The sequence below is a fragment of the Peromyscus californicus genome, unplaced genomic scaffold, assembly GCF_007827085.1.
Source record: "Peromyscus californicus insignis strain IS unplaced genomic scaffold, ASM782708v3 Scaffold_3__1_contigs__length_106647218, whole genome shotgun sequence".
In the NCBI taxonomy this organism is placed as follows: Eukaryota; Metazoa; Chordata; class Mammalia; order Rodentia; family Cricetidae; genus Peromyscus; species Peromyscus californicus.
The window spans coordinates 974243-1035193 of record NW_026294551.1 but is presented as its reverse complement, the minus strand read 5'-3'; the positions used below and the strand labels follow the sequence as shown (position 1 = coordinate 1035193).

The window sequence follows — 60951 nt, the reverse complement described above, 5'->3', positions numbered from 1 at the left end:
GATTCCCTTGTTCTCCCCCCTCCCGTCCCCCTCACCTTCCCCCCAACGCCCCCCCCCCCCATTCCCATCTCCTCCAGGGCAAAGCCTTCCCCACAGACTGAGGTCAACCTGGTAGACTCAGTCCAGGTAGGTCTAGTCCCCTCCTCCCAGGCCAAGCCAAACAATCCTGCATAGGCCCCAGGTTTCAAACAGCCAACTCATGCAATGAGCACAAGATCTGGTCCCACTGCCTAGAATATAATTTTTGATAAAATAAAATAAAAAGCTAAAGATCCAGTTTTGCCTGAGTTAAAGTCCCTAAAAGGTTCAGGTGAATCCTCAGGCTGCTGTAGCTGATGCTGTCTCCATCCCTGTGGGCGCTGACCCTAGGGGAATCCCTTGCTCGAGTGTAAAGATGGGGACCCACCCACCCAGGGAACTCATTTCCCTGCCCTTGCCTCTGTCTCCACCCAGTATCTTCCTATATCTTCTCCTTTGCCGAGAAGCAGCCCAGCAGTACAGCTTCAGATGTCACCTTCCTGAGTATGGCAGGAAGGATGCAGGGGTAGGCAGGGCAGAGGCAGGCAGAGGTCTGCAGCACACACGTGCACAGTTGAGGGCTTCTAAAAACGAGTATGGTCTTCCCTTTATGACGACTTTTTTGTGAGATATTTAAAAATATTAAATAATGGCAAATTTAAAATCACCTGTAACAATGCCCACAAGGGAGTTTTCAAGCCTCTGCTCTGCCAGGTCCTCTGAGGGTTAAATCCACTCGGTGGGTCCACACAGTGCAATATGGGCGGCCCTTTTCTCCTCTGCGTGCTCTGAGTGTTACTAGTCCTTCTCCAGATGCAGGCAGATGTCACTGATGTTTATGGCACCATCCTCCCTCCTTCCTGCCATCAAGTATGTGAGGAGCATCCACATTTAGGCTGTGGCCTCTCTCTCTGCCTTTGGGCTTGGACACAGGCCATAGAACCTAGAGATGGAAGGCAGAGCTCCTGGATTGAGGTCTCCTTGCACTCTGCAGACAGAGGAACCATGTCCACTCACCTCCAGGTCCAGCCTCCCACCAGACCCAGCAGCCTCTGGCCAGGGGTGATGTCCTCATCAGCATGGCTTAGGTCTCCAGAGAGCTAGCCCCTGCTTTGTCCTGGGCCCTCTGAGCTCAGACTGAAGGCACCGCACCCCTGATAGGCCATTTTCCTGGAAACTTGAGTCTTTCTTTTGATAATGTATGAGAATCCTCATCACTCCTGATGTGAGAACACATGAACTCTAGGGAAGGCTGCAGGAGACAGCTTCCCTGCCAGGAGCTGGAGTTCAAGATGAGGCAAGAATAGGCCAGTCCCTCAGCCCCGTGGCTTTCTGGAGGACTTTTGGGACAGTAGAAAGCTAAAACACATGGCTCTGCCCCACTTAGGGGTCTTGAATTCAGGCCCAGCTGTTTCACCTCTGAGGAGAGCCCTGGATCCTGAGGGGGAGCACTGGGCCCACTGTCTGGGTGCCCAGCAGGCATGGACAGGCCAGTACTTCTCAGGCTCTCTCAGAGAACTACACCTATAAGGTAGCAAGGCTCCTAAGGGCTTTTCTTTGACAGGACCCATGTACATGTGTGTTCTCAGATCTTGCCTCTTTCTTAAACTCCTCTATGCTATAAACATGAGTTTCTCCCAGATCTAGTTGTGGTTTAATTATCAGACATTGGCTGAGGACTGAGTGGGATCCCAAAGCAGGGAGAATTACTGGGCCATGCCTCTTGAACCAAGGAGTCCACCCATCCCCTAACCACAGCATCATCGGTTCCCTTCTCCCAAAAGTCTAGATGAGGCACACAACTCCAGGAAGGTGGCACGGACTGAGGGCTAGTGTTGGTTTCTCTCTCAGGAGCCCCGATCTTGATGGCCTTCTATGTCTTTTCTGGCAGGGCTTTGATCATCAGAGCCAGGAGTGGTGCTCAGCACAGAGAAAGGCCAACTGAGTCACCCTGTCCTGTTGGCTGCCTGCCTCCCCTTCCCAGAACTATCCTAGAATCAGAGTGCTGGTCCTTGGAGACAGGACACGACAGTGAGTTAAAGGACAGCCATGCCTCAGTCCCTAAGCACCCAGGTGATGGGCCGTGGCCCTAGGATGCTACTCTTCTCTGGTAGGAAGACAGAGTTTAAGAGGTATCTCAGAACCAGCCTTGTTCTGCTGCTGCTGGGGACAAGGTATTGAGGAGGGCCCAGGTGCCCCCCAATGCCTGCTCTCAATTCCAGTTGGGGTTTTATCAAGAGCTGCAGGATGGACAGGGACAGGGACTTGCTGGGCACCACTTCCAGGCTTGATTGTCATTAGTCCGCCACCACCAGGCAGAATGAGGAGATGTTTCTAGAACAGCAGAACAAGGACCAGGGATGTCCTGAGGAGTGCCTCCTCACTGTAGCAAACCTGGCTGGCACTCTCCAAAGGTCAGAGCAGAAGACTGCAGGAATCCAGATACCACACCTAGAGATTTAGTTGCCACCAGCCAGCTTCTCCGAGTGCCACATTAGAGTACACCTATAACCCCAGCACTCAGCAGTCTGTGGCAAGAGGATGGCCATGAATTTGAGGCCAGCCTGGGATACATAGTGAGACCCCATCTTAAAAAAAAAACCCAAAGCCGGGCGGTGGTGGCGCATGCCTTTAATCCCAGCACTCGGGAGGCAGAGCCAGGCGGATCTCTGTGAGTTCGAGGCCAGCCTGGTCTCCAAAGCGAGTTCCAGGAAAGGCACAAAGCTACACAGAGAAACCCTGTCTCGAAAAACCAAAAAAAAAAAAAAAAAAAACAAAAAAACAAAATACTAATAATAACCAAGAATAAATAATAAGAATAAAAAATAAATGCTGGGGCTGGAGAGATGGCTCAGAGGTTAAAAGCACTGACTGCTCTTCCAGAGGTCCTGAGTTCAATTCCCAGCAACCACATGGTGGCTCACAACCATCTGTAATGAGATCTGGCGCCCTCTTCTGACCTGCAGGCATACATGCTGTGTACATAATAAATAAATCTTTGAAAAAAAAAATAAATGCTGATGATATGGCTCAGTGGTGAAAACACTGGCCACCAAGCCAGATGGCCTGAGTTTGACCCACACTGTGGAAGGAAAGAATTAACTGACTGCCACACACACACGCTGTAGCACAAGTGCCCACACACATAGGCACACCCAAATAAATAAATAAATAAATGTAATACATTTTATGCATATATTTTTATTTATGGGCACATATGTGTGTCTATGTGAGTGTATCCAACATGTTTGCACATGCCCAGGAAGGCTAGAAGAAGGCATGAGATCCCCTGGCACCGTTGTTAAAAGTGGTTGTGAGCTGACCAACACGGATGCTGGCAATGAACTTGGGTCCTTTGGAAGAACACTGAGTACTCATACCAGCTAGTCATTTCTCCAGCAGAACAGTAACTTTTTCTTTTAAAAGAACAAAATAAAATAAAATAAAATAAAACATATTCCAAATCTGTCTCCTTTAAGCATTCCACATCAGAAACCAGTGGGTGGTCCAGAATGTTTGGCAACTTCTGCAAGACCATGTCACAGTATTAACATGTACTTTCTTCCCAAGCTCAATCAGGCGGATCTCTTTACTCACATTAGGATGCAGACATTCCTGTATCTCTCCTCCATCTTTGCACAGTGTTTGAAAACTGCTCAGACATCTCACCTTAATGTTCAGCTAAGTGAAGAGCCTGAGTAAGAATGAGATCCTTGGCTACAAGGTAACCTAACAGCCCACGACACTCAATTCCTCCTGTCTGGCTCACTAGTAAGTGTTGTGCCCAGGTCTCAAGACCCCCAAGCAAGACCACCACAGAGCCAATATCCGATGCAAGCACACACAAGTTTTTAAAAACAAAACAAGCAAGCTTGGTCAGCATCTAACATCCGACACAGCGGGTGGAGGAGGACGGCCCGAGCACTCACCTTAAGGGGTTTATATAGGAAAAGTTTACATGCAGCTTGGGATTGGACAAGGGGGCGAGGGGTGAGGCAGTTCTTTGAAGTTACTGGCTGAACTATAAGCATGAGGTTACTGATGGCTAACAGGATTCAGGGTATCTACAGAGACATAAATTTTTTACTCCCTATGTCCTGCTTTTGCTGAACCCAGGATATATACATTCAGATTTATTGTTCCAGTCCTACTCTCCTCTGAGGTCAGCTTCTGGTCAGTTGAGGCCATTACTCCCCATATCCTGTTTTACCAAGTCCAGGTTACATAGATTTATTGTCCTAGCTTTAAGTTCAACTTCTGATCACTTCTAAAACTGCTGGTCAGCAAATACCTTTGGAGGAGGGGAGGAGGAAGCTTCTCTCAAGTTGGCTACTGATTTTTCCCTTTCATTAAGCATGGGGTACTGAGTCTAGTTGGTTGGGGCAGGAGGTTAGCCTTTTTGGAGGCCCATGAGACTGAGGATGGGCTATGGACAAAAAGGCCCCTCAACGATCTCACTGGAGAGTTGAGGCATGTGGGAGGGAAGCAAGGTTACCATGGGTGGGAGTGGGCAGCGGAGTTCCTGTTCTTCCTTTTTAGGAACTGTTGTTAATAGCCGGCCATTTCCTTGCAGGCTTCCTGTAAGCCAAGCTCAGAGAAGCTCACTTCTTTTCCTAGAAGTGCTGAATCAGTCCCATCACCAGATTCCTCCATCCACTTATGTCCTGAGGGTCCCATTTCATGACTTGTATTTATATCCCACTTTCAAGGAGCTGCTGGACCGTTCTGGGAACCAGGGTTGGGCTGATGGATGTCCACAGCCCACTTCCTTGAATTAGGAGTGGAGAACTTGGGGTTTGCTCTGTCCGAGGGTGAAGTTCTGGGTGTACAGGCCACAGGTGGGGACACAGGTCATCTGAGGAGAGTACCATTCACCACTCAGATCGATGTTGGCGGATCTGAGCCAGCTTGCTCAGGAGTTAGGCCAGGGAGCTGTCATACTGACAAGATAAACTTCCCCATAGGTCCCTGAGCAGGGTGCTCTAGGCTGCCACCAGGCTCTACCTTGGAAAAAAATGTCTATAGAGAGCCACATGTAGCTAGCAAGTGGTGGGACCCTGTTCAACATGGTCAGCATCCCTTCGATAACCATGGATTCTGGACACAGGGTAGAAAGCTCCAGCTAACACTCTCAAAGGAATCCCAGGGCTGTTCAGGAGTGTTTCACCTTTGCTCAGCCTCAGGGCACCCTCACAAGTACAGCCTGGAAACCCACATTCCCAGGGGCTTACTAACATTGAGACATCCACACTGTATCTGCTTCATTTCCAGCTCACACACCCCACTTCTCCTGGGACCCTGAGTAGGTGGGAGATGGTTTATTTTAGGGCCACAAGAGAGGAATTCATGCTAGCTCCCACTCCCTACCAGTCTAGAGCTTGAGAATGTTAGACCCTTGAGTTGGGGAGTGGGGGACAGAGGCAGCAGAGCTTTCTGTGACTCCACCCTAGCTCTTTGGCCACAGAGCACCTGCCTCCTAAAGGAAGGGGCACTCTCTAGCATGTGCAGTGTGAGTGCCTAGCTAGCCTGGCATCTCCTCTTTGCATCAATGACCGGTCAGGGACTTTGTTTTCATGATGGACATTCACACTTGTTTATCCCTTTTGTTTGTCCTTTACCAGAACGGCTTTGGGAGTTGTAAGGTCTTAGCTGCAGCACATTCCCACCACACATTGGTGTCTGGTGATGTTGGGAACCACTTTGGACAGTGTTTGAAAAGCTGGAGCTTCTGAAACACTGTGCCTCTCTTCTCTGCTTTGGTGCCCTTGGCTCGGGTCACCCAGATGTGCTGGGGTTTCACTTGCCTCTGCTATGCCACAGCCTGAGCAAGTCTGGATCCTCAAGAGCTCAAGCACTCTCTGGTCCAGCCCTCCATCTACCTTCATCCCCTGGGGCCCCTGCTTTTCCTCCCCAGGGTGAACACTTTCCCAGGGTTACTGCATCAAGGAAGCCAAGTTACCTTAAATTCCAGTCACTGAGGCTGGGCTGCCTACTATCTGCTGAGACATTTTAGGGTCATAAGTAAGATTTCTGTTCCCTTTGAAATGTGTTTGAAGGAGGATGAAGGGATGGCTAAACAGTTAATAGCACATGCTGCTCTAGTTCATTTCCCAGCACCCGTGTTGGGCAGTTCACAACTTTAAGGAAGTGGGAGGTGGCAGAGCTATCCAGGGGTCCTATAGCTGTGTCCCCACCATGGACATGGTGCATTTCTAGCAACCTCAGTTGAAGACCCACAGACAACCATTATCCTCAAATTAATAAAAACTCAGTGGCTTTCATAGGACAACTACTTGTTAAGTCAGAAAAAGTGGTTTTAGGGAACTGGGGAAATGGTTAAATGGGTAATATGTTTGCCCTGAGTGTGAGGTCTAGGGTTTGGATACTACTCAGCACCCATACAGGATATGGACAGCCCATCTGTAATCCAGTGTTTGAGAGGCAAAGATGGGATCCTTGAGGCCAACCGACTAGCTAGAAAAGCCAAATTGGTGAGTTCTGTGTTAGTAAAAAACTCACCTTCAGTAAATAAAGTGAACAGTGATTTTTGAAAAAGACACTCAACATTAACCTCTTTCCTGCACACACACACACACACACACACACACACACACACACACACACACACACACACACACATTTAAACAAACAAAAAAACAAGACTGGTAGCTCTTGAGGAATGGCCCCAAGGATGTCTCCAGCCTGTGTTCCATGTGCATATGAGCCAACAAAGAACAGCAAAAGTGGTTCTATAATTCACATGAAATGCAAAGAGGCAGGGATCAAAAGACACTTTGAGACTTGGATGGGCTGAATCTCCCATCCCACATCTACAAGACATATGGCCAGGCAGTGGTGGTGCACGCCTTTAGTCCCAGCACTCAGGAGGCAGAGCCAGGTGAATCTCTGTGTGTTCGAGGCCAGCCTGGTCTACAGAGTGAGATCCAGGACAGGCACCAAAACAACACAGAGAAACCCTGTCTCAAAAAAAAAAAAAAAGTAGATTATTGGCCAAAGAGACGGGCAGGCAGGAAATAAAGGGACAGAGGGTCTGAGGTTGGTGACAGGGCATTCCAGGGCTGGTGCTATGTGCTAGTCACCAGTAGATATCTCAGCTCTGCCTGAGAGGCCAGGCCCACTGTCCATTGGGGTTTGTGTGCTGAAGCTTTCTGACCAGTGCCTATGGGGAGATGGCTGTTCTTGATAAGCTCCTGGGCCTTTATGCATACTGGTGTGCACATATGCCAGCATGCATTGCACAACCAAAGGGGTATGGATTAACATGTGCAAGTCACATGAACTATGGAAAAGGGAACGTGTATGTGTGCAAGTGTGCTATGTGTGCTGTGGCCATCAAGCAGGCTTTCCCTCATCAGAAAGAAGGGCTTTGGAGATGTAGTGTGACACCTAAAGAAATAAAATGGCTTTGGCAGTCCCTGGGACAAAAGTGCACATATCTGCCTTCTCTGAAAATGATAAATTGGAGGGAATTCTACACTGACAATGGTAGTGAAAGTCCTGGAGCCAGCCCTGGGTGAAGGCTGTTCCTCAGAGTCACTGCCCAGGACTTCCTCCTAACAGTAGGTGAGTAGAACTGGATGTGACCTCAGGAAGGCCATAGGAGGAAAAACACGGGAGGAAGGACCAGGTCTGCTAACCCCTTGGCCACCTTCCCAGAAGAACAAAATGCACGAAAAAGGAACATAGTGCTCACGCCCTACAGAACAGGTATAGAAGCCTGTCAGGGGCAACTGCTACTTGTCCTGGGGCCAATGTGTAAAGAAAACCAGGATAGTTCTAGCTTTGGGACTCGTCAGGGACTCACTATGTAGTCCAGGCTGGGCTTGAGTGTATAACAGCACTCCTCCTCAGCCTCCTAAGTGATGGGATTATTGGCATGTCACTTTTATCCTAATCAGTAAACTTGCAAATTCTGCTTCATACTGACTAGTCCTGAAATTCTTTTCTTCAGTGTGGGGTCTAGAATTCTGGGGATGCAAGTCACTGCTTTCCTAGCATGCATGACGGCCTAGGTTTAAACCCCAGAAATATCAACACTGCTCCAAAAATGTTTTTAGGTATTGGATACCCTCATATGAGTTGTTGGTCAGAGAGTCCCAGTCTACTGACATTGCTCTTGGTTACATACCAGAACAAGATGTTAAAGACATCTTTAACATGCTTTGTTTGTAGGACATACAAACATCACGTTATAACTGATCTGGAAGTTTTCTCTCTACTGTCTAGCTTTTATAGTGCTGGAGGGTGCTATACAGGTTTCTGGGAGAGAAATCAGCAACAATCTTATGCAATGTACCCTACAAGCTACAATACAGACCTGCCAGTTAAGATATACCCAATGATACAGTAGTGGCGTGAGTGTTATGGAGGTAACCAGCTACTTTCTGGTTGGATTTGAGGTACATTTCACTGGAGAGAAACCATATCTAATACCATAAACCTGGTCAAAAGCCTCTGGCAGGGGAGGTCACAAATTCCATGGAGGGACCTACTACTGTTGTTTTGCTAAATGTGCATGTTATCTAAGCACCTTTAAGATATTTAAGTTTATATCCATACTGTGTTGCTTTCAGCCTTGGTCCGAGAAGCTTCTCATTGCAATGGGCAACAGTCAGACTCACAACTGGTCGGAGTGCTGGGAATGAATGACTGCGGTGTGCCCTGGGAATGAATGAATGACTGCTGTGTGCTCTGTCCTAAACAAGACATCAGTATCACCTCCTCAAAGGCTCAGAAAACCACTGTAGATGAGGGAGTAGAAAGAAAGTTAAGAGCCAGAGGATGGGGAAGAGTGCAATAAAGAGCTGTCTTTCGACGCGACTTGACTGTTGCACTCATTAGCTCAGCAGACATGATTATCTATGAGTATCCTGCATAAAACTGGACCGTCAACATTCTGTTGTAGATGGGGGGGTGGCTCATGAGGATATATCCCTCCCCAAGGAGCCATTGACAGATAGTGGTTGATGGGGGAGGGCAGTTTTCCTCGGTGGTTCAGTCATTTGTAAGTTCTCCATGCTCCAGTGAAAAAACCAAAAAAATCCCTACCCAGCAGCCCTGATTAACAAACAAGAGACAGAAAAATAAGAGGCAGCTTGTTTGGAAGAAGGAAGGGTTCAGCATTAAGTGGGAAGGAATAAGAGAGGGTAAAAATGACCCAAACATTATGTATGTATGTATGTATGTGTGTGCATACATATATATATGAAATTGTCAAGAGATTTTAAAACAATCTTTGCTGTTGTAAAATACAGCAAAGCAGGCCGGGCGGTGGTGGCGCACGCCTTTAATCCCAGCACTCGGGAGGCAGAGGCAGGCGGATCTCTGTGAGTTCGAGGCCAGCTTGGTCTCCAAAGCGAGTACCAGGAAAGGCGCAAAGCTACACAGAGAAACCCTGTCTCGAAAAACCAAAAAAAAAAAAAAAAAAAAAAAAAATACAGCAAAGCAATTACATTTTTGTTTCTCGTGACAAGGTTTCTTTGTGTAGCCTTGGCTGTCCTGGAACTCACTCTGTAGACCAGGTTGGCCTTGAACTCAAATCTGCCTGCTTTTGCCTCCCAAGTACTGGGATTAAAGGCTTGCATCACCACCTCCTAACTGAGAAAGTATATATTTTTATTAAATCAGTTTGTAGTTTTTCCTTTCATTCTAATTTGTGTTAGATTGATTCATCAGTGGGTTGAAATCCACTTGTAATATGCCAGTAGGCATAAACTTTATGTTTTCATAAACCAGTGTGGTTAATGGGCCATTGTAAATGAAGTTTGTGAATATTGGGATTTTTCTCTTAGCCTCATGTGGCAGTTCTTAGCATTTTTATATGCTCTCATTCTTTTTCATGAATAAATAACACCTTTGAAAGCAATTTTCTAAAAAATCCATAACATAGAACACAATGAGGTGCTGGCCATATTTTGGAACAGACTACCCCTACCCCAAGCTCTCTGAAGTATACTTTCCTTTTTTACTTTATTAATAAACTTCTTCAAAAATAAACTGTGAGAGAAGCCCAGATGTGTTGTGGCACATGTCTTTAATGCCAGCACTTGGAAGGCAGAGGCAGAGGATCTCCATGAGTTGGAGGCCAGCCTGGTCTACATATAGAGGTCCAGACCAACCAGGGATACACACAGTGAGACTCTGTCCAAAAAAAAAAAAGGCAACTATATGAGAAAAAAAAAGTCACTTCTAAGTAGAAGCTCCTGAGGCGTGGTAGAAGGGGACTCTTCAGGATGTAGCTCACAGTGCTGAGCTGTGTTCCCCACTGCTGGTGACATCCCCATCTCCATGTCACTTGCTCTCCTGGCACTCTGAAGTTTCCACAACCAGCTGTGCTATCCCAACGACTTTCATAGTATGTTCCCCTTAGTCCTGACAGTCACCAGGCAGAGTTGGTGTTTGCCAGCCCTTAGCATGGTGAGAGGTTCCTAAGGGCCTCCAGCTCCTGTAGGTTCTCTTCCTCCAATGCCAGACCCTAGAGCTAAAACGGAGACCCAACTCCCAGTGCATGTGCAGAGGCCAACACAACATAGGCCTCAAGACTTTCCTCCGTCTCAGTCTCCCCAAATGCAATGCCCCCACCACCAATGCTGGTGTGAATTACTGAACGGGTTTATTCTTTGTCAGTCATTGAAGCAACGCCTCCACCACCGCCGCCACTGCCGCCGCCACCACCACCACCAATAGCAGCAGCAGCACCATCATCACTATCACCACCACCACCACCACCCCATCACCTAAGGAACAGACAGACATATTGATGGGTGGGGTTGACTCTACAGTGAAACTCAGCTTGGAGTCTGAACTGACAAGAAATCAGCATCCACGAAAGGCAATGCTTTTCCCCATTCTGTGGGTCAATTTAGGCCCATTCCTCCACATCAGTCCCCCATGTTGCCTGGCCAGAGACTCAGAAAAGAAAAATAAATGTTGAACTGCAGGCACATGAAGGGACATAAAATCCCCACTCTGAACCCAGTTTCCAAACATTGGAAAGGCATTTCTGGGGGATTCCACAGAGCTGACTGTGACTCCACCTCCATCTGCGTCATTATTAGGCACTGTCCAGTGTCCCTTCTTCCTTGCCCACCCTTTCTAGCCCCCGAATGATGCCAGGTGCACAGGTGAGTGGGGTCAATCCCTATCCTGCTCTGAAAGAGCAGGGCAGTAGAGCCAGCTGGCAAAAGCTCCAAAGGGGTTGGTATCCCAAAGAAGCTCCTGTTTGATTGACTATTTGACTGATTGAGACAGGCCTACTGTGTAGCTTTGAAGCCCTCAGAGAAGTTTGGAATGCTGTGTAACCTCACACTTGTTGTGTAACTCAGGCTGGCCTTGAACCCAAGATTCTACTGCCTCAGCTTTCTGAGTTGAGAGTTAGCTGGGGTTATCACACTACACAGGCCAGCTCTGAAGGTTTCATTTATTATGGAAAAGTTCAAGCGTTGACACAGACACAAAACAGTAACCCAGGGTCACCCACAGCCCAGTTTCAAGAATTATCAACAGGGAGCCTCTTCCGTTTCCTCCCTTCTAGCTCTTGGAGTTAATCAGCAATCTTGTTGCCTCTTCTCCCAGCGCATTCCTGACCTTCACCCCACTTCCTGACACCAGATGTGAAGGTGCCATGCATCCTCTGAGCCTCCTGCTAGAAAGGACATGTTGATTATGTGCATGACTGGGAGAAGGAGCAGTGTTTCTCTGGCTAAGGAGCACTCTCCTTTCAGCCCAGATGTCCCGACAAGCAGTTTTCTGGAGCCTGGACACGCACCAGGAGCAGAGGCAATAGCTGTGCTGAGGCTATGTGGGGGTATCTCCTGCGTGCTACACAGCCTCTGTGGGAGGCCTTCCAGGCCCCAGGGACACTTTCCCACATTTGTTGTCTTTTAAAAGCTTGGGTGTTACCCAGTTGGTGTTTTAAGTGGTGCCAGAAAGACTCTGGGGTCAACTATTTCAGCACGACCCAGGCATGGAGTCTATGTCCTTGGGCTGCCTACAATACTGCCAGCATTCCAAGCTTCTCTGAGGGCTTCACCACGGGACACATCCAGTTCTCAGGACCAGCACAGGCTATTAGCCTGTGGACTTCCAGCCCTAGGAAGCCAGGACTTCTGGGGCCACTGGGCCTGACAAAGCACCTTGTGATAAACCTTGTCTAGGGCTTGGGACAGGGTCAGTCAACATGACCATCCTGGAACTGTTTGTTAAAGAAGTCATATCTGTAGCCAAAGTTGATGACCCCACTAGCCAGCCACCTGCCACACCAGCGTGTGTGTGTGTGTGTGTGTGTGTGTGTGTGTGTGTGTGTGTGCACGCGTGTGCAGGCAGATGGAGGAGATTTGCCTTTGTCACAGAGGAGGTAAAGCAGGAGAAGATGGGTTAGGCGACAGTATCTGGTCATGGCACAAAACTTGGAGCTTTGTGCCCATCCTGGCTAAATGATTCAACTCCACTCTACTTTCCTGAGCTGTCCTGTGTCATCCTCACAAAGCCTCTACCTCAGCTATATTGTGGGACGGCCAAGAAGGGATGACTAGGTCCTGGTTATCTTGGATATCTTTTCATGACTCAGCCCAGCTGGACTGCAGATGAGGGGCTGCATACCATATGGGGACGTTATGGCTTTTTCTTGTTACACAGAAATTCAAGTAAAAATTTAAAGTTTTGGAAGTCACAGATGAGCAGAAAATATGAACATTCTGTGTCATTTCTTTCCAACAGCAGCCTTGGCCAATACTTGGTGTTTGGTCCCCTCACCTTGGGCTCTTTCCTTTGAGTCCCTGTTGCTGGTGCTCATTTACTTCAATATGCACATTTCTAGAACACCAACCATACCAGGTACCTGCTCTTTGGAGCCTGGGAGGGTGCACCTATTAGCAGGGGCATAGGTGTCCACATGCTTAAACATGCACACACCTACACATACCCATGCCTGCTCCCTCATACACACAAGCTCACAGCTGGCCTCCAAGTCTGGGCATGTGTGTTACTAGGGAAATCAGGGTTCTCCTGTGAGTTCTTAGTCTTATTAATAAAAAAAACATTTAAACACAGACTCGGGGCTGGAGAGATGGTTCAACAGACAAGAGGATTTCTGCTCTGGCATGAGACCTGTGTTTGAGTCCGGGTACTCCTGTGACAGCTCATAACCATCTGTAATCCCCATTCCAAGATACCTGATGCCCTCTGCTGGCCTCCCAGGTCACCAGGACTACACTTGTGTGGGCCCTGGTCCCCCACTGTGAGTGGCTGCCGCCTTGCTTGCCGACCTTGATCAGATGTCCTCCCCATTCAGATTCCCTGCCCATTTCCTTCTTTGTTCCTGTATCCTGCATTTGGTGTAAACGACTTAGATGCAAGAATGTAGCAACACTCGGGAGGCAGAGCCAGGCGGATCTCTGTGAGTTCAAGGCCAGCCTGGGCTACAAAGCGAGTTCCAGGAAAGGCACAAAGCTACACAGAGAAACCCTGTCTCAAAAAACCAAAAAAAAAAAAAAAAAGAATGTAGCGAACTTCTGCCCTCCGAGGATCCGCCATTGTGCTGTAAGCCTGTATTTAAGGTTTCCTCCCTCTTTCAATAAACGGCATTCGGCATTCAGCTGTGGCGAATGACTCGCTGTCTCTTGTCTCTTTATTTTTTTTAATCCACAGCCCCTCACTCGGACATGGTGAACGGGTATCGGTAACGCGGGCGTTACCGAAACAAATGGAGGTCCCTACCGAGATCTGAGAAAAAAGGAACAAGCTGATGGACACTCTTGGAAGGCTGGCCAGCATTTTAAAGAAAAAAGAAAAAGGTAAGAGTGAATTGTCATGGGTGCAAATAGGGCACCACCACGGTTAGATAGGGCAAGACAGCTAAAGATTTTAAATGAAAAAGGAAATCTTCCCAATAGAGAAGAGGGAAGGAAAGGAAATTTCCCGTTAGAAAAGGGAGAAAAAAATTTTAATCAAGTAAAAAGGATTTTCCCGCTAAAAAGGGGAAAAATTTTTGAAACTAGGCCTAAAGATTGGGGCCCTGTAGAAAAAAGATAAAGGAAAGAAAGAAGCCACTTCCCAATGGTAATGGAGAAAAAAAAGACTTTTTCCAATTGTAGAATTTTCAGGATAGCTGAAACTCTGAGCTCTTTCTTCCTGCCAGTGCAGAGCAGCAGCATCTGAATTACAAAGAGTCGGCAGGTAGGCCTCATTGGTGCTGGCTGAACAGTGAGTGAGCCCAGAGCTTAAAGTTTTGCTGTCTGTTTGCTTATTTTGGTTTGAATGTTTTTCATTTTTCCCTCAGAGTGGGAATAATTCAATATTTAGGGTCCCTTCATGGGAAATGTTTTTCTGTTTTTCCCTTATGGCGAGAATAACTCATTAGGTAGTCCCTTCATGGGAGTAGGAAGTTTAAACGTGAGTTTGTGTGTGCGGGGTGCACACCCAGCATGGCAGCTGCGGACAAAGGCGTGCACAAGATAGCCTGGAGCAGTGGGTGGACAGGTATGCGCCGGTGGGAGGCGGAGCTGCGATGGAGCGTGGCCTGGACGGGCACCGGCACTAAAGCCTGAGCACTGAGCGGAGCCAAAGCTAAGCCCCAGCCTCAGCTCGCTCCAAGTGAGCAGAGGCTGGGAAGGGACTAGCGCTAAAAGTTTAAACAGGAATGCGTGGGTGTGTGTGTGGGGGGGGCGCATGTCCAGCATGGCTGTGGTCTGCAGCACGCGAGATAGCCCGGAGCAGCGGGTGGGCAGGTATAAAATTATATGGGATTGAGATTGGAAGATTACTGGATTCTGGTGCTGGATATATCTATAATTTCACAAGAATCCTGAGATCCCAATTGGCCCCTTAAAAATTCCACCTCTAACCTACAAGGTATTGGCACAGCTCAGACGCCATTGCAGAGCAGGCTACTTTTAAATTGGAAGGATGAGGAAGGTCATGCAGGAACTTTTCAACCCTTTGTGCTACCTGACATTCCAGTGAACTTGTGGGGATGGAATGTGTTAGAAGGTATGGGAGCAGTGCTTACTACACAGCCTGTACAACAGATGCTGAAGAGTCAGGGCTACTGCCCGGGCAGAGGCTTAGGGAAAATGTTGCAAGGAGACCCACTCCCTGTGGCAGACAAAAGCTGTGTCACCAGAGGTCCTGGGGATACTAGAGGATTAGGGTCTTTTCCATAGGGGTCACTGTGCAGCAGCCTTTGATTATACAACCAATAAAAATCACTTGGAAAAGTGATGACGCTGTATGAGTGGAATGGTGGCCCCTTACTAAAGAAAAATTGGAGGCTGCAAACACATTAGTTAAGGAACAGTTAGATGCTAGACATATCATTCCTTCCACTTCACCTTGGAACTCACCTATATTTGTTATTAAAAAGAAGTCAGGAAAATGGAGGCTATTACAGGATCTTAGAGCTGTAAATAAAACCATGTTTCTCATGGGAGCAACACAGCCTGGCTTGCCTGCCCCTGTGGCAATTCCTAAACATTGGCATTTAATTGTGGTTGACTTGAGGGATTGTTTCTTCACCATTCCTTTGCATCCCGAGGACAGTCCTCGCTTTGCTTTTAGTGTTCCTTCAGAAAATCTTAGAGAACCTTATCAGAGATATCAGTGGGTGGTATTGCCTCAAGGAATGGCCAATAGCCCTACTATATATCAAATTTATGTGTCTTTGGCCCTAGCTCCAGTTCGAAAAGCTTTTCCAGATGTTTATATAATTCACTACATGGATGGTATATTAATGGCTGCTAAAGATAAAACACTTGTTTTTGATGCCTTTTCTAAATTACAAGAGGTTCTTAGCCTGGCTAATTTACAGATAGCTCCAGAAAAGGTACAGGTATCTTTTCCCTATCATTATTTAGGTCATGAATTGTTACGCATGGGCATACATCCACAAAAGATTACTCTGCGTAGGGATCAGCTACGCACTCTTAATGATTTCCAAACCTTTCTGGGGGATATTCAGTGGCTTCGGTCCACTTTAAAAATTCCAACAGGTCAGCTTCGCCCATTGTATGATGTCTTAAAGGGCAACCCTGACCCTTTATCTCCCCGTAAATTAACAGCTGAAGGACGTATAGCCCTACAACGAGTGCAAGAGGCCCTGGAACAGGCTCACGTGCAGTATATAGATCTTTTTTCTCCCTTATTGTATTTGATATTTTATTTTACTCATTCACCTACTGGAGTGTTTTGGCAAACAGGTCCTATTCTATGGGTACATTCCCCAGCTTCTCTAGCAAAAACCATCACTCCTTATCCACAGGCTCTTGCTCAGATTATATTTAAGGGAATCAAGATCAAAGTGAAGGTAATCAGAGGGCTGACGCCATTGCTCATGTGGCTGTCACATTAGTTTGTTCTGCCTTTGATAAGGCTACTCAGTTGCATCAACGTTATCATCTTAATGCTGGATCTCTTCGTCATCATACAGGCATAACCCGGGAACAAGCCATCCAGATAGTTAAATCATGTCCTATTTGTGCTGAATTTTTACCTGTTCCTCATTTGGGAGTTAATCCCCGAGGACTTTTACCTAATCATGTGTGACAGATGGACGTCACACACGTTCCTTCCTTTGGAAAATTACAATATGTCCATGTGTCTATTGATACATATTCTTCTCTAATTTTTGCTTCTGCCCATTCAGGGGAAAAGGTTAAGGATGTAAAGAATCATTGTCTTCATGCTTTTGCTTACATGGGAGTGCCAAAATGCATAAAGACTGATAATGGTCCCGCCTACAGCAGTATGGGACTTTCAAAATTCTGCCAAGACTTTTCTATTAGTAAGACTGGTATTCCTTATAATCCTCATAGAACACTGCCATCGTACCTTAAAAACATATATTGCTAAAGTAAAAAGGGAGGAGCTAGGGGCTCATCTCTCCTCTCCACATTCTATTCTTTCCCTTGTTTTATATATTTTAAATTTTTTATTGGTGGATTCTGCTGGAGTATCCGCTGCAGATAAGCACTGGAGGGCTCCTGTTGCAAATCATCCTCTGGTGCGATGGAAGGATCTTTCTACTGGCACTTGGAGGGGACCCGATCCAGTGTTAGTGTGGGCCCGGGGATCTGTTTGTGTCTTCCCGCAGGACAATGAGGTTCCTCTTTGGGTTCCTGAGCGCTGCGTGTGCCCTGTGGCTGCTGCTAAATCCCAACATGGCAGAGACCTATTGGGCCTTCGTGAAGAACTCTCCCCTTCTGATGCCAATGGGGATTGAGAGCCCAATATGGCCAGCCTTGGCAAGCATTAACGTAAGCCTAGGAACTGTAGCCATGTGGTTGGATTCTTCAGAAGGTAATGTATGGTAACTTTTTTCAAAAATGTTGAGAATGTGTCACCCAGACACTTTGGAGATTAAGGATAACTCTGAAGGTCACTGACCTCTATTTGTTAACAGTAGCATGCCAGCTAAGCCTTTTCACATTTTGCAACCCTCTTCAAGCTGGTATAGGACCTACTTTTCAGGAATGGCTCTGTGCAAACATTTATTTGCCTCCTGAAATTCATCTAGCCTTTTTGAAGATACCTTAAAATTTGTGAGCCTGAATGTAGCCATTAATGAGACCATTAGTTCTGCTCCTTGTTTGCTGTTTTTGTTTTTGTTTTCTTTATGGTTTTTAGTTGTTCTTTTGCAGAGCTGCCAGCCTAAGTAGTGCTGGGATCAAGAAAAATGGGCCTTGATGGTTCGTGTTCCTGGAGCTGCATCCATGCCAGTGGACTGTGGTGGTTAGACACAGATGATGCTCACACGCTCCAGAAGAGAATCTGACATCGCTGTTGCCGTTGTTGCTGTTATACCGGTGGTGGCCACTGCTGCTACTATTTCTGGGATGGCTATTTCATAATTGGGTTCTACAGCTAAAACAATGGAGACCCTGGCAGCAAAAGTAGCTACCACAGTTAGTTAATCTTTTACTTTATTGGGCATGATAAATTTAATTCTACAATTATACATTTAAATTGGCTTTGAAAGTTGTAAAAGTTATTAAAACTCAAGTTCCATTTGCCTTTGGGATACCATCTTACAAGGACTCCAATTTGCAGTAAGGCTTGTTAAGGAAGGGAATGGCTCAGTTGCCTTTAGTCTCCTGGCTATGGGTGGGTTAGGACCTCTGTTGGTCTTTTCTGTGTCGCACAGATTGCAAGCCCAGCGCCACTTTGAGATCTTTGGCAGCAGTTAACTCTACAGCTCACGTGGTTGAGTCTGTATGATAATGAGTATTCAGAGATGGGTAATGCTTGGGGGGCGGTCATCAACCTAAGACAGAGCACTTGTGTGGCCTGGGCAGGTGTCTCCATGATGGGTAAGGTGACCTGCTGACTTCCCACACAACCTAAGTCAGAAGCTCATTTTTTAGTAAAAAGGGGGACCTGTGGGCCCTGGCCCCCCAACTGTGAGTGGCTGCCGCCTTGCTTGCCGACCTTGACCAGATGTCCTCCCTATTCAGATTCCCTGCCGGTTTCCTTCTTTGTTCCTGTATCCTGCATTTGGTGTAAACAGCTTAGATGCAAAAATGTAGTGAACTTCTGCCCTCCGGGGATCCGCCATTGTGCTGTAAGCCTGTATTTAAGGTTTCCTCCCTCTTTCAATAAACGGCATTCGGCATTCAGCTGTGGCAAATGACTCGCTGTCTCTTGTCCCTTATTTTTTAATCCACAGTCCCTCACTTGGACATGGTAAATGGGTAGCGGTTGTGCGGGCGTTACCGCAACACACTTGGTGCAGGCAAAACACTCATACATAAAAATAAAAGTAGATCTTTTTGTTTGTTTGTTTGTTGAGACAGGGTTTCTCTGTATAGCCCTGGCCTAACTGGAACTTGCTCTTTTGACCAGGCTGGCCTTGAAAAGGCCTTCACCACCATTGCCCAGCCAATAAAAATAAATCTTAAAATAAACAAACGTAAAGCAAAAAGCAGACTCAAAAGGAAGTAGACCTTTTTATTAGTTTAGGAGAAAAACAACAGGTTCGGTAAGCAGGCAAACAGCCAGGAAGAGCAGGTGGAGAGGAAACCAGTCTTTGAAGTTAGGCATGGAGGTTACAAATGCAATGAGGAAGACCAGTGTCAGGTTTCTGATTGATATTGGAAAGAGATAGAGATAAGAAAAAAGACTTAGTGCCCATGCTGTCTGAGTTCAGAGGGAGCTCCATTCCAGACTCTGGAGTTCCAGGACAAAGGATTATATCAGAGACACTGCTGTGGGATGTTCTGTATGTTAAATGTGTTGCTCTGATTGGTTAATAAATAAAACACTAATTGGCCAGTAGCGAGGAAGGAAGTATAGGCAGGATAGGGAGAGAAGAGAATTCTGGGAACAGGAAGGCTGAGGCAGGGAGATGTTACCACCACGAGGAGCAGGATGTAAAGTACTGGTAAGCCACAAGCCATGTGGCAAAGTATAGATGAATAGAAATGGGTTAATTTAAGATAGAAGAACTAGATAACAAGAAGCCTGTCACGGCCATACAGTTTGTAAGCAATATGTCTCTGTGTGTTTACTCGATTGGGTCTGAGCAGCTGCGGGACTGGCGGGTGAGAGATTTGTCCTGACCGTGGGCTAGGCAGGACTGGAGAAAACTTCAGCTACAAGACATAGAGTTAGAAATAAGGATAAGAAGCAGCCAGGAATGGTGGTAGCCACTTGAGTATACCTTTAATCCTAGCACTCTGGAAGCAGAGGCAGGATGATCTCTGTAAATTCCAGGCCAGCCTTATGTACAGCGCAAGTTCCAGGACAGTCAGGGTAATATAGAGAAACCTTGTCTCAAAAAAAAAAAAAAAGAAAAAAAGAAACAGGTTATTAAGAAAGAATAACGGGACCAGGCATGGTGGTGCACACCTTTAATCCCAGCACTCGGGAGGCCAGCAGGTCTACAAAGCGAGTTCCAAGGTAGACAAGGCTACACAGAGAAACCCTGTTTCAAAAACCACACACACACACACACACACACACACACACACACACACGAGGCCTTGTGGTGGTAGCACACATCTTTAATCTTAGCACTCAGGCAGAGGCAGGTGTATCTCTGTGTCTCTGTGTGTTCGAGGCCAGCCTGGTATACTGAGCAAGTTCCAGGACAGCCAGGGCTACACAGTGAAATGTCTTGAAAAAGAAAAAAAAAAAAAAAAAGAAAAGGAAGGAAGGAAGAAATGAAGAAACAAAGAAAGAGAAAGCAAGCAAGCATTCCAGAGACAAGGAGTGGGCTAGTGCACTGACAAGGAGCCCATTAAACCCTGAGTCACAAAAAACACAATCCTTTATGGAACATATACATAGCACCTGCTGCTGTTCTCACATTTGTATGCCCCAGGCTTTTTGTGTGCATGATCTGTTTATTCATGTAAACTGGCCTGAACATGCTCAGTTTGTTGCATAAAGCCCATGGGGAAATTTCCAGTTTTTCTCTGCAAGCTGTCTTCTTTCATATGTTAACCTTGGTGTTTTAGGCTCTAGGCCCTACTCACCTGCCAAAGGTGGAGTAGGTTGGAGGGGAGGGGTTTCTGGTCTTTCTTTGGCCCAGCCGCCCACCAGAGTCAGCTAGAAGAGGACCTGGGACACATAAGGGCGTACCACGCTGATCCAAAAGCGAGGGCAGAAGACATCAGAGGGCTGGAGGTCACAGGAATTTTTAAGGGGCTGGCAGTTGATTCTCATTTCTTCCTAGGAAGGCCTGGAGAGTATAAGCAGATACACCAGTCTGATCAGTCTGAAGGGACCACCAGGTTGCACCAATGGCAAGCAGAAAGTTTCAAGGAGGCCTACCCTGAAAATCAGTCCTACCATGGGGTGGTGGGCTTCTGGACACTCCGGCCAGCGGGGGTAGCCAAGTGCTTCCAGGAGCAGTACATTTCCATCATCTTTTCTCCACCAGATGTGTGGGCTGGCCTCAGTCCTGACTTTGGGGGCCTGTGTGCTCCAATTGTGCCTATTTAAACCAAACACTCAGCACAGCATGATTCAGGGATGGGTTTTTGGCCCAAGTCTGTCATGCCCACACCCATCCTGAACATAGGGCTCTGTGCCTGGGCCAGGGTGTACACAGTCCTGTCTTCCCTGGAAAAGAAAGGGCATCAAGGCAAAACCCTAGACAACTGATCACTCACCAGAAGCAGTGATTGAAGAAGGGTGCTGTGATAGTTTGGGGAACCTTTTGTGTGCCTGCCAATGGTCTCTAGAGGTCTCTCATGGGATCCTCAAGTGGGGCCCATACTGACCAGGACAGTGGGGGCACACCTAGTCTAGAGCTTTTAGGAATGCTTTTAGAACTGCCAGGATGCATTTCACCCTCCATCTTTCTAAGAGGAAGGGACTCACAGCCTGCAGACAGGTGCCCTTGTAGCCCACAATTCCAATCACTAAGCTCACATCTTTGGTTTTGTTTAAAGCTCAAAATAAGGAAGCTACATAAAAATATTTAAAGCTATTTTCAGCCCAAATATGTATTATTCATTGTGTGCATTCTGTCTGTCACCTGAATGATGGGCAGCGAGGCCACCCTCCCAAAAGGGCAGACAGCCAGTGACTAAGAGCAAGATGATTGATTGGCATGGGTCTGATTCACCCAGAATAGTTCATTCTTGAATGTTGCTTAGATTTTTGTCTTTTTAAGCCAATGGATGCCATTTTGGAAGGTGATGAAGAAGCCCAAAACAGCCCCAGCATCTACCTGGGCACCTAGCCCTGCCTCCATTATAGTGGCCTGGATGGGATAAGGTGGTGGCTACACTCCTTGTCACTGCTAGAGCCCGGGGCTGGCATTACGTATTTCCACAGGCTTATGGGCAGTTGATACACAAGGGCCTAGATATGGCTGTTATTACCAAGACAGGGCTTGACCTTACCTCTGGCTTTGTGATCTGCTATGTGGAGAAGGCAGTAGAGTGGGAGGGAAAGAGCACCTGTATTCTGCCAGTGATCAAAGGTCAGGAGGACTGGGATGATGAGCAAATGTTTCAGGTCTCCAAACCCCAAAGGCACCAGACTTCCAGAACTCTCTAGAACAGTGATTCTCAACCTATCTAATCTCCAGTCTGATCCGATCAGATCTCCTCTGATCTGCTTTCTAAATTTTGATGGTGAGAGACTGGAAGGACATCTCAGTGGTTAAGAGGCCTTGCTCTTGCTCTTGCTCTTGCTTCTCAGCAACCACATGGCAGCTGTCAATGATCTGCAACTCCAGTTCCAGGGGAATCTGACACCCACTTCTGGCTTCTATGAGCTATGCAAGAACATAGTGCACATACCTGCATGTAGGCAACATACTAATACACATACACATAAAATAAAAATAAAATCTTAGCCAGGTATGGTGTTGCATGCCTTTAATCCCAACACTCGGGAGGCAGAGGCAGGTGGATCTCTGAGTTTAAGGCCAGCCTGGTCTACAAAGTGAGTTCCAGGACAGCCAGTGCTACGCAGAGAAATCCTGTCTCAAAACAAAACAAGATCTTAAAAAAAATGACAGTGAAGTATTTGAATCAAGCAAAAAACACTTGAATTTATTTTTAAAGGGTATTCTCAGCCAAGCCTGATGACTCCAGGTCTCAAGGTCCAGCAATTAAGGAAGCTAAAGCAGGAGGATTCAAAGTTTGAAGCTAGCGTGGGTTAGGGGGTGAAGTCAAGATCAGCCTTGGTAAGGTCCTGTTTCAAAGTAAAAGTAGAAAGAGCTGGGGATACAACTTAGTGACAGAGCACTTGCCTAGAGTGCTTGAGACTCTGGGCTCCATCTTAACAAAACACATGCTCTGCAGCCGACAGCAATTGCTCTTTGCATTAGTTACTTTTTTATTGATATGCTAAAACACTGTGACCAAGGAAATGTATAGAAGGATTTATTTGGGATTATGGTTCCAGAGGGTAAGAGTCCTTATGGCAGAAAGGCATAGCAGCAAGAAGGATGTTGGCCAGAACACAAACTAAGAACTCATGTCTTGACCTGCAAGCAGGAAGCAGAGAGAGAGAGAGAGAGAGAGAGAGAGAGAGAGAGAGAGAGAGAGAGAGAGAGAGAGAGAGAGAGAGAGAGAGAGAGCTCAAAATGACATGAATCTCTTTACTCTCAAAGCCTGCCTCCAGTGACATGCTTCCTCCAACAGGACCACGCCTCCTAAGCCTCCTGAAACAGTGCCACCAACGGGGGCTCATGCATTTAAATACTGGAAACTATGGAGGACATCCATTCAAACCATCACACTGCTCTTTCAGAGGCTCTCAGCACCCAGGTCAGGTGACTCACTCCAGCTCCACAAGATCCAGTGCCACCTTCTCACCTCCACAAGCAGCCACACACAGGACACACACATATATACATAAATGGAAATAAATGGCAGTCTCAAAGTACTTGATTAATTAAGCAATGATTACTTAAGTGTGATAATCAACAGACATAAATGGCAAGAAATGACCAGAGCACACAGATGTGTCTGCAGTGTAACAGCTTCCAGGACCCTTGGAGGGACAGAAGCCAAGAACAGGTCATGGAGCTCGATGGGTAGGCAGAACAGGGCTACTGCAGGGCTCCATCTGTGTACCCCATCTCAAAGCACAGGGACCATTTATCCAGAATTCCTAGGTTAGATTCATGTATTCAGCTCCAGGATAACAGATGATTATGTCCCTCCTGAAACATGGTGGCCTATGCCTATGACCCATGCACTAGGGAAGCCTAGGCAGGAAGACAGCCCAAAGTTCAAGACTAGCTTGGGCTTTACAGTGAGGCTTCATTTCAGAAAACAAAGTACAAGAAATATGCTTCAGAAATTCTGGCCCATGCAACCCATGCATCAGGCAGGGTTGATACTTGTGGCTAGGAAAAACAACAGCAAAAACAAAACAAAACACACACACACAAAAAACCCCTTTTTTTCTTTTTTGGTTTTGTATTTTTGAGACTGGCTATCACCAGGCCCTGGCTGGTTTCAAACTCAGTATGTAGATGAGAATGACCTTAAACTCCTAATGCTCCTTCTGGGATTACAAGCCTGTGCTGAATCCTGTCAATCTGTGAAATGAGACACTACTCTTCCCACACAGGAAACTGTACATTTTAAATCCTGTGCATTTGGGTTATGAAGATGTGACTGATAATCCTTGAGACAAACTCATCATATGACCCAGAAAACAGACCAGAACCCAATGTCCCCTTCTCAGCTCTGTGGGACCTTAAATCCATGAAGCTACTTACCCAGGAGAGAGGTGAACAACCCATTAGGACCCAATGAGGAGACTGCAAAAGGCTTCTATGAAAATGTTAACAACTTTATTAAACAGAAACATGCACAGGGCAGAAACTGAACGAACAGCATAAACAGTCAACTCTGAAACCAGGACTCATGGCCTCTCAGAAGAAGCCAAGTTCAGAACATGCGTGGGTCAACCACACCTGACTTAGTGTTGCCATATTTCCTGTGTCCTCACCTACACCTAAGTCCCCCATAATACTTGGTACACAAGTCTTCCCCCTACACATGAAGCAGGGTCTTACCCTCCAAACACTGAACAGTCAACTGAGGACAACCAAACCAGGTTTCTGAGGCCCTCCCCTAAAGATGATGGACATCCTCCTGGACCTGTGGCTGAGGACAGGCAACCTCTGGCACTTCATAGTCCCTGGAGCCCTGGTACAGGAAGGACAATGGAGGCTGCCTGAGCATCATTCCCTCAGTTGTGTGAATCAGGGGAGGGGGAGCGGAAGCAGGGCAGCTCCCTCAGAGAAACAACTTCTAGGACAAGCAGCCTCTCCCCTGGTTCCCTGCTCCAGACCTCTGGGGTGCTATTGTGCCAAGGCAGGTAGGAGTGCACCTTGAAGCCTCCCTTCCGCAGGCTGCAGTCAGCGGGCACCAGCTCCACCCCCAGCTCCGAGGACTCCAGGATGCTCAGCTTCCAGCGGTTCAGGTCCTGCTGTTCAGGTGCATTCTGTAGCTGGGCCACCCTCACCTCACCAGGGTCCAGCAACACCTGCCAGCGCTGGACCCGGGTCCTCACAGCCCAGCAGGGAGTCATTGACAGCAGGTACAAGATGGCATCGAAGCCACCCAACAGGAAGACGAACTTCAGGTCTACCAACCAGGCTTCTGCTTCCAACGGATCCATGGGCCACATGGGGCTCAACTCCAACAATACAGGTTGCCCAGGAGATGGGCTTACATTGAAAACATCCCACCAGGACAGAGGAGGGATGAGCCAGTGGGAGCAGGGGGAAAGGCCATCAAATCTCCAGGGGAGGGCCTGGGTCCACTCAGCATCCTCAGGGCCCAGGTCCAGGGGTACAGCTTCCTGAGGCCCCAGCTCGGTGGGTACAGGCTGGGGTCCCAGTGCTATCCCCTCTGTCCCTACAGGGCCTGGTGTCAGGATGCCAGGCCCTGTAGAGACAGGATTGCCATGTGGCAGATGCCCCTGCCCCTCTCCCCAGCTAAGCCCTGACCACTCCTCCGGCTCAGGTCCTGCCTCCGAGAGTTCCATGGGCTCCGCACCCCACTCTTCCTCTTCCCAGCTTCCCATCTCCAGCATGTTTTTAACTACCAGGAAAGCTGCCTTGAAGCAAGCAAAGCAGATCTTCATCTGGTCTCCGTGGACAAGCTGGTAGAGCCAGGCCGCATAGAGGCAAGACATGCCCTTGGCCCCATGGCGAACGGTGACTGGGGGACACATGGCCCAGAAGCCTGCCTGTAGCGGATTGGACAGAGAGAGGAAGACTTGCTTGGCAGTCTCAGGAGGTCAGGTCTACAGGATCTGGGGACCGTGTGATGTTAGGGACACGCGGGAAAAGCCGAGAATGGGAGAAACAGGAGAAAACGGGGTGCAACAGGAGACCTGGGGTGTTTGGGGCTCCAGGACACGGGGTGGCGGTACAAGAACTGGGTGCCAAAACAATGAATACCTCCTTGGAGAAGTGGACAGGCTTGAGATCGCAGAAACTTCTCCAGCTTCACACTTGCTCCAGTGTCTGGGGAGCTGGAAAGGCAAAGAAGATGAGGCTTGGCGCCCCGTGCTGGGCAGGCTGCGGAGCCCACTGGGGGAGGAGTGTGGGGCTCACTGCTCACCCCGAGCAGACTGGGGCTCCCTCACCACACCCCCAGCTTCAGCAGCTTCCTCAGGGCTCACTGCCCCAACCTCACACGTGGGCCTGGCTCCCGACTGAAGGAGGCCGGAAGCCTGAGCCAGGCGCCCAGCCCTGCCCGCACTCCCAGCCAGACCCCCTCACCGGCGCAGGCCATCCCACCCAGCCAGTCCCAGACGCCCCCTCAGCCCTGCCTCCTCATCCTCACCTTCCCGGCTGAGCTCCGAGCGAGGCGGCTAATGGACGCCAGACCAAGGCTCGCCTCGCCACAGCACCACCGCCTTACACGGGGCCTTCACCCATGATGCTCCAGCTCATTTACATATCTCCCATGAGCCCCCGGACGCAGGCCGCCAAGGCGCTGAGTCACCCAGGGCCCCGAGGCGCACATGCGTCCTGGCGCCCCCAGAGCACGCATGCGCTGCTCCCCCGCCCGCACCCCAGCGCCCCTCCGCCTCGTGGGTGCTGCCTCGAGGCGCCCTGGGGCCCTGGGGCCCTGTCCCCTCAAGGGACACGAGGGCCTGGGCCTGCGGCTTGTCTTGTTTGGAAAGAGGATGTCTTCGTCCCGGTCTCGTTAGGAAAAGTTCTTTAAACCTTGTGAAACTGCCCAATGGCCCTCAACTGCGTTTTAAACACGTCTCTCCGGCCTTTTTGTTCTTAAACAGCCTTAAAGAATTCTTGGTAGAGTTTATTTCTAGAGGGCTTGAGACTCGGAGAAAAACCAAGCAGAAGATACAAGGTTTCCAGCGGCCTCTCCGAGCTCAGCCCTCACTGCACAGAGATCTGTTTGTTCACATATGCGAGCGGCACCGCTCATGTCCCCTCCTCAAGGAGGTGCTCGCAGTCCATTCCCGACCTCCCACAGTTTGGACACGGGTATGATGATGCCTCTCTCCAGATGCCCTTGGCCCCTGTCCTCCCCAGCCCCTCCAGTCACCGACATGACCTCTGCACCTACTTTGTCCTATCCAGAATGTCACAAGGCTGACTGGCCTTGAGCAACAAGAAACTATCTCAGTTTCCTTCCTTGGGAACATATGGCTAGGTTTCCTGGGTGCCCTGGGGCAGCAGGAAGCAAGTTTGTCCCCAGAGTTCAGTAATTCTCCATTAACTGGGTATACCTCTGTTTATCCATTCAAAGAACAGCTGGGCTGCTTTCCGGGGTTTGGTAATTTGAGATATATATATATATATATATATATATATATATAAGCTATAACCAACTTTGTGTTGGTTTGCTGAACTGAAGCTTATGTCTCCTCTGAACACACACAGAGGAGCACAAATGCTGCATTGTGTGGCAAGCCAGTTGTGTTGTGTGAAAACTGGCATATTTCCCAAGCAGCCAGCTCTTCCTTCAGGACCAAATTGTTGCTGAAGCTCCATGACTTTGAGAGTCCTGGAAAATGTTAGCTGTGACAAAAACAACTTATAGTGAATGGCCATAAACATGGAAAACTGTTTTATCACAGTTCTGGAAACTGCAAGTTAGGATGCAAGCTTGATCAGAGTTACATTCTACTCAGCCATCCTTTTGCTCCAGCCTCCTTTGTCTGAAAAGGGGCAGGGTTTCTAAGGAATCTTTTTATAAAGGGAACTGGGTTGCAGAATGGCCCAGTGGTAGAGTTCTTTCCTAGCACATTCAGTCCCCAGCCCCTAAAAAAAAAAAAAAAAAAAAAAAAAAGGCAAAATTATAGCAGGGCAGTGGTGGCACAGGAAGCAGAGGAAGAAGGATCTTTGAGTTCATGGCCAGCCTGGTCTACAGAATGAGTTCCAGGACAGCCAGAGCTACTCAGAGAAACCCTGTCCCAAAAAACAAAATACAAGAACAAAAATTGCAAGACAACAAAAATGTACTCATCCCATTTATAAGAGCTCCGCCCTCCTAGCCTGATTACCTCTCCAAGGTCCCACTCCTGACCACACTACCTTAAGGCTTTGGATTTCAATAGACTGGAAATGTGTGGGTCTCGAGCCTTCAGACCTCAGCGGACATTTGCAGATATCCATGTTTGTTAAGTTTGAGTATCTTCTTTAGTGAGGTGTTTTTGTTTTTGTTTTGTTTTGTTTCTTGTCTTTTGCCAGTTTTTAAATTGATCTGTCATACTGTTGCACTTAACAGTTCTTTGTATATTTTCATCATTAGGTGCTTTGCACCATGTATATGTACAAAACTGTGATAAAACAGTTTTTCATGTTTATGGCCATTCACTACACGTTTTTGTCACAACTAACATATTCCAGGACTTGCTTCAGCATCCATTTGGTCCTGGGACTTGTTTCTGGGATACATATCAAGACTCCGCCCCTCCAAACAAAATGTTCGTGAAAATACACCTGTCTTAGTAGTTGTTCTATTGCTTGAAGAGACAGCATTACCCAGGCAGCTCATAAAAGAAAACCTTAAATGGGTCTTGCTTACAGTTTCAAAGGCTTGGTCTGTGTCATCATGGTGCGGAGCATGGTGGAAGCATGTCAGCACTCATGATGCTGGAGCAGTAGCTGAGAGCTACATACATCCTGATCTGCAGGCCAAGAGAGAGAGAGAGAGAGAGAGAGAGAGAGAGAGAGAGAGAGAGAGAGAGAGAGAGAGAGAGAGAGAGTCTGGCCCTGGCATGGCTTTTAAAACCTCAAATCCTACCTGAGTGACACACTTCCTCCAATAAGGTCACACCTCTTAATCCTTCTAATCTTTCTCAAAGAGTGCCACTCCTGAGACTAAGCTTCAAATACATTGACCCTATGGTGGTCATTCTTGTTCAAGCCACCACAGCAACTCTCCTACTGAAGAGACGGTTCCATCATGCCAGGCCTGGGAACTGAGTTCTGACACACAGAACCCACACAAAAACTGTTTGGAGTAGGTCATGCATCTGCTGTCCGAGAGTTGTGACAGGGACAGAAAACCTCCAGAAGCTGTTGGGACAGCTAACCTAGCAGCAGTGAACAAGAGAGACCCAAACAAAACAGAAGGTGAGTAGGAATAAGAAATGGCTTATTCTGGAGCCAAATGAGTGACTGTGGCCCTGGAACACAGATTTAAGTTACCACAGTTCTGTGTTTCGATATGGTAACAGTTTCATAAAGTGTTTGTAGTAACAGAACACAGATAGTACCTCATTGGTGGAAACATCAGATAGGTGAATTGCTGCTCAAATTTCTAATTGGTCTTTTAATAAAAAACCTGGAGCCAGATTTGTGGTAAATGCTGAAAGATCAGAGAGACAAAGGAACAAGTCACTGCCACATCTCACTTCGTCAACTCCACAAATCCTCTGTTTGAATGCCTCTGAGTCCTCAGCCAAAAGGGCCTCAGCTGAAAAAGCCTTTAGTTCTTGTCTCCTCACACCTTATATACTTTTCTCTGCCCAGCCATGTCACTTACTTCTTAGTGCTGGGATTAAAGGCATGTGTGCTTCCCAAGCAAAGGCATGAGATCTCAAGTGCTGGGATTAAAGGCGTGTGCCACCACTGCCCAGCTCTATGTTTAACCTAGTAGCTTGTTCTTGAGAGGGCCGGGGAGCCAGACCAGAGCCATGACAGGTTTCTGGTAGTCCTGCCAGGGACCAGGCCTTAGTTTCAGTTTACTGGAACTGGCTGGAGCTGAGCAGGCAGTTCTCAGGAAGACCACAACTCAGGGGCAGCCAATCAGCAGGTGCCCCCCCAGCCTTCTGCTGGCTAAAGAGAGCTTTCCCTACCTTGCAGCTAGAAGGTCCCTAACCACTAGAGCCTCTTACCAGTCAGCCCCTAGACTAATCTTTCCTCCACCAATCGGCACCAGATTAATCCCTCCTCCCTGGAATTCCCCTAAAAGGAGAATTTCTGCTTAAAAGGAGCTTTCAACCTCCCTTTGGGGTCACTATTTACCAACTCAACATGTTGGAAATAATAAATGCTCTTGTTGATTGTATACGTGACTCATCATCTTTCTTGGGGGCTTCTCTCAGACCCTAACAGTTCTGTTCTCTGATCTTCAGGCAATTTTTATTAGGGTACACAGTATATCACCACAGTGGATTACAGTAAAGTGGAGAAATCTCTGCTCCAGGTTTCAAATGCTCTCTGAGGACATACTCAGATCGATGAACTCTAGGGGTCTGTTCATGGGTTCCAAAAGGATTTACTATTATTCACAACGTTAATCACAGGCAGAGGAGGGCAAGGAATGACTGTTTAAGAGGCTGAGCTAGCTCAAGGCATGTGGCCTGCACCGTTCAACCACTTCGCAATAACTGGCGTTCCAGTGTTGTGCAAGGTTCAGTGGAGGTATGGCTTCCATTTGAAAACTTTATTTCACAGTTTCCTGCTAGCCAAGCATCACATTTTGTGCATATGGAGGCCAAATATTATTCCAAATATTATTTCACGTCCCCCATTGCTAGGAAGGCTCATTCCTAGAATCTGACATAGATGAGGCTGAGAAAACAGCAAAGCGGTTTTCAGAATAGAGAGTAGTAGCTGAGGAAGTCACCATGGGTGCCTGGAACTGAGCTCCAAGCCTCTGAAAAAAAAAGAAACCACCTCTGAGCCATGTCTCTGGCATACCCCACTATGTATTTTTTTTAAAGATGGAATACCTTTAATAGATTAGTTGAAAGATTCAGTATTTATTATGAATTATAAAGCTGTTTCTTTTCATAAAGTAGAACTTTTTTAAAAATTTAACTTCTTTATTGACTCTTTGGGGTGAATGATGTGAAACTTCCAATTATGCTCACTTCCTGGTCCCCCCATACCCTCCACTCATCTGTGGTGATATTTTATTTGTGCTCTAACAAATAAAGCTTGCCTGGGGATCTGAGGTCAAAACCAGCCACTATATTAAACATAGAGGTCAGGCAGTGGTAGCATATACCTTTAATCCTAGCATTCAGGAAGCAGAAATTCATCTGGATCTCTGTGAGTTCAAGGCCACACTGGGAACAGAGCCAGGTGTGGTGGCACACACCTTTAATCCCAGCACTAGTTAACCATAGAGGTCTGGAGGTCTGTACAAACAGACAGGAAGTAATAGAGCTAGGCAGAAAGAGGAAGTGATGTAGCTGGGCAGAGAGAGGAAGATGGCAGGACACAGAAAGGTATATAAGGCATGAGTATACAGGAAGTAGCTCTCGGACTGAGGATTTTCTAGCGGTAAGAATTTGTGGCTGGCTTGCTTCTCTGGTCTTTCATCTTTCACCCCAATATCTGACTCTGGGTTTTTTTAATTAATAAGACTGTTTAGCAATTCACATTACACTCACCCCTGCTGAGCCCCCCACAAAAGAAAACAAAACAAAGTAAGCAAACAAAAGCAAAAACAAACAAAAACAAAAAACAAAACAAAACAAAATCCAAAACAGAAAAATCTCTTTGCTTCTCCTTCTTTCCTGCCTCTGCAACACCTCTTCATCTGTCCTGGTGGCATTGGAAGTCTAGGTGTGCCATATAGTAACCTCTTTGTCCCATCAGCTTTACTGGCAAATGTTCCTTGCAATGAGTCACTGGTCTGGATCAAGACCTCTGGTTTCTGGTACACCATCCTCACTGGATCCTCACTAGAACTCCTCTGCAATATTCTGTGGCCTCCCAAGTCTTGGAGATCTTGTGGGTATCGTTCCACAGGAACAGTCCCTTCACTGCCTCCAACAGGTCCTAGATGGGGTAGATGCTAGGGTGGATTAACCCAAGGCCAGGCTATGGGCCTGGGTGGTAGCCAAGCTGGTCAGTCTGGGCCTCCAGGGCCACCCACCTCGGGCAAGGGGGCGGAGCCTGTTCCCCTACAAGCATGCCCTCAAGGTTGGTTCACCCTCACCTGTGGTAAGGGGTGGAGACTATCTCTCCCTAGTTCAGGAGCCAGCTCTCTTGCTGTAGTGTCCAGCAAGAGGCAAGGCCAGCTTTCCCAGGACCAGTGAAGGGCAGGGCTGGCTCAGCATGGCCCTCTGATTTTATCTCAAATGGTTCCTCAGTCCTCGTGAGGTGACACAGACCACAGACATCAACATAGACCTCAGCTGCAGCTGGTCCACGAACTCAGACATGGCCCTAAGCAGAAGCTTGGGCCTGGCAACATCCTGGCTCTGGGTGGAAGGAATGGCCACTCAGGTGGGAATTTCGGTTCTGGTGGCCGTATGGCCACTGGATACCACCAAGGCCTCAGGTTGCATCCCTAACCCTGGGCCTGTATGTGACCTTTGCTGGCAATGCAGGACCCAGACTTCAGCATGGATCCCAGCCGCGGTAGGACTGTGGACCCCAACATGGTCCTTGGCAGCAGCTGGGTCTGGTTGTTACCACCGCTCCAGCTGCACTATGGCCCTGAGACACCAACATGGCCCTTGATTCTCACGTGTCTACATGGCCTTCAATGGTAGCAAAAGCATCGGACATCAGTGCAGACCCTGGCTGCAGTAGGGCCACAGACCCTGACATGGCCCTCAGCTACAGCTCTGGCCTGGACATCACCATGACACTGAGTAGCAGCACACGCCACTCAGATCTGGATGCATACTGGCCATCAGACACCAACCTGAACTCAGGTGGTTGATCTCACCCTGGGCATCCTTACAGTGCTCGGTGGCAACAGGAACCACATATGTCAATTCGGATCCTGGCTGTTATAGGGCCGCGGACCCAGACATGGCCCTTGGCAGCAGCCTGGGCCTGGATGACACCATAGCCCCAGGTGGCAGCATATTCCACCCATATGTGTATGGCCCCTGTTGTGGCGTGGCCCCCAGACTCCAACCAAGCCACAGGCTCTGGCCTAGATCCCGGGCCTCTGTATGGGCCCTAGTGGCAACCTGGGTCATAGACTTCAACACAGAGCCCAGCTACAGCTGGGCCACAGACCCAGACATAGCCCCAGGCAGCAGCTCAACCTGTTCGACATCCTAGCTCCAAGTAGTAGTTCCGGCCACTCAGATCAGGATGGCTCTGGCAGCAGCATGGCCCCTGGACACCAACAAGGCCACAGGTTGTGGCCCAGACCCCAGGCTTCATGTGTCCTTTGGTGGCACCATGAGACATGAGCGTCAACTTAGACCTTGGCTGTGGAAGGACCACAGACCCAGACCTGATCCTTGGCAGCAGCCTAGGCCTGGTTGTCACCATGGCCCCAGGTGGCAGCAAAGGCCACCCAGATGGGTACAGCCCCAGCGGCAGCATGGCTCGTGGACCCAAACACGGCCCCAGGAGGTGGCCCAGCCCACTGGAGCGGCAACAGGAGCCATGGACATCAACAGAGACTCTGGCTACTGTAGGACCAGGGACCCAGACATGACCCTTGGCAGCAGCCCTGCCCAGACACCACCATGGCCCCAGGCGGCAAGCAGATGTCCAATATTTGCCCACTCTTCACCATCTTCATTTCTTTTCTGTGTCTTTCCACAGTGTATGAACCGTTCTGATTCTCTCTCTCTCCCATTTCTCCACCAGATATTTCCTTATCATAATAAGGCCCACATCCGGTGCCATAAGGTGCCGGGCAGGCCCATGGCTATCTTCCCATCAGCCAGGGCCTTGAGGACCTCAGCTGGCTAGACCTGGTCTGAGTGGAACGGCGTCAGGCAGGGGTCCCATTATGTGTTTTCAATAAAGAGGTGACTTCTCTTTGAAGTGCATTTACCAATGTGACTAGAACAGGGAATTTGGTCATTTTTGAAAGTAGATTGACTATATGATTCCTCCTGTATCTAACAGGGTTGGGTTTTTTTTTTAATTCTATAGAATTTTTTTTGTATGGAGTATTTAAAAGAATCAATTATCCTTTACCTTTAGATGTTTTCTCCTTTTGACCTATTTGACCTTATAGTTATAATTTTGTGTGGAATGACTGGCTCTAATTTTTAGGAAAGAATGGTCTTAAATATTTAAATTATTCTAATTTTTACTTATGAATGATACTTCAAGGGGTTTTATTACTCTAGAAAATTAGAGTTCCAGGAGAAATCATATAATTTTACAATATTATTTTTAATTCCCTTTTAAGAAAATCATCTTTTCCATCTTTTCCCATGTTCCAAGTATTTTTACTGACAGATTAAAAACAAGAAGTTGGCCATGTCAGAAATTAAGATTTATAGATTTTGTGAGCATAACAAAATGTTATTTTTTTTTATTTTAACAGTCAAAAAGGGAAATGGAACTCTACTAGGAGTTGAAATAATATTGACCATTTCCTTTTTATTAGCAAACTATGAATACTGTTAAATTAATTTTTTAATCCTGGCTAATGACACTATAGAACAATTTTTTTAAATTTTTTTTTTTATTTTTTTGCCGTGGGATGATGGTCTTTCTCTTCTCTGTGAATATGTGTTGCTCTCATTGGTTGATAAAAAACTGTTTTGGCCAATAGCCAGGCAGAATAAGGCTAGGCAGTACAATCAAACTGGAGATGAAGAAGGGTAGAATCAGAACAGATGCCAGCCAGCTGCCAAGGAAGCAAGACATACAAAAATGAGGTAACAAGCCATGAACCACATGGCAAAACATGGATAAGAAATATAGATTTTATTAAATGTAAGAGCAAACTAGCAATAAGCCTGAGTCATTAGCTAAATATTTATAATTAATATAAGCCTCTGAGTGATTATTTGGAAACAGCTGTGGGATTGGGTGAGACAGAGAAAAGCCTCCATGTACATAAGGTGCCCAACATTTGGCAACTCCATCCACATTAAACCTGAGAGAGTTTTAAAAAGGTTCTGAAATGGAGCCAAGAGCAGCTTCCTAGTTCATGTCTCTCATGTGGGCTGCAGTACAGAGACCCATCCCCCTGGCTGAGGAGGCATGCATGCTTGAGCTGAAACATGGCAGATTCCCACCAGATCACAAGAGCAGCAGTACAAGCGCATGCTGCATGGTGGGTTTAAGGCTTTTGCTCAGACAGATAAAAAGACTAAAAGATACAGAGTAAAAAAAGGTCCAGACAGAAAAACCTCTAAACAGGTTCCAAGATGTTTTACAATATGTATAGGCTTAAGAAAAAAATAAAAAGAATATGGACAATTATAGAAAGGAATAAATAATTAAAAAAATAATAAAATCTTTAATGAGAGAAATAAGGTCATAAAAAAGAATAAGCTAGGCCAGGCAGTGGTGGCACAGACCTTAAATTCCAGCACTTGAGAGGCAGAGCCAAGCTGATCTCTGTGAGTTCAAGGCCAGCCTGGTCTATAGAGCAAGATCCAGGACAGGCACCAAAACTACACAGAGAAACCCTGTATTGAAAAACCAACCAAACAAACAAACACAAACAAACAAACAAACAAAGAATAAGTCACACAGAAATGGAAAATACACAGGGAGTCTGTATCCAATACGTTATTGTGTTGATTTTGAATTTTTTGATGGCTGATGGGGAAGAGACAGCTGCTGGGAGACATGAGATTGAAAGAGAGACTGATGAAATATACCAACCTAAATATTTTAAGAGTGCCTTAACTTTAAAACAGAAGGCAAAAAATATATTTGTAAAATGGAACTTAAAAGATGCATTGTTTTAGAGAAGCAGTTTTGCTTTTGTTTCTACAGGAAATAAGAGGCTGTGGATTTGTTCCAGGTTAATATGGATCAGATTTAATCAAGGGAGACCTTCTGAACCTTGACAGATGATATCTGTCAACAAAGGTTATAGCTGGTCTTCCCATGACTTTGCCATTATCTCAAATTTTCTCAGGGTCCCCATAAGATTACCAGAACCCCTAATCAGCAGGAAGTAGTCTAAAGAACTATGCCCAAATTCCCAAAATATTATTTATGAATATTTGTTTTCATTTAAGAGGGGGGTGGTTACAAATTGTTGTTGGTCATAGTCAATCTCTTTCTAAAAGAAGAAAAGAGGATATGATATAGAAATGATGAAAAGAGGGTAGATTATTAAATCTACTTTAATCCAAAAAACAACTGTTTTTTTTTTTTGTTTTTTTTGTTTTTCGAGACAGGGTTTCTCTGTGTAGCTTTGCACCTTTTCCTGGAACTCACTTGGTAGCCCAGGCTGGCTTCGAACTCACAGAGATCCACCTGGCTCTGCCTCCCAAGTGCTGGGATTAAAGGCGTGCGCCACCACCACCCGGCCAAAAAACAACTGTTAATCTCAAAATATTTTACATTGGTATGCATTTTAGTCTATTGATACAAATTTAACAACAATTTTGTTATACTGTATGTATATTTCTACTCTTGTTTAAGGTATTATGTTCATGCAGCTCATTTCAAAATGTAATATATAATTTTAAAATATAGCTTAATAAATAGTCATCTATAATAATCAAACTTATAGCCATATTTGTTAGGTTTTCTAGGTATACAAAGATATATTTCAATTAGATAGGTAATCTTCAAATACTTCAAAGATCTACAGACTATGGCATTTAAAATGTTTTAAGAACTTAGATTTTCTCTATAGTGAGACACATCTGCTCCTGGCAGCACCAATTAATTCAAAGAGGATGATGGGTATCGAAGAAACTACTTATGAGTTTGCTTTCAATGTAGCAAGGCTAGCCATTTGGGTAAGAAATTGCTCTTGCCTGGATTGCTTGACAGTATTTTATATAAACTGGACATGCAGGACCCACAGGAAGATGACTGCTAAACTTTGCCAAAACAAGGCAGGATGGTCCTTTAGGTTCCTGCTTCACAGAAGAAGCTGCCAGACATGCTGCAAGACATAGAGGAAAGTGACTGAAGAATTTTGCCAATATAGGCAGGACAGTCCTTTAAATTTCCTGCTTCACTAAAAAGTCTGCCAGATACTCTAGACCTATAGACTGAAGATGGATGCCCCAATGGTACAGAAGATCTTTGGGTTATTGTCCAGGCAGCCAGATGTGTCTGTCATTTTTAGAGTTTGGAAGTTGTTTGCAATGTACTTCCTGTTATATTATAATATTATATCCTTCTGGGATCTTTGATGGAGTTGAAGACTAGATAGTTATAATTATAGTTTTCCTTAGTTATGATAAAAGGTATATTAGATATAAAACTTTAGACTCAAAAATAGAATAGGTGATAGAGCATTTTCTTTAATTTTACCAAATACAAATAGACTAGATATTGTAACTATAATTCTTGCTTGATAACTGTTTTGTTATATGTAATTTTACTATGTTAAAGCTAAAACCTTCCTTTTTGATTAGACAGAAAGGGGGAAATGCTGTGGGATGATCTTTCTATAAGCTGTGACTATGTGTTGCTCTCATTGGCTGATAAATAAAGCTGTTAGCCAATAGCCAGGCAGAATAAAGTTAGGCAGTACAGTCAAACTAGAGATGATCAGGGCAGACATCAGGAAGCAAGATGTATAAAAATGAGGTAACAAGCCATGAACCATGTGGCAAGGCATAGATAAGAAATAAGGGTTAGATTATATGTAAGAGCTAACTAGTAATAAGCCTGACCCATCAGCCAAACATTTATAGTCAATATAAGTCCCTGAGTGATTATTTGGAAGCAGCTGCAAGATGGGACAAGACAGAGAAAAGCCTGTGTGTACATTGTTTATTTTGGATTTTTAAAGACAGGTCTCTTTACAGAGCCCTGGCTCTCCTATGTCTCACTATGTAGACCAGGCTGGCCTCAAACTCACAGAGACCCACCTGCCTCTGCCTCCTGAATGCTGGAATTAAAGGTGTGCCATTTCTAGCCTAGTACAATTTAAATATTCTAGCAGTCAAGAAACATTGGCTCTTACAGTTTAAAATACCATGGATAGTGTTATCATTGGATATTAATTCATTTTGTAAATTATAGTTTGAGTAATGGTGGCACACACCTTTAATTCCAGACTCAGCAGACAAACCTCTTGAGTTACAGGTCAGCCAGGACTACACAGTGAGATACCCTTGTGCACACACACACACACACACACACACACACACACACACACACACACGTCTTTGTACCACCTGCATCCTGGTGCCAAAAGTTGCCAGAAGAAGGGATTGTGTTCCCAGAAACAGGAGTTACAGAGGGTTGTTAACTACCACATGAGTGCTGAGAACTAAACCTGTGTCCTCTGGAAGAGTGGTCAGTGCTCTTAACTGCAGTCAACAAGGCTGAAAGGAGTTGGAGATCCAGAGCATTCTGACACTTTCCCTTGTTGCCCTCTATGTGAATCTTGTCTCAGAGTTTCCCAAGGATACAAAGGCCTATGCAAAACTTGGTTCAGGAAACCCAGAAAACCGAGGTACCTGACAAATTGAGGAATTTGCACTTGGCATTGTATTGTTGGAATCTCCCTTCAGGTTGTTTTGAGCATATGGAAATTAACTGGCTGAACTGTAATGGAGAGAAATAAAACTGCCTTAGGCGAGGGTATAGTGCTTCAGTCCTTTGAGGCTGGACCCCGCTGTGTGGGGACCTGCCCCACCAGGAACTTAGGTCACCTGTGAAGAGGTGGCCTGGAACTGAGGAAAGGCAAGTGCGCACCGCTCACGGTTGAGCGGTTTCCTAGCCTCCCTCTTACCCGGAGACAATCAGACGCAGCGGGGAGTCAAGTCAAGCAAGAACTCGGTTATTGATAGTCAGTAAGCTTCTTTTATACTAGAAAACCTCCAAACCCTAGGAGGGGGTGAAGGAACAAACCAATCATTTTAAAGGGCACCCTGTTTACAAGTTGTTTATGTCCTGACACTATCTCTTGTTTTTTAGTATCTTATCTTAGCATAAACAACTTGAGCTAACTTCCTTTCTCACCATTTGTATCCACTCTGCGTAAACACCTTAAAGCTTAAGCTCTATTTATCTGAATTTCTCTCGGCACCCTCTTTGCAGCCCATGTATGCCCCACAGATTCCCCCTTTTTGTTTTTTAAATAAGGTGGGCTGTTTACCTGTTTGGCATCCCCCCAGTATAGCTTGCCCTCCTGCAGGTCCAGAGCCAGTCCGTTGGGCCACCAGAGGGAGGTGTTCCCCAGGACATGCCGGTCTCGCCCATCCAGGTTGGCACGTTCGATTTTGGGGTTTTCCCCCCAATCTGTCCAGTACATGAGGCCCATCACAGGGTGCAACACAATGGCCGGGTGTTGGTTCAGGTTCTCAGACACCAGGATCTTTCTGGAGGTGCCATTGAGGCGGGTCACCTCAATTCAGTCCGTGCCTGTATCCGTCCAGTAGAGGTTTCGGGCAACCCAATCCACAGCAATGCCATCAGGATCATTGATCTCAGTGTTTACAAGTGTCTGTGAGCCTGACCCATCCAGATACGCCCTGTGGATAGCCCGCACCTCATCATCTGTCCAGTACACGTAGCCCTCCAGCGGGTCATAGTTGATGGCAATGGCATGCCAGATGTCGCCCACCTGCAGCACTGTGTCTGAAGTCAGGTGTGTCCAGAGAGATCCTTCTCAGGTGCGTCCTCCAGGCCAGCAGCAGTACTTCCCCAGCCCCTGCCTTACACGTCTTGCCATTGTCTTGCAACTGCACACCAGTAGGGCAGGCACAGGAGTAGAAAGGCTCCCTTGGGGACAGCAGGCACAGGTGGGAGCAGCCGCCATTGTCCTCCTCACATCAGTGTGGAAGGGAGGCTGCCGCTCCTGGCTCAGCACCTGAATCTCCATGGGTGAGTAGAGGGCACTGAGGATCTCCTTTTTCTTCTCCCCTGTCCACTTACTGCAGGTGTGGATAGAGCGGGTCTGCCAGTCCGTCCAGTAGAGTGTGTCCCCAGCGAGCGTCAGGCAAAGGGGTGAGTGAGGCTGCCCTCTACCACCTTCTGCCGGAAGGAGCCGCGTCCAGGTTGGAACGGTGGATGAAGCTGAGCTTGGCGTCAGCCCAGTACAGCTTTTCTTCCTCCAGGTCGATGGTCAGCCCATTAGGCCAGTAAATGTCGGAGTCCACAATAATCTTCCGGATACTGCCATCCATCCCCGTCTGCTCGATTTGGGGTGCTTTGTGGGGCGTTTACCCACCAACCCCACAGTTCCCCAGAGTTTTGAGTGTAAGCAGCAGGAAATATTAGATCGAAGGATTTATTGTGGAGAATATTGCGGAGTTAAACAGATAGAAAGTAAAGGATAGCCTTGAGAGGGCCTGGAACCTTTTCCAATGGGCCCTGACTGTCTCTGCCCCAGGGTATTTATAGAGATGCCAAGGGGTGGAGCAAAAGACCTCCTCCCCCAGCACAGCCAAGTGCAGACCATCTCTGACACCTGCACTCAGGCCCGTGGTCCTAATCATCCTCTATGTGGACCTGTGGTGGTATTGTGTTCCCCAAAATATTGTGTACCTTAATAAACTTATCTGGGGTCAGAGAACAGAAAAGCCACAAGATACTTAGGCTAGAAAATGTCAGCACACGCCTTTAATCCTAGCATTCCAGAGACAGAAATCCCTCTGGATCTCTGTGAGTTCAAGGCCACATTGGAAAGGCCAGCCATGGTGACACACGCCTTTAATCCCACAAAGCCAGCCTTTAATCCCAGGGAGTGATGGCAAGAACAGAAAGATACATAAGGTGTGGAGACCAGAAACTAGAAGCATTTGGCTGGTTAAGCATTTGGCCTGGTTAAGCATTCAGGCTTTTGAGCAGCAATTCAGCTGAGACCCATTCTGGATGAGGACTCAGAGGCCTCCAGTCTGAGGAGACAAGACCAGCTGAGGATCCGGTAAGGTGAGATAGCTGTGGCTTGTTCTGTTTCTCTGATCTACCAGCATTGACCCCAATAACTGGCCTCGGGTTTGATTTTATTAATAAGAACTCTTTAAGATTCCTGCTACATGGACCTGCTGGGTAAAACCACGAGGAACCCGAAAACGGGCTCCCAAGGGTCCCCCCTTCTTTATATATAAAAAATAACTAATTATTAATGGCTTACAGCAATCTCCATAGCTGTTACACCTCCCAGTATGGGAGTAGAGGATGATACAGATGGCATTTCTCTTTTGAATTAGGTCCAAGGTGACTACAGCAGTCTTTAGCTGCATCAAGCCTAAACTCTTAAGGCGACTACAAACTTAAAGAATCCCTTAGCTTCATCATTACAATTAACAGGTTAACATAAATATTGCTATACATAGTCACAGTTCTCCCAATCTTACAACTCAAAGCAAACTCTTAACAGAACCATTGAATTAGCATATATGGTGCTATATATAGTCAATTTTCTCAGTCTTACAATTTTAACTCAATCATTTGAATTTTCTTGCTAACAGAACATAGGAAAAACTTCGATGTATTCACATCAAACTTAAATATTTCCTTAACTCCACAAAACCAGGGTGCATTAATATCAATAGGTTTCTGCAAACATAATTCAATCTCATAACTCCTCCTTTTCTTTATAATTTTTTAAACAAAATCTCAAACTAGTTAGAGGAACCCAAACTTATACAATTCCTACAAACCCATATTGAAAAGCAATATTCTCAATCTAACTATTAACACTTTGAAAACTTCTAGCAAAATATCCAAAAGCAGTTTCTTAATAAAACTCTTTACACACTTTAAAAGTAGTCTCTTAGTATACCCCATTTGCATGTCTTACTAACAAAACATGACATTAATCCACTCAAAGAAAATATTTTTTAAATTAAATAGACTAAGGAATATTAACTCTCCCTTTTATAATTTTTTAAGCAAACTCTCAAGCCTAGTTATAAAACCCAAACTTCTGTTTAAACAGTTCCATTTGTAACACAAAACCAGTTCCATAAGTAATTCCATTTTTACATAAACAGTTCCACAAAACAATTCATGAATCACCAGTTAATAAAGCATATGTGCATACACAAAACTGCATCTTGATTCTAGGTAGAAATAAATTTCTTCATTTAAACAGTTCCATTTTTAATCCAATAATTCCAGAAAATAGTTCCCAGGTCATTACTATAAGTAAACTCAAAATTGTCCCATTGCAATGAAATCTTTATTGTTCATTTCATTTCTTAAGTCTTAAAATTCAAATGATAAATTCTGGTACTAGCCTTCCAAATAGGAGAAATCCATAACCAAAATCTTTTTGTAATTTTATCTCATTTTAAGTTCAAAAAGTTCAAACAAAAAATAAATTCTGGTATCAGGCTTTCACTTCCAAATATGAAGAGACGTTTTTCAACCAAAACTTTTTGCAGTTAACAATTTTTGTTCAAACAAGCGTCTCTGCAACTTTTGTTCTCACAGACAGAGACCTTTTTAGGTACAGTAGTATTCTAAACCGCACTGTTTTTCATGTTAGCTCAGGTTTATCTGTGTTGCATTAATTTTCCACAGATCTCAGCTGCAGATGCCTTGTGCTGGTTCTGGTGTCCGCCATTCTTAGCTTCTTAGCGGCTTCTGGAGCTTTTGAAACCATTCAGACTGCCTACTTTGCAGTCTACTGGGACACTAACCTTCTGTGTCTCAGGTTCTTTCACCATATACATTAAGAATAGATTCACCCTAATTGTTGTGCTAGAAACCTCATCCAACTACTGAGGGATCTGGATGCAGAGATCCATGACTAGGCCCTGGGTGGATCTCTGGGAGTCCAATCAACGAGAATGAGGAGGGTTTATATGAGCGAGAATTGTTGAGACCAAGGTTGGATAAAGCACAGGGACAAATAGCCAAATGAATGGAAACACATGAACTATGAACCAATGGCTGAGGGGTCCACACTGGATCAGGCCCTCCGAATGGGTGAGACAGTTGATTGGCTTGATCTGTTTGGGAGGCATCCAGGCAGTGGGACCAGATCTTGTGCTCATTGCATGAGTTGGCTGTTTGAAACCTGGGGCCTATGCAGGATTGTTTGGCTTGGCCTGGGAGGAGGGGACTAGACCTACCTGGACTGAGTCTACCAGGTTGACCTCAGTCTGTGGGGAAGGCTTTGCCCTGGAGGAGATGGGAATGGGGGGGGGGGCGTTGGGGGGAAGGTGAGGGGGACGGGAGGGGGGAGAACAAGGGAATCCGTGACCGATATGTAGAACTGAATTGTATTGCAAAATAAATTAAAATAAATTAAAAAAAAAAATTAAAAAAAAAAAAAAAAAGAATAGATTCACACTTGACATTTACACTTTTTTTTACAAATTCACATATAACATTAATGTCTACTTATGTATACTCTTTAAGGGAACTATAGAACTACTTTAGCAAATATATTTATTACTTCTTATATACTTATCTTATTTCTTTTTAAACTTACATTTGCAACTAGCATCTTTACTTCTTACAAGCTTATTACTACATGTCTTAAGATTACCTTAGATACTTCTTGCAAGCTTATATTCTTAAAGGAACTCTATGGATCTATTTTACAAACTAAAGATTTCTTAACACAGATCTAACAAGACAGAATAATTTCTACAAACTCACATATCTTATTTTCATCTTTTTCTCCTTCTTACTCTTAATCAGCATCACTATCTCTATTAGATTGTCTTAACTAGATAGGAAGTACGTACATCATTTCTAAAGTTTAGAGTTTATAGTCAGCTTTGCTATACAACATGGGGATTTAGTGAGTGTTGTCATTATAGAGTTGTGATAGTTGTTGCTAGGGGACTGTAACCTTCCCAGGATGAAGTCACACTCCAAAGTTGCTAGCTCTCTCAGCTGTTCCGGAACCGGCAGAGATGCACTGTCAGCGGTAAACAGTTTTTAACTAGAGGTTGTCCCTTCACCCAAATTCATAGTAGTTCCCCTAAATGCTTCAATTCAGACAGACGTTTCTATTACAGCAGTACTTTTGGTTTGCTCTACCGAAAAACTTCACTTCACGCTGAGGGTGAAATTACCATATTTAGCTGCTGTAAAGCTCTTTGCCAAACACTGAACAGCTATTAGGTGATATAAAGTATTTTTCTAAAGGAGCTAGTAAAACCAAAAGCGGCACAGCTCCGAACTCTATTTCCCCACTGTTTGCATTAACCAGTGACAAAACCTCAGAAACACTAATCGAGCCACTTTCATTCTGGTTCCTTTATAGGAACATCATTGGAGCTGACCCTTTCTTAGTTCCACGTTCCTTACCAGACACTCTGGTAACCACCAAGCTTCATTCTCCTCTTGTGAAAAAACACAAACATGTCCTTGGTCCTATATTAAAACAGGATCGGGACCCTTCCATAATCCTGAGCAGGGATCTTTCCATTTCGCATTACCCTCAGCTAAAGGATTGGAGTGAGCTCTAATATGGCCCACAAAGCATGGCAGCTTTCTTTTGTGAATAGCGTCTTGAATTGGTTGAAACATTTTGACTTGGTTGTTAGTTCCAATATTTTCACCAAAACTGTTACTATTCAAAGGAGTCAAGAACATAGATGTTCTTTCATGAAATGTATCCTTCATTAGCTTACTTTGAGAAAAAGCATTTTCAGGATTTAGTATTTTCGTTTCATTAGCTTTAACTCCTGATGTTATTAGCAGCTGTTAATATTTAGCATTGATTTTTTTATAAGGAACTTTCAGGTGAAGCAACTCTTTTGTAAGACAGCTAGATTTCTGAAGTTTGTTTCCCATCTATAAAGCAGTCATTTCTTTTTTGAATGCCTGTTTCCTTGTCTCCTTATTAGATTTGCAAAGGAATTACTCATTGCAGTTCGTTCAAAAGGCAAAGAACTTTTTTAATTTCAACATAAGTTTCTTCATATCTAAGACAACATTCAGTGTATAAACTGCTTTCTTTTGCTTTAAGGATTTTTAAAATGGCTTGTTTGCTCTTAAAAGTAGCTTTTTGTCATCCAACTACTGTAAAAATTTGCACAGCTATTAGGGTAAATAAGGCATTTTACCAACGGAGCCCCAAACCGCGAAGCACCTAGTTCCATATCTGTAAGGATTTTGTCCTTAATTGCGTCCTTAATTATGTCATCAGCCTTCGCTGGCTTCCCAGACTAAAAAGTGGGTGGTCCCTCTGTGGGCTCTCTGTCCCCTCTCCTTCCCAGCTACTCGGGAGGCTGAGACAGGAGGATCGCTTGAGTCCAGGAGTTCTGGGCTGTAGTGCGATATGCCGATCGGGTGTCCGCACTAACTTCGCCATCAATATGGTAACCTCCCGGGAGCGGGGGACCACGAGGTTGCCTAAGGAGGGGCCGACGGGGGAAGGAACCGGAAGGAGAGGGGACAGAGAGCCCACAAGGGGCCCACCTGCTTTTTAGGCTGGGAAGCCTGCGAAGGCTGATGACGTATGTAATTAAGGATCAAATCCTTACAGTATCCTTTCAATTTTTCATTGGAACTGACACTTAAACTCTTAGACGATTTTCCTTCTTATTCTTTTAAAAGCTGTATTTTTTTATTTTATTTATTTATTTTTTGGTTTTTCGAGACAGGGTTTCTCTGTGTAGCTTTGCGCCTTTCCTGGAACTCACTTGGTAGCCCAGGCTAAAAGCTGTATTTTAAGTTTACCATGAACGTATTTTCGAGCTAACAAAAGTGTTTCAGGGCAACGTCGCCATCTTTAGCGGAAAAACTACCTTTCCCAGAATGCATTTCCCTTATATCAGTCCATAATAATATCATTTCCCTTATATCAGTCATTTCCCATAGTTCTTTTTTGATCTGAGAGTCAACTTCTAAGTTCTTTTTTACCATACTTGCTTACAAATTCTTGCCCGGGAGTTTTGAACAAAGTTTTTTGCTTTTGCAATGGGAGATTTGAACAAGCATTTTACATTTTCAGCTATGGCACATTGGGAGATTTCTAGTCTCTCCTCAGCTGGCTTCAACAGGTGTCTCTCTTTCATTTGACACTGGCCCCCCAAATCAGAACCGCACCTGCCTCGTTAGCGCGTGTTGAGGTGGGCAATTTCTGATAGCAACTTTCCTCGGGGCTTGTGTTTGCCTTAGCCAGTCAGTGAAAAACAAGATCATGTACAACAGCTTTTCCATAGCTCTTTCAGAGAGATTTTCTCCCACTGATTTTATTCTCATTTTGCTTGTCCCCACCCCCCCCATGCAGAGCTTCAGATATCTCAGGCTGCTCTGATCCTCTGCTAGCTGCCTTTGGAGGTAGGGGTCTTCCTCCCGCCCCCAATCTGCCTCAAACTCTTAGCAGCCTTCACAGGTCATGCATTTTCTGGGGAGGAATCTGTCCCTTCTCTTTCTTCAGAGTCTTTCTCCCTGACAGTATCCAGTTTGGTCTCGGTTTATCCCCTCTACCCCAGAAACAGTTTCCGACACTACAGTGGCGGCTCTCCCTGCTACTGAAGGTAGGGGCTTTTTGTCCGTTTGTTTTCGGGGTCTGTGTGGTTTGCGTACAGACTGAAAATCTAACAAGGGAGGTTTTTGCCATTTCTAAACTCCCGTTAGGACAGGTGCTTTGCCTCATCAGGCCTTCACCTGGCCCAGTCCCCCAATGGGTTGTGTTTGCTTGTCTGGGTGCTCAAGGACAGAGCTTATGCCAGAGGCAATCACCCCTCAGGGCTACACTCCCTCATCTCACCCGGAGTCAGTTGAAACAAAGCTTTTCTCAAAAAGATGCTTTCTCTGACAGAAAAGAAAGCTTTACTCCTGGATAGTTCTGTTCTGTCCTGGCTGGACTCTTTCCCCAGACAGCATTAACTCAGCAGCACAACTGCTTTAGACATAGCTTTACTGTTTTCCCAGAAAGGTCCTTTCTCTGATAGGAAAGCTTTTTTGCAGCTGTGAACCTATCATCCCGGGACTTGTAGGAAAGCAGATAACTGTGCCGTTCCCACTGGCTTTAGCTTTGTTTGTTCATTAGCAATCTTCCCCTGGATCCTGCACCTTCCTGCCTCAGCTCTGTACTCCAGGAAGTTTGCAACTGCAGGAACCCTAGTATCCCCGAAATGCACTCCAACTCAGAGACGCTGGCCAGTCGCCTCTGGGTTTTTGCTCAGGAGCAAGGATACAATGCTAACAGTTTGCATTGCTTCAGGGGATCTTTGCATTAGGACAATTAGGAGCACCTTTTCACAGCTCACTCAGAAACAAAACCCTTGATGCCTCAGCTCTGCTGTAACTGAAAAGCTTGGTTTTTTTGCTTTTCTCAGGTAGTTTCCTGCCCTTTTGGGCTCTCTGTAGCTCTTTACCCACACTCTCCCAAGCGTTTCCCTCAGGGTACTCTGACCCACTGTCTTTTACTGGCTTGAAGAGACAAAGCTTAGAAGAGGTTTTTAGGAAATTGTCCCTGCCTCCTGCATTGCAGGGATGATTTTTAAAGCTTAAAAGAGAACTCAGAGGTTTTGCTGTCTTAAGAGGTTTGTTGTTTTCCCTTAGAGCTAATCACAGGTGGTCCCCATACTAATATCTTCAGGTGATTCTAATTTTTGTCCTTCTGAGAGAGAAAGTTAAAGGCTTTAGTTTTTAAGAGAGCATTTGAAAAAGATTAAGGCTTTTTAGAGAGATTTTCCCCCCAAATTTTCCAAGAAAAGCTTTTTAGTTTAAGAGAAAGTTTTTTTTTTTCCCCCAGGAGAAAGATGAACTTTTCCCAAAACTTCTAAACTTTAAACTTTGACTTCTTACACCCCCATTTTTGCCTCAGGGAGAAAACACTTTCTCCTGCTGCTTGGACTTAGCATTTCAGCTGTCCCCAGGTCAAAAGCTTCCATAGGAAACTTTTTCTTCCCCATAAGCTCAGAGAAGAGCTTTTTTACTACCCGTAAAGCCCAAAGAAAGATTTTCCCCCCAGTTTGTATTCATAGCCCCCAAAGTTAGAAAATTGAAGAGTTTTTCTGTCTAGTTGCCTTACTTATCTTAAATTTTTTTCTATACAGTCTTACACTTCTAAGTTTTTCCTATACTATATTACTACCCTATACCTTATACTTATTTTTCACAGATAGAAATTGAGAAAGGGATAGAAGATAAAAAATTTTGACAGAAGAGAATTTTGCGCTGCAACATCAGACATCCTTCCAGTCTGCTTTCCTTTTCTCTCAAGGATGAAACCCCTGCCTCTCAATAATATATATAAAATATATATTTTCCATAACACCAGCATGCCTTTCCACTGACAGGGCTGACTCAGCACTTTTGCCAAATAAAACTATTATTTTCCTTTATCTTTAGTCCCTATTACTTTGTCTTTAGTCCCTGTTCATTTGTCTTTAGTACCCCCTTTTTTTAGTCCCCCCTTTTTTTCTTTAGTCCCTGTTCATGGCGCCATTCTGTGGGGCATTTACCCATCAACCCCACAGCTCCCCAGAGTTTTCTTGAGTGTGAGCAGCAGGAAATATTAGAAGGATTTATTGCGGAGAATATTGCGGAGATAAACAGATAGAAAATAAAGGATAGCCTCGAGAGGACCTGGAACCTTTTCCAACGGGCCCTGACTGTCTCTGCCCCAGGGTATTTATAGAGATGCCAAGGGGTGGAGCAAAAGACCTCCTCCCCCAGCACAGCCAAGTGCAGACCATCTCAGACACCTGCACTCAGGCCTGTGGTCCTAATCATCCTCTATGCGGACCTGCTGGGTAAAGCCACGAGGAACCCGAGAACGGGCTCCAACAGTGCTTCCCCCCAGTCAGTCCAGTACATGTACCCATGTGCAGGATCCAGGGCAATGGTCCTTGGCTGGTCCAGGTCCTGCCAGAAGAGAACCTTACGGGGCGCTCCATTGAGGTTGGCCACCTCGATGCGGTTGGTCTCCGAGTCTGTCCAGTACAGCTTCTTGCCTACCCAGTCACGGGCCAGGCCATCCAGTGACAGGAGGCCAGAGATGACACGCTCTGTGTAGCAGCTCCAGTCTGGTTCAGGTAGGCCTGTTTGATGGCCTCCTCGCTCACATCTGTCCAGTACACAGCACCCTTGGCGAACTGGAAGTCGACAGCGGCCGCATCATCCAGGCTGCTGGCCACAATGGTGGACTCCAGCTTCATTCCACCTGCATCCATAAGGCGCACATCCCAGCGGTTGGCAAACAGCAGGAGTGGTGAGGCCTCGGCAGGGGCCAGGCTGCCGCCGCTGCCACCATCTCCATGTCATCCGCCGGCCGGGAGCACATGGCTCCCGGCGCCTCCTGCACATACTTCTCCCAGTTCAGGGCCCAGCGAGTGTTCACCTTTAAGCTGTGAGGGAGCTACACGCTGGGAAGGAGTCTTTGATGAAGGAGAAGTACACACAGGCGCAGCCTTTCCAATGACATCTGTCCTCCCGCTGGGTTGCGGACCCCTGGAAGACCTGGAGGAAGATGTAAGCAAAGGGAAGCTACCATTGCAAATGTTGAGCGGTTCCCAGGAACTGTGGTCCAAGTTTTTGGTTGAGGTAGAGAAGGTCAGTGTCCTCATGGATGTCCTCATGCAGCCGTGTGTGGAAAGATGCTGGCCCAAGTGAAAGCTGGGGACTTCTTCAGGAGCATAGAGCAGAGGTATGTCATCCGGCTGGTCCACATACAGCCTCTCTTAGTAAGCATCCATTGAGAAGTAGAGGTCCAGTGGGGTTTTGCTCAGCAGCAGCAGCAGCAAAGACAGTTTTAGTCCCAGTCCCGGGGCGCTGGACATTGCTTTCGCCGTTGGCTGTGCGTGCGGGGGCTGCGGCGGAAGGGCAGGTGGGTCTATGGCGGTGGGGTGCGACCACACCAAAGGCCATCTCGGTATAGTCACCATTGTCCCCAGGCTCCGAGGACATTGAGGAGCCAGTAGAGGGGCCCTGGGAAGTGGTAGTGGATACTGGAAGCAGGTGGTAGAGTTCTCCTGGGGTGGGTGTCAGAGGCTGCTGTAGGGAAGATAGGGAGGCAGAAGGATGTGGGGGCAGCGGTGGTGTGGGAACGAGATCTCTGGGCTGTAGCAGGAGCCAGGAGGAGCAGGACGACCATCAGCTGGAGTACCGTCATCTGATGTCACAATAGCACACACTTGCAGCTCATGTAGCCAGGGCCTCTCTTATCAGGAGGGTTTAGCTCCCGTAGTTTGTGTTGCTGAATCTCACGTACAAGTGTGTAGAAGGCATCCTCCACACCCTGCCGGGTCCTGGCTGAGGTTTCGATGTAGGGGATGCCATAGCTGCGGGCAAGGTCCTGGGCCTGCCAAGATTTAACAGTACGAGTGGCCAGGTCACACTTGTTCCCCACCAGCACCATTGGCACATCATCCGAGTCCTTTATCCGTTTGATGTGCTCCCTGTACTGATGGATGTTGTTAAAGGACTTGGTGCTGTTGATGGCAAACACACAGAGGAAACCCTCCCCTGTGTGGATGCATTGGTCTCTCACAGTACCACATTCCTCCCAACCTGCTAGGATGTCCAGCAGACATGCATCCCCATCAATGACCACCTGTTTCCAATAGACATCCTCTATGGTGGGGTCATATTCATCCACAAAATTATTCTGGATCAGCTGGATGGTCAGGTCACTCTTTCCCACACCTCCAGCACCCACCACCACAAGCCTGTATTCTGTCATCATTTTTTGTAGGGACTGTCACTCCAGGAGCTCCTGCCCCACAAGGGGCACGAAGGAGTGGCTGGGGAGCAGAAGGCCCTGATTGGGGCCCGATTGGAGGATTGGAGTGTCCTTGTAGTCCTGAGGCCAGAGTGTAATGGCCTCAGGGTGCAGAATAACTGAATATGGGTGCTAACAGCTATTTATCAGATGATATTTGGCTCTGGGGTTAACTCCCTGTGTTTGTAAAAGGGGGTGCCTTTAGGAAGCGTTGACAAACCTATGTTATTTTTTCCTTGTTAGTCAACCTGACCTTGGGCATCTTCCTGTTGTGGAGGGGTGGGAAGAAATTTTAGGTTTCTGGCTGGGAGCCAGATTGGGGCTGTTTCTCCAAAGGGGAAGATGCAACCATACCCCCTCCCCATAGTAAGCAGGGGATCTGGTCCCCTCCACTGAAGTGTTAGAGGGTCCCTCCATTGTACTTGAATCTGAGGTTTGGGGTTTGATTGATCCCAATGTTTTTGAAATCTGGTTTCATTGGCTCCTTTGGACAGATTCAAAATATTAATAGTGAATAAGGCCTGATGTAACTGAATATGGGGGGTTACTCCCCCTTTTTGTTTCAAAAGCTGTTCTTTAAGGCATTGGTGGTTTCTTTCAATGATTGCCTGCCCTTGAGGATTGTGGGGGATTCCTGTGGTGTGTTTTAAATGCCATTGCTCAAAGAACTCTGTCATGGCCCTGCTGGTGAAGCAAGGTCCATTATCTGTTTTAATTTGTGATGGTAGGCCCAGAGTAGCAAAACATTGAAGGAAATGGAAATGTGCGTGTTTGGTCCTTTCTCCCGTGTGGGCTGTGGCCCAGCAGGCCCCTGAAAAGGTGTCTATTGATACAAAAATGTACTTAAGTTTGCCAAAGGGCGAAAAATGAGTAACATCAGTTTGCCAAAGGACATTTGGCTTCAGCCCTCTAGGGTTGACCCCTGGTGTCTGTAGGGGAGGCACTCTGAGAAAGGGCTGGCAGGCCTTGCATGTATGTATTATTTTTTTGATATCTTTAACAGGTGTGTGAGGGAATCTATGTTGCAAGCCCGTCCAATTAAGGTGGGTCAGGTCATGCAAGTTAGTGACCTCCTGTAATGTAAGCATTTGGGTCCCAGAGGCCAATTCATCCACCCACCTATTCCCCCTAGCCAAGAACCCTGGAAGCCTGGAGTGCCCTCTCAGGTGTGACACATCCCCTGAGGCTCATTAACGGAGAGATGGGGTTTGCATCCAGGCGAGTGTGTGCCTGGGGCAAAGGTGGTAGCAAATTCACCACATATAGGCTGTCAGAATATAGACTGAAAGGCCCCTGAACATTTTGAAGGGCCATGATAACTGCCAACATTTCTTTATATTGTGCTGATCCCTGGCAGGGTCTGAACTCCTGCACGTCTGGGGAGTCCCGATCATCTCAGAAAACGGCGAAGACTGAGCCTGCTCTGCCCCCATCTGTGAATACATGAAGGGCATCTGGGATGAGTCCTGATGGGAACAGTTGAGGAAGTTTTAACGGGAGTCTCCAGAGCATGACTGTCCATGGGGAAGGCCCATAATGGCAGCCAAGGGACCCTAAGAACCCTTCAAGGGAGAGTGCAAGCCAGACATTAGCTCTGGAAAGCCATTCCACATCAGCCATCCGAAAAGGGAAGACAATAGATTGAGGGTCAATTCCAAAGTGTCTCTGGGCTTGTGTTCTACCTCTGATTACAGCATCTGCAAGCTGATCAGCCTGAGAGTACACTCACGGCACGCTCCCCAGGGAGGTGTGGACCCATTCAATAGGCTCTCCCTCCTGTACCAGTACCGCTGAGATTAGGGTGGCAGTTGTGAATAACCAGAGGGAGATGGGAAGATCAATAGAATATCTCCTTAGGAAGACCTTATCAAGGGTCTCCTGAATCTGCAGGAGAATGGCCCGATGTTCAGGTGTGAGGACAATGATATCCTGAGGTTTCTTGCCTTTCAGCAAGGAGAACAAGGGTACAAGGTCCTCTTTGGAAATGGGAATCCAGGGCAGTAACCAGTTGATTTCTCCCAGAACACTCTGTAACTGAGTTAGGGTCAAGGACGCAGGGACATCCAGCTTGGGCTTGAGTGGGCATGCTTGGGTCAGAGTAATCTCTGTACCAAGAATCTTAAAGGGTGCCACCCTCTGAACTTTGTTGGGGGCTACTGTGAATCCTCCTTTCTGTAGTTGTTCTAGCACTTTGTATACCAGATCTTGTAAGTGGGAGGGGTCCCTATGTCCCAAAATGATGTCATCCATATAGATATATGTAAGTGACCCATCCTTCCTTAACAGGGGCCCTAATAAGGTGGCTAGGTATTGTTGACAGAAAGCTGGGCTATTGGCCATTCCCTGGGGTAACACAGTCCACTCAAACCTCTGATCAGGTTGAGAAAAATTAAGGGAAGGAATGGAGAAGGCAAATTTAGAACAGTCGTCTGGGTGGAGGGGAATAGAGAAAAAACAGTCCCTAACATCTATTACCACTGGGGCATACTCAGCAGGTATGGCTGGGACCCAGGGCAAACCCCTCAGAGGGGTGCCCACCAATTCCATCCTTTCATTTACTCTTCTTAGGTCCTGAAGCATATGCCAGGCTCCAGAGGCCTTTTTGATGACAAAAACAGGTGTATTCCAAGGGCTCATGGAAGGGCGTACATGCCCAAGGTCCAGTTGTTCCTTGACTAGAATATGAAGCTGTTAGTTTTTCAGCTGCGTTGTGTTCTTACCCTGCAAGGAAATGCCACGAAACACGACAGAATCCGCTAACAAGAGTTTTATTAAAGGTAAAGGGACAGAGAGTGAACAGGCCTGCGGGAAACACGTGTGTGGAGAAGAAGGAACCAGGAACATGGTGCCAGATTTTAAAGGCTGGGCGTGGACAGATCAGCGTCACTACTACAAGCAAGCGCGTAGATCACATGGCCATGTTGCGCGCCTACGTGGCTAGTGGAACGTCACGGATCTTGGTCACGCAAGATGCCCTGACCCAGAAATGGCTATCCTGACCTGGACCTGGCTAGGCGGAAGTGTCCGCCAGGCATATGCAAACACACCTGACCGTGGGGGCTTGTTGTAAATCTTTCAGAAGCACCTCTAGCTTAGGTCTAGTAAGTGGCCACTGCTCCACCCATATCGGGTTACCCAGTTTCCACCTAATAGGGGGTAACTGGGGGGCAGTGGCCTCTAGGATTGGGGGTAGACCCAAGTAGGCTTATTAGGGTCATTCCTGTAATGGGCGAAGAAGTCCTCACCCTTTATCTTCTCTATTCCCCATCCCTTGCCTTGGGCTTCTTCTTCCTCCAAAATGTCATCATAAAAGGCCCGATGGTGAGCACTGCATCCCTTTGGGATAACATGTCCTGTCCCAGAAGGTTGGCCGTGAGGTTATCTGCCACAAGCGGGTGTATCTTGCCCTGTTCTCCATCTGGGCTGGTCCATTTAAGGAGTACAACCATCTCAAAGGACTGGGTGTTCCCCCCCACCCCAAGTTTTTGGGGTCCAGCTGCTAAGTCCTAATGAGGGGGCACCTCCTCCTGGCGGATTACTGTCCTGTCAGCTCCTGTATCCACTAGAAAGTGGAACCTTTTTCCACCTGTAACAACACTCATCTTGGGGCGGTGACCTGGGGTCAAGGGAATGGTCTAGTTGGCATGGGCCACTCTGGAGGGCCGTGCCTGCCCCCTCTTAAGGGGGACTCCTCCTTTGGTTGACGGGGCTAGAGGGCACCCCTGTTCTAGTTTAAAGGCTTCCCATCGATATCAAACTTTGATCTACAGTCTTTTCTCCAATGATATCCCTTCTGACACCTAGGACAGGGGGTGGTAGGGTGCCTTATTTCTCCTGACCGACCTAAGGCCTTTTTTTGGCCATTGGGAGGCTGTTGCAGAGGACACTCTCGCTTTAAATGTCCCTCCTGCCCACATCTAAAGCAGGCCCCCAGGGTCGTAGGCTTCGCAGTCCCCTGACTCTGGGTTGCCAGGGTTCGTGAAAAAGCTTCAGTCAGGGCAGCCGTCTGAGATTGCAACGCTAAGGCCAGCGTCTGGTTCTGGTGATGCTGGGTGCCTAGATCTTGTGTGGCTACCACTCACCGGCCCATGGAAGTCTCTTTCAGCCCTGCACAGGCAGCACGGTGTTCTGAATTCATTCCATCCCAGATCAGACTCTTTATAAATTGGTCCCAGAGGGGTCCAGTTGGTAGTTTGTGATTAATGCTTTGTTGGACCCAGTCTATAAATTCTGATAGGGTCTCATTGGGCTTCTGCCTGACTCCAGCTATGGGGGATTCTGTAGGTCCCTCATCTAGCTTACCCCAGGCTGCTAGTCCTGCCTGTTGCACCTGGTCTCAGTGTGGCGCTGGGACCACGGCCTGCTGGACCCCAGAAGAGTACCCGTCAGCAGTTCCTGCCAACATGCCGTAAGTAATCGGGATCGCGGGCTGAGCAGCTCGTTGGCCTCTGCTCGGACTCTACATTCCTCCTTATAGTGGGCACACCATTTGATACATTGGGTGCTTGAGAGGACAGCCTTAGCCAGGTCCAGCCATTCCTTGGGGACACAAGGATTATACGCAATACCCTGCAGTAGGATCTGGGACCAAGGGGCATTTGGCCCATCCTCTGCCACTGCCTTGTGGAGTTCCTTAAGGTCTTTAGCCTCCCATGGGTACCATTCTTGTGGCCTATTAGGGCCGGGGGCCAGATTAACGGAAAATGCCTTGAGGGTCTGTTCTTGGGGCCCTGTGCCACTGGCTCCCCGATCCCTGGCTGATGGCCAGTCATAGGTACCCCAGTCACATAAGTCCCTTCTAGGGGTAGTATATGGCAAGGAGCATCCCCCGTTTCAAGGATATAAGGCAGGGGGCCCTGCTCCTTCGGGGCATATGGATCATAAGGGCAGAGGGGGTGACTTTAAACTTGGTCTCTTCACCCTCCTGGTCCTCTTTGCCTTCCCTGGCTTCCCCTGGCTCTTGGGGATTTTTTGGAAAAATAGCATTACCCATACTGAGGGTTTCACTTACCCTGGAAGACCGCTTGGCCTCAGCCAAAGTACTTCAAGTCCCACATTTAGGGCACCAGCTGTGGGGACCTGCCCCACCGGGAACTTAGGTCACCTGTGAAGAGGTGGCCTGGAACTGAGGAAAGGCAAGTGTGCGCCGCTCACGGTTTCCCAGCCTCCCTCTTACCCGGAGACAATCAGACGCAGCGGGGAGTCAAGTCAAGCAAGAACTCGGCAGTAAGCTTCTTTTATACCAGAAAACCTCCAAGCCCTAGGAGGGGGTGAAGGAACAAACCAATCATTTTAAAGGGCACCCTGTTTACAAGTTGTTTATGTCCTGACACTATCTCCTGTTTTTCAGTATCTTATCTTAGCATAAATAACTTGAGCTAACTTTCTTTCTTACCATTTGTATCCACTCTCTGTGTAAACACCTTAAAGCTTAAGCTCTATTTATCTGAATTTCTCTCTGTAGATGTATCCAACCTTCTTATTAAATAAGAAACACAGAACCAATGCAAAGAAGAAAGCCAAGAGGTCAGAGCTAAGAGCTAAAACCTTACCCTTCCTCCTGCGGTGGTCCTACCTCTCCGAACCAGAACCACCCCTGTGTTAAAGTCTTTATATAGAGTTCCTGTCCTGCCTTCTCATTGGTTGTAAACCCAACCACATGACCGCCTCCTCACGGCCTGTCTGTATAGGCCTCCAGGTTTTCCATGATTGGTATTAAGATTAAAGGTATGTGTATCCAATAATGGCTGTATCCCTGAACACACAGAGACTTACCCAGCTCTGCCTACCAAGTGCTGGAATTACAGGCATATGCCACCACTGCCTGCTTTCCTATGGCTTGCTAATAGCTCTGACCCCTGGGCAACTTTATTTATTAACATACAAATAACATTTTAATACAAATAAAATATCACCCTCGGCACCCTCTTTGCAGCCCATGTATGCCCCACAGATTGTTTGATCCATATTGTTAATAATTGGTGAGTTGCATTAACATGTTACTTGAGATCTATAAAAAAAGGATCCTATTTTTAAGATTTTATAAAAATACTCCAAAGTATTGCCTAAAGTTACCTCTTAAAATCCTATAGAGATTGTATTTAATGCTTTTATAGATGGCATATGTAAAAAGGACCATAGAAATAGAAGCTGGTGATAGAATTGCTCAATTATTATTGCTTTTGTATCTTAAAGGCAAAGTGTGTCTATATACAGAACTGGAGGCTTTGAAAGTAAAGGAAAAAAGATGTTTTGGCAAACAGTTATCAATGATGAACAGCCTAAATTAAAAGTAAAATTATATGGGATTGAGATGGAAGGATTATTGGATTCTGGTGCTGGATGTATCTATAGTTTCATAAGAATCCAGGGATCCCATCTGGCCTTTACAAGAAGTCTCCACTCAATTTGTAGGCATTTGAACCTTGTCTCAAGTAAAACAGAATGTAGAATGGTTTAAATGTATATGGCTGATACAGCCATGAATTTATGGGTAAGAGATTTGTTACAGCAAAGGGGATCTCAAATTAATATTCCTACAATTTCAGAAACAGCTTGTAAATTGATGTTTAAATTGATGTTTAATAGAAAAGAGCATTGGAAAAAATTAAAAGGATAGGTTACAGTCTATGCAGGTTATACAAAGGCAAAATAGGACAGAAATTGGCTATCCAAATATAGAGTCGGGGCCATTGTCAATAGCCCAACTTTGTGTCAATATTTTGTAAATCAGCTACTAAAAATGATATGTAAACAATTTCCTCAATCTATTATTTATCGTTATATGAATGATATTTTATTGGCTGCTTCTGATACAGATACCTTAGAAAGAATGTTTAATATAGTAGTGTTAGAATTCTGTCCCCACTCCAGCTGCATGGCCACACATGCACAGTTCAGCAGGTAAGCAAGGGGTCTTGCATCTTACATCATCAGTGTGCACTGGTGATTTCGTGCGGATGGCATGGTCACACAATCAGTGCATGCATGGCGTAGCTCTGTAAGCCCACCTGCACGTGTTCATGGGAGTCCTTAAAAAGCCGGACACAGATTCCTCCCCTTCCTCTCTGTTCTCTCCTGCCCCCACTATCTGTCTTTCTCCCCCGCCCTCTGCATGTGTGTCTCTCCCAGGCCTGGTTCTTTTGTCCCCACCCCCAATAAAGCTCTGATACTGGGTTTTGTCGTGGCCTCATGACCTTTCTGCGTGGTAACCAGAGCAGCTTATCATTTTTAACATTGATGCCTTGAAGGGACAGTCTCTTCCGGCACTCTGCGTCTGGGGCTCTGTGTCCGGGGCTCTGCATCCAGAATCCTGTACTGCAGTTACTGGACCCACGAATGCCCGCTCAGCTTTTTTCATTTGCCTAGCTGCCAGACTGCTCCGTACACCACACCTGCTAACCAGAATTGTGAGTTTTTCCCTTTCTGATCCCCCACCATTTCCCGAGACTGTAGCCTGAGATGCATTTCTTGCACTGGACCCCCAGGGGGTCCTTGGCTGCATATGATGACACATTCTCTCTTGAGGAAGTGTTGAATGCTGTCTGGACTCCCAGGGAGTCCTCTGATACCTAACCCAGCCCTTACCCCTTCTGTGACCGCAATTCAGGTAATTTGTGCTGTTAATGCCAGTCCACAGGCTGCCTATCCTCAAGGACGCTTGACATAAGAGCCTGGGATCCCGTTTGTTTTTTTAATTTTTATTCTCTCAGCTGTAGTCATGGGACATGGAGGCTTCCTCATTGTGATTCCATTCCTCCTCTGACAAATCTTAAATGTCCTCAGACACCAGTAAATTTGGTCATGTAATGGCTGCTTGAACCCCGATATTTCATGGGAATTATCTAAGTTCTGCCAGCAAACGGCAAGTGAAAAGAGTTACCTTATCCCCATGCGTTTACCTAACTTCTAAACCTTCCCTTTCTGACTCTCTCTTTTCTGCCCACTTGCATTCCTGAACCTAAGGAATTTCTGACTCCAAAGAAACTTATCTGTTCTCCACTACCAGACGGGCCTAAGCAAGACAGGTCTGGAAGCAGGCTAGGATGCATGCATATAAGTTTACGATCAGGACCCATGTGGGGAATCACAATAATCTGGATGGCTCTTTAGCCAGAGATCAGTTTCCAGCCTGCCTCCTAGCAGGTCTTCCTAAAGCTGTCCTCAAGCCACCAAACTACCAAAAAAAAAAAAAAAAAAAAAAAAAAATCAAGACATGGAATAAAACCCATCTCTTGTCTCCCAGAGCTCCCTGACCTTAGGGCTAAAACTTAAGCATCTGGAGAGCAAGGCTCCTGACCCCACAGGCAGAAGTTTCAGCTGTGGAATTTAAGGTGGACCATGGGAGAGACGAGAAAGCCTGTGAAGAGAATTGCCAAATGCTGGCACATGCCATCTGAGCAGCTGCATAAGGGCTTCCAGGTCCCTGTTTTAAATGTGTGCAACAAAAGGCCACGCGGACTAGTGTGTGCCCTGCTAGGCCATCAATTGAGTCTTGTTCAAAGTGCCACCTAGAGAGATAACTGACCAGCTGGTTGCCCCTGGGCAGTGAGTGGCATCCTAGGCTTGGCCACAGGCTCACAGGGAACCCAGGATGTAGCATGGAGGTGATTTGTTTTCTTCCTGTTGGACACCGAGCCACTTAATCAGTCCTGAGGGAGTTTGGGGTCCCATCTCTCCTCATTTCTCTATTGTCGGGGTAGAGGGACAGCCTTACCCACCTCACCAGACTTAATTGTACTTTCAGGGTTACTTAATGGGAAAAGATTTCCCAGCTAAGGTAGGAGCTTTCATTTCATTTGCTCCCTCCACGTGCCTCACTCCAGACCGGGCAGCAGTGCTTCTCTTCCTCGTGCCCAGTGACACAGACAGGGCCCTGCTCTCTGCCTTGTCCCTAATTCCAGAAGAATGAGGTCTCACCCCACAAGCTTTTTTCTTCCTGGATCCCTCTTCTAATTAACTACTCAGCTAATTGTTACAGGATCACCATAGAGCCGGAATCCAAGGACCATCAAATATATACCCAGATGGTAAAGGAACAGTAACAGCTAAAAAGTATTTACACCCGCAGACCAAAAGGGTCTGGGCCCTGCAAAAAAACAGACTTTAATATAACCATCCATTACTGTTCAATGCTCTCAGCAATTGATCACCTGTGTCTCCTGGATGCTAATAAAGGAAACAGGTGTCTTAAAATTATCTGTCCCTAATAAAGCTTATCTCAGTTAAAATTAAGAACATGTTCCAATCTCTCTCTCTCTCTCTCTCTCTCTCTCTCTCTCTCTCTCTCTCTCTCTCTCTCTTTCTCTCTCATTAACACTAACCAATATAAACAGAGTACAAAACACTACAATGGTCACCAGCCCAAGACTTTAATTTTTCTCATGGCTGCTTCTTAATATGTTTAAATTTTTTCCTAAGCTCCAGAAACTAGCTAAAACCCATCTGAAAGGTCAGATCTACTTCAAGATAAGTGCCAAACCCAAACTTTCCTGGTCTTGGGACCCCCTCTATCATCCTGGGAAACCCCCAAAGGAAGATATAAAAAAAATTCTTTCTTCTAATTTTTTCTCTGTCTCACCAGCATTCTATTAGACACAAAAGCAGCCAGAGTGCCAAGCCAAGAAAAATGAGTAACTCCAAGGCAGCAGACAACAGTCCACCATCCCAGGATGCCTGTCTACCTCAGAAGCCCCCTTCCCTAACCCCCCAAGAGTCAACTGATACCCACCAAGTCAGCTGGAAGCAGTTTTTCTGGGAGAAATGATGTCCCTATTCCTGTTCACCTGCTTTTTTATAATAAGCAAAAATCTTAGAATGTTAGGATTCTGCCACCACTCCAGCTGCATGACTACACATGTGCAGTTCAGCAGCTAATTAAGGGGTCTTGCATCTTACATCATCAGTGTGCGCTGGTGATTACGTGCATGCAGCTTGGTCACGCAATCAGCACATGCATGGCGTAGCTCCATAAGTCCACCTGCGCATGTTCACAGGAGTCCTTAAAAAGCCGGACACAGGTTCCTCCCCTTCCTCTCTCTGTTCTCTCCTGCCCCCACTATCTCTCTTTCTCTCTCTCTTTCCCCCCACTCTCTGCATGTGTGTCTCTCCCAGGCCTGGTTCATTTGTGCCCCCCCTCCTCCTAATAAAGCTCTGATACTGGGTTTTGTCATGCTCATGCCTCATGCCCTTTCTGCGTGGTAACCAGTGCCGCTTATCATTTTTTAAACCAAGTACAGAAAAATCTACCCTGTTGGGGATTACAAATTTCTTCTGAAAAAATTACAAAGAAGAGATTCTCTTAGCTATTTAAGCTATAAATTAAGTGAAGAATTCAGCCACAGAAGGTACAGATTAGGAGAGATCAACTACAAACTCTTAATGATTTTCAAAAATTATTGGATGATATTAACTGGTTGCAGCCTACAGTTGGATTGTCTACTCAAGAATTAACTAATTTGTTTCAAATCCTACAAGGTGACTTAGATTTAAACAGTCCAAGACAGTTAACAGCTGATGCTGCAGGCCGCAGGAATATATCATAAGA

The 60951-nt window shown here is 46.4% G+C and overlaps 2 protein-coding genes across 2 annotated transcripts; both read right to left on the bottom strand.

Annotated features, from left to right (window-relative positions):
- Window positions 1-24699: 24699 nt before the first annotated feature.
- Tex19 (testis expressed 19) lies at window positions 24700-25811 on the bottom strand. The gene has a single exon (XM_052755873.1). It carries the CDS (start codon window positions 25687-25689, stop codon window positions 24700-24702), a length of 990 nt encoding a protein of 329 aa, XP_052611833.1. The 5' UTR covers window positions 25690-25811.
- A 23904-nt stretch (window positions 25812-49715) lies between these two features.
- LOC128122986 (GTPase HRas-like) lies at window positions 49716-50515 on the bottom strand. Its single transcript, XM_052758896.1, has one exon. The coding sequence runs from the start codon at window positions 50367-50369 to the stop codon at window positions 49803-49805; it is 567 nt and encodes a 188-aa protein (XP_052614856.1). The 5' UTR covers window positions 50370-50515; the 3' UTR covers window positions 49716-49802.
- Window positions 50516-60951: the final 10436 nt, after the last annotated feature.

What these genes read in the sequence shown, in the direction of transcription:
- Tex19 (XM_052755873.1), bottom strand. Translation starts at nt 25,689, where the DNA reads ATGTGTCCCCCAGTCACCGTTCGCCATGGGGCCAAGGGCATGTCTTGC.
- LOC128122986 (XM_052758896.1), bottom strand. Translation starts at nt 50,369, where the DNA reads ATGATGACAGAATACAGGCTTGTGGTGGTGGGTGCTGGAGGTGTGGGA.